The sequence below is a fragment of the Pinus tabuliformis genome, chromosome 2_2 (genome assembly GCF_031772625.1).
Source record: "Pinus tabuliformis cultivar Carrire ecotype Pingquan chromosome 2_2, CPIR1, whole genome shotgun sequence".
Lineage (NCBI taxonomy): Eukaryota > Viridiplantae > Streptophyta > Pinopsida > Pinales > Pinaceae > Pinus > Pinus tabuliformis.
The window spans coordinates 802,087,235-802,159,323 of record NC_142300.1 but is presented as its reverse complement, the minus strand read 5'-3'; the positions used below and the strand labels follow the sequence as shown (position 1 = coordinate 802,159,323).

At 48.7% G+C, this 72,089-nt stretch overlaps 3 non-coding genes and 2 pseudogenes across 3 annotated transcripts; all 5 read right to left on the bottom strand.

Moving 5' to 3' along the window:
- Window positions 1-27,909: 27,909 nt before the first annotated feature.
- Window positions 27,910-31,317, bottom strand: LOC149195266 (25S ribosomal RNA). Its single transcript, XR_016255506.1, has one exon. It is a non-coding gene; the product is annotated as a 25S ribosomal RNA (ribosomal RNA).
- A 247-nt stretch (window positions 31,318-31,564) lies between these two features.
- LOC149195265 (5.8S ribosomal RNA) lies at window positions 31,565-31,721 on the bottom strand. The gene has a single exon (XR_016255316.1). It is a non-coding gene; the product is annotated as a 5.8S ribosomal RNA (ribosomal RNA).
- Window positions 31,722-34,378: 2,657 nt separating this feature from the next.
- Window positions 34,379-35,899, bottom strand: LOC149195264 (18S ribosomal RNA; annotated as a pseudogene).
- A 23,131-nt stretch (window positions 35,900-59,030) lies between these two features.
- On the bottom strand, window positions 59,031-60,192 carry LOC149195263 (25S ribosomal RNA; annotated as a pseudogene).
- A 2,130-nt stretch (window positions 60,193-62,322) lies between these two features.
- On the bottom strand, window positions 62,323-64,137 carry LOC149195262 (18S ribosomal RNA). The gene has a single exon (XR_016255427.1). It is a non-coding gene; the product is annotated as an 18S ribosomal RNA (ribosomal RNA).
- Between the last annotated feature and the right edge of the window lie 7,952 nt (window positions 64,138-72,089).

Here is a 72,089-nt window from a genome sequence, read left to right as displayed (position 1 = left end):
TGCACGAACGTGCACAAAGCCAACCTCGAGTCACAACTTAGCATTTTTTTATATGGGCTGATTTTCCCGGGCGCGCCCTCGACCGAACAGCCTGCCCGAACGAGTTCACACAGATGCCCTCAAGCGACCCCCCCAAACGATTTTGCATGGGTGCCTGAACGACCGAAACGAACCGACAAGGGAGAGCTGGGCAAACGAGCTGCACGAACGTGCACAAAGCCAACCTTGGGTCACAACTTAGCATTTTTTAATACAGGCTCGTTCGCCTGGGCGCGCCCTCACCTGATCGACCCCCCTGAACGGGTTCACACGGGCGCCCTCAAAGGACCCTCCCAAATGGGTTCACACGGGCGCCCTCAAACAACCCGCCCGAACGATTTTGCATGGGCGCCCGAACTACCGAAATGAACTGACAAGGGAGAGCCAAGCAAACGAGCTGCATGAACGTGCACAAAGCTAACCTCGGGTCACAACTTAGCATTTTTTGATACGGGCTCGTTCGCCCAGGCGCGCCCTCGACCGAACGACCTGCCTGAACGAGTTCACACGGACGCCCTCAAACGACCCGCCCGAACGATTTTGCATGGGTGCCCGAATGACCGAAACGAACCGACAAGTAAGAGTCAGGCAAACGAGCTGCACAAACGTGCACAAAGCTAACCTCGGGTCACAACGAGTTCACATGGGTGCCCTCAAACCACCCGCCCGAACGAGTTCACACGGGTGCCCTCAAACGACCCGCCCGAACGAGTTCACACGGGTGCCCTCAAATGACCCGCCCGAACGAGTTCACACTGTTAGTGTCAGTCTTTCCAGCCTTCCTCCAGTGATCAAACGTGCTCTTACAAAGCGATTTTGAAGTGTCAAGGTCAAATTTTGTCATTTCAGTGAGTCTTCAAGAAAAATTTGGTCACTAGGCATTAGGTCTAGGGTTTGCTTTCACTCTTTTCAAAATTTCCCAAATGCCAATCCATGTCATCATTCTGCTGAGTCTATCATCTTTCATAGGGTTCTCATTATCATGTCAGTGTCTAATGAGTCATTTTACACCTTGTTCATGCTTCAGTTGCGCCTAGGTAAGGTCATTTCCCTCTCCTAGGGTTTTGAAGGCAATTTCTCTTGGACGGTCAAATCATCGGCAAAACTTGTATCCTGATGTTCATACACCTTCCCCTATCCTTAAAGTACCTTATCAAATGCTTCCCATCACTGAGATTCCCCAAATTCCTCATTTTTGCACAAACCCTAGTTTCTTGCTACAACTTGGCAATTTTCTAGGTTGGGCCTGTGTTTTGCCCTTTTGGACCCCTTCCCCTCACTTGATCTCCATGATTCCACTTTCCCCTACTTCCTAACATCCCTCCCTACTTCCAAAAATTTCCCCAAGAATTTAGAAGCCTCTTATCCCCTTCATTTCGCTTCATTTCGACAAAATTCCTTGTTTCACACATCGGGATAAGTTTCACTCAAAAGATGTTTTAGAGCAATCGAAGATGAATTTTGGAAAACTGAGAGATTTTTTGTCCACAACATGCCAAAGAAGAAAAACCTCCTTCACTTTTTACACAGGTGTCATGGTTTTAGAGAAATGTCAAAAATACAATCGCCAGATCCAAGGAGGTTGAGCAAAGCACTAAAATGGAGAAAAAGGCCCGATCCACTCCAAATTTTGGCCGAAGCCTCTTTGAAGGAGCATGGTACTTGATGAGACACCCCCAGCTCAAATTTCAAAAAATTTGGAGAAGTTTTTGTCAATTTTGAATTTTTTTTGCTAAAAACAGGTTTTGGCCCTCAACGCGTAGCGCGCCGCGCGCTACCCTGAAGATGGGCAAGTCCATTTCTCAAAAACTCATTTTTGGATTTTTCATGACAAATTACACTTTCTCAGCAATTTCCAAGACATTTCATCAGGTTTTGAGCCCTCAGAAGGTCAAAAAACATGCAAAAAATGACTTTCTGCCACTTTTTGGACACACAAGAAGCAGTCTTGGGAGATTGCGATTTTGGAGAGGCAAATGGACACCAAATTAAGAAATTCCACTTGGGTTGGGAAGTAGACATCTAGAACTTTCCAAAAAGCCTACTTTTTCCTCATTTGGATTCCGGGAAGTGCCTCAAAAGTTGGCTCAAAGTTGCGCTATGCGTAGAGAATTGGGGCGCTACGCATGAGGGAAATTTGCCAGATTTTCACCTACAGCTCAGCAAAACGCAGATTTGACTAGTTTTGACTTTTTGGAGTGATTTTTCATCCTCCTTGATGTAATTGATGTAATTTTATGATGTCATGGCACTTATTTATCTCTTCTAGAAGATTCATTCATAAAAAGTCAAAAATTTAATGAATGAATTGGTTTCCTAGCTTATAGAGGCAAGTTGTTTTGACTGCCTAGATTTTAGTGCTCAGTTTAGAATTGGTTGAAACAGCTCCTAGAAGGATGAGATCGACCCCTAGAGGCAAGGAAAGGTGTTAGCTTGCCTATATTATGTATTTTCTTAGTCATTTTCATGGTTGGACTCTTGAGGGATAAGCTTCTATTGTGTTACACTTTGTATCTCTGCAATTTTGGCAAAGGAAAGACCAGGGTTTTGCAGCACTATTTGGGATTCCTGTGGTTATTTGTGTTGATGGTGTGCTTCTCTCATGTACTTGTAAGTGTGCTATGTGTATCATTTTCCCACTTTTCTTTTCTGCACATTAAGTAAATGAAGTGTTAAGGTAGAATTCATAATTTACATGCTCTGCCTTTAAGTTTGCTTAATATCTATGTTTTCCTCTGTCTAAAGAGAACTCTCGAAAGTTTCTTGCTCTCTTTAGCTCCTCACCAGTCATTCCTATCCATTCACTTAAATCAAAGGCATCAAGACAATCTCCTACCTTGCCCCAAAAAGACCTCTGCAAAAGTTGTGTCCCATCCCCGCACCCAAAATTGCTCTCCCCCTGTTTTCCACCAAAACCCTAAAAATCTGAAATCAAACCTTCTCAATCAGTTTACTAGCCTAAAATCAGTGTTCTTTATTGGTCATCTCCACCCTTTGAAGACCTTTTGCCGAGATAGACCTGGAGAGAGCCCTCTCCTGCCCCGTAGGGCTAGCTACGAGGCTAAGTGGTTTGATGTTGCCTTGGATTTTGTCTTTTTCAGCCTGAGGCCAAATTCAAGCGCTAACATATTGGCGACCATACTGGGGAGAACAAACTTGTTTGTGGATTGATGTGTTTGTTTCATAAGTCTTAGACGGAGCCTGAAGTTACGCCAGGTAGCCTTCGAAACGCTTTTGCTTTGCATAAGCGGAAGTAGATAAACGCTGGTTCAGTCAATCTCCGTGAGCTTGTGAATACGACCACTTCGATTGCATTTTACCCCAGTTCATTTGTAAACTCTGAACTTTTGGATGATTAGTTGAGAGTTTTCACAGGCTGATCGGTTATTTGTTCCTCGATATCCAAACTGGCTTCAGATTCTAAACATATATTTAAATCTCATTCATGTCCAGCTGTTTTTGAGTATCTTGAAGACATTGATTTTGACGAGAGTTTTGAGTTGTCCTTGTTCAAAACCAAATCTGAAAGTGCACTTGGTTCTCTAGTTCCCAACCCTGATTTTGCTGCTGCTCTTGAAATCGAGAGACATAATAAATTGGTTGAAAATTTCATCCTAAGACACCTTCAGACAGATATCCAAGTCACTAATCTTGCTGATTTCCTAGAAACTATATCTAGCAATATTGGATCTACTATCACGGCTTCAGTTCCGCACGAACAGACCAATCCTCCTTTTATTTCTATATCCCCTATAGTCACACATCCTGAATCAACAGTTAATTCTCCTTCCTCGTCACATACCGCTTCTCCTCTGCCTACACCTCCCTATACCCCTCATACTACATCTACACCTACTCCACCTGCTACTCCTAGACCCAATCTACCTAAAGCAATGGCTGCCCGGTTTGCTCCACTTGCTCTTCCTCAAAATCTGCATGATATGCCAGCTGATTATCAGAGTAAAATTTCCATGTTTGATGGCACTCCTCAGGGTGTTTCCGCTCAGCAGCATATAGACAAGATGACAACTTTCTTTGATCTATATGAGATAGATGAAGAGGATGTAACTATGCGTTTGTTTGTACAAACATTCGATGGAGAAGTAAGAAAATGGTTCAGAGGTTTGACAGCTAGAAGTATACCCACATTGGAAGAACTTCAGAAGCAGTTTCTAGATCGATGGGAAATCAGAAAGGATCCACTTCAGATCAATGCTGAGTACAACAATCTCAAACGTAATCATGGTGAGTCGGTCCAAGATTACATTATCAGATTTAACACAGTTTATAATGCTATTCCAGATGATTTAAGGCCATCTAGAAAGTCAGCACTTCTTAAATTCCTGGATGGCTTTGATCCGGAGATGGCTTATTCATTGCGAGATAGAGATCCGCCTACCTTGGAGGATATGCAGAAAATCGATGTTAGTGTTGAAGCGAATTTGAATGATAAGAGAGCAAGGATGAAATCCGAAATGCGAGTGACAATCAAAGAAGAAGCTTCTACATCAGATCAGCTCCTTCGCAAGGTAGCTACGTTGCTTGAAAATACTCATCTCAGCAAGCCGGAACCGCAGATCCATAATCCTAATTTCCGAGGTCCACAGCAGCCACAATACAGAATCAAGCAGCGTGAAACTAGGGCACAAGAAACAGCAGTTCAGCAACAAGTAAAACCTCCGCTTCAGCAGAATTTTGTTAGCCAAGAATCTAAGGATGAAGGTGATACTATAGGAGAGGAAAATCACTTTTTTACTCCTGATGATCTGCCTACCTATATTACAGAATAAGAAGAATTTGTGCGAAATTCCATCATACATCAAGATGAGAATTATATCCTATCGAATGAGGCAGCACTTGAGGAAGAATCGGAGGAGTACCAAAGAGGATATCTCAATGCTTTGTCCGCTCAGCAGAGACAATTAAGAAACCGAGCTGTTCCTATAAATCCCATTCAGAAAAAGAAAGATATTTCAGCAAAAAATGATTCCCCACAGACAAAAGGAAAAGATATAATTGATCCCCCAGCAAGTCAATCATCTTCAGCGGATAAGGTAAATCAGCCACCAAGCATAATGAAGGATAAAGTCGAAAGAAGAGAAGTTCCAGCCAAAGAAGGTGAAAAAGTTTCAGCATTTAGTTTGGAGAATGAAATTTCAAAGCTGAAAGTGTCTATTCCATTGACTGAAATCATGAAAAACACTACCTACCGAGGTCAAATTTCCAAAATTCTGAATATTGATCCAATGCTTGACACGGTAAATGTAGAAGATGATCAGCTGGAATTAATTTTTGGGCCTGCTTTGAATGGTGAGTCTCCTGAAAATGATGTTCCTCCCTTCTATATCAGTTTGAGGTTGCACGAGTATATTTTACATAATGCTATGTTTGACTCGGGTGCTTCGCATAATTTGATGCCGAAAGCAATCATGGAAAGGCTGGGATTGGACATCACAAGAAAATATCATGATTTGTATTCATTTGATTCCAGCCGGGTAAAGTGTATCGGATTGATCAAGGACTTGGTGGTAAGCCTAGATCAAATTCCAGCTAAGAATGTCTTGATGGATGTGGTTGTGGCAGAAATTCCTCCACGATTTGGTATGTTGCTTTCGAGATCTTGGGGAGCTAAGTTGAAAGGTACACTTCAGCTAGACTTTTCTTATGCTACAATTCCAGTCTTCGGTCAGATGAGAAAGTTATATCAGGAGCAAAAGATGAAATACATGATAACTAGTAAAGAAAAGCCAGTAAATCATCCGGTAAATTATGTACATACAGATTTGGAGTCGTTTGTTTTGTTTGCTGATAATTTTAATGAGGTAGATAGTCAGTTAGATCAAGCAGAAGATATACCAGAGATTACCGAAAATTTTCGAGAAGTTTTGCAAAAGGAAAGAGAAGAAAAGCCAACTGCCATGGAGCAAACAGCTGAAGCTAATGGGCAGCAAGCAGAAAAAGCAGAGGCAACACATTTTCAGCACTTGGAGGACGATGAAGATGGTCTTTGGACCATGGATTTTGACGGCGCTGTGGGCAGCGATGGTGCTGGTATTGGTGTGTGGATTCGAAGCCCCTTTTCTGCCCAAGACAAAGTCCCAAGCAAGGTGAGAGTGTGCTCTTATAAACTAGCATTTGATTGTTCAAATAATGAGGCGGAATATGAGGCTCTCATTGCTGGCCTTAAAATTCTTCGAAAGCTGAAAGCAAAGAAGATTGCAGTCTATGGAGACTCCGAGTTGGTAATAAAGCAAGTGAAAGGTGAGTTCCAGGCCAAGCATCCTCCCATGAGAGCATATCGAAATGCTGTCCTAGATATTTTGAAACTGTTTTCTGAGCATACTTTGACGTGTGTGCCCCGCATACAAAATGGTGTTGCTGATGCATTGGCCAAAGCAGCAAGTAACCTAAAAATTCCAATGAATTCCAGCAACAAATTTGAGATTTATGTGAAGCACCGTCCTACAGTTCCGGACAATCAAAGATGTTGGCAAGTCTTCCAGGATGATGAAGAAATCAAAGATTTTCTGTAGATTGAAGGTGAGTTTAAGGACATCTCCATAGATACAGAACCAGATGAGGTAAATCAAATGGATGTGCTGCAACTTAAGGATAATTTTATTCCTAAAGGATTGATTCCTTTGGAAGAGCTGTTTGATCAAGATGATGTGGCCCGCAAGCCGACATTGAGACCAACCGAAGAAGGTGTTGAGGAGGTAAATATTGGAGCAGCTGAGAATCCTAAGATGGTAAAATTATCTAAGTCATTGTCACCAAAGGTAAAGAAACAGTATGTCAGATTGTTGTCTTCGTTTTCTAATGTCTTTGCATGGGATTATTCAGATCTGAAAACATATGATACTAATATCATTCAGCATACTATTCCTATAAAGCCAAATCAAAAGCCTTTCCGCCAAAAGTTGAGGAGAATCAATCCTAAATTGCTGCCATTGATAGAAAAAGAAGTGAATAGGTTGTACAAGTCTGGAATCATAGTACCTATCAGATTTTCCGATTGGATATCAAATTTGGTGCCCGTAAGAAAGAAGACCGGTGAGATCCGTTTATGCATTGACTTCAGAAATTTGAATAAGGTATCCTTAAAGGACAATTATCCGCTGCCCAAAATGGATCATATATTGCAGCGAGTAGTTGGAGCATCAAGGATGTCACTACTCGATGGCTATTCCGGGTACAATCAGATTTTTGTGCATGAAGATGATCGTGATAAAACCGCATTCACTACTCCATGGGGTACATTTCATTATGCAAAAATGCCATTTGGCTTGAAAAATGCAGGTGCCACTTTTCAGCGTGCGATGGACATGGCTTTTGCCAATGAGAAAGATGTTTTTTTAGTTGTTTACCTCGATGATTTGACTGTATTTTCAAAATCTGATGAAGAACATTTATATCACTTGCAAATTGTTTTTCAAAAGTGCAGAAAATATGGTATTTCGCTGAATCCAAAGAAGAGTCTTTTCGCCATGAGTGAAGGCAAGCTCTTGGGTCACATTATTTCCAAAGATGGTATCCGTATAGATCCCTCACGTGTTGAAGCTATTCAGCAACTTGAGCAGCCCCAGAACAAAAAAGAAATACAATCCTTTAATGGTAAGCTGAATTTTCTGCGTCGCTTCATTCCGAATCTTGCCGAGCACCTTAGAGAAATCACAAACATGCCGAAAAAGGACAGCCAGCTCAAGTGGACCGAAGAGGTGGTAAAATCTTTCAATTTGGTAAAGTTGGTTTTATCTTCAGCCCCTACTCTAATCAGTCCGGATTACACACAAGATTTTATTTTGTTTTCATTTGCTTCTGAGCATACATTGGCAGCTGTACTAATGCAAAAGAGAGATGGAGTTGAGAAGCCTATTGCTTTTTTCAGCTGTATTATCAGAGATGGAGCATTAAAGTATAACATCATTGAAAAACAAGCACTTGCACTTGTGAAGGCCCTGAAGGATTTCCGTATGTATGTACTGCATTCCCACATTATAGCTTATGTTCCTAATGCGGCAGTAAAGGATGTGTTGGTACAGACAGAACCGGAAGGAAGGTGGGGGAAGTGGATTGCTGCATTATTAGAGTATGATCTGGAGATTAAACCCACTAAGTTGATCAAAGGGAAAGGTCTTGCCAAGTTGATGGCTGAAACAAATCTACATGTCCTAGACATCAATTTGATAGCTGCCATGTCCGATGAAGATGAGGAGAATTCAGCACAACAGGTATCTGACATCTTTATTTCTTCTCCTTGGTATGCTGATATTGTATATGTACTTCAAAATTTGTCTTCACCTCCGGGATGCCTCGAAATAAAAGTAGGACATTGAAGTTGAAAGCAGCCAAGTTTTGCATCCTTAAATCTGCACTATATTGGAAAGACCCCGGTGGAATATTGCTGAATTGTTTGGTTGAGGAGGAAGCCAAAACAGTGGTGGAAGATTTTCATAAAGGTGACTGTGGGGGTCATTTGTTTTGGAAGACTACAGCAAATAAGATCCTAAGAGCAGGTTTTTATTGGCCTTCATTGTTTTCAGATGTATATAAAGCTGTTAAGAGTTGTCATGAGTGCCAAATATTTCAAGGAAAACAGAAATTGCAGCCATTGCCTCTCAAACCAATTGAAGTCAGCGCACCATTTCAGCAGTGGGGCTTGGATTTTATCGGTGAGATTCATCCGGCATCGTCAGGACATCATAGATGGATATTGACAGCCACAGATTACTTCACAAAATGGATTGAAGCCATTCCCACCCGGCAGGCTACAGATGCGGTAATTATTTCTTTCCTTGAAAGTAATATACTGTCACATTTTGGCTGTCCAAGTAAGTTAATTACAGATAATGCAGCAGCATTTAAATCAAAGAGAATGGTTGATTTTTGCTATAAATACAACATCAGCTTGGGGCATTCTACCGCCTACCATCCGCAAGGAAATGGGTTGGCAGAATCTTCAAATAAGTCCTTAGTAAATATTATTAAAAAATTGCTGGAAATCAATAAGAAGAGCTGGCATAAAAAGTTAGTGAATGCACTGTGGGCTGATAGGGTAAGTCATAAAAAGTCAATTGGCATGTCTCCTTTTGAGCTGGTGTACGGGGCAGATGCAGTGTTTCCTACGTCGCTTGCTATTCCGATGGTCAAATTTCTTCAAGAAATTGATAGTGAGGAAGATCCCATGCAGAGGCGGATTAATCAAATGATTCATTTACAGCAGACACGGGAGGAGGTTCTTCACAATACTCTCAAGTTGCAAGAGCGCATAAAGAAGATTTATGACAGGAAAGCAAAATCAGATAATTTTCAAATAGATGATGTGGTTTTGAAGTGGGATGCTCGGAATGAAGACAAAGGGAAGCACGACAAATTTGATAATTTATGGAAGGGTCCCTATAAGATCGCAGCATATCGTGGTCAAAATGCTTTTCTTCTCAAGGAAATGAATGGAGATGATTATCCCGGAGGGTCGATCAATGGTCGACTGCTGAAGAGGTACCATGTATGAGCATTTTTGTTCTTCTCACCATCATTGTATATACCGTTTTACTTCTGCTTTATCGCATGTGTGTGTTGATCTTTCATCCTCAGTCTGGGGCCTGTGGTGAAGGCTATAATTCTGAAGATGAAGATTAGTTGGTGTGAGGTTTGTCATGTTGTTTTTATCAGTCCATTTTTTGTCTAAATTTGAGTTAGTTTGAGTCAAAGTCTTGTGTCGTTTGCCGAAATAATGGACTCCATAGCCCAATGGACGAAGGCGCTGGTCTGCTCTCCCAAAGATCTGCCATTCTTGGCACCTCCAAGGAGCTACCATCCCCATTGGAGCCAATGTTAGTGTCAGTCTTTCCAGCCTTCCTCCAGTGATCAAACGTGCTCTTACAAAGTGATTTTGAAGTGTCAAGGTCAAATTTTGTCATTTCAGTGAGTCTTCAAGCAAAATTTGGTCACTAGGCATTAGGTCTAGGGTTTGCTTTCACTCTTTTCAAAATTGCCCAAATGCCAATCCATGTCATCATTCTGCTGAGTCTATCATCTTTCATAGGGTTCTCATTATCATGTCAGTGTCTAATGAGTCATTTTACACCTTGTTCATGCTTCAGTTGCGCCTAGGTAAGGTCATTTCCCTCTCCTAGGGTTTTGAAGGCAATTTCTCTTGGACGGTCAAATCATCGGCAAAACTTGTATCCTGATGTTCATACACCTTCCCTTATCCTTAAAGTACCTTATCAAATGCTTCCCATCACTGAGATTCCCCAAATTCCTCATTTTTGCACAAACCCTAGTTTCTTGCTACAACCTGGCAATTTTCTAGGTTGGGTCTGTGTTTTGCCCTTTTGGACCCCTTCCCCTCACTCGATCTCTGTGATTCCACTTTCCCCTACTTTCTAACATCCCTCCCTACTTCCAAAAATTTCCCCAAGAATTTAGAAGCCTCTTATCCCCTTCATTTCGCTTCATTTCGACAAAATTCCTTGTTTCACACATCGGGATAAGTTTCACTCAAAAGATGTTTTAGAGCAATCAAAGATGAATTTTGGAAAACTGAGAGAGGTTTTTGTCCACAACATTCCAAAGAATAAAAACCTCCTTCACGTTTTGCACAGGTGTCATGGTTTTAGAGAAATGTCAAAAATACAATCGCCAGATCCAAGGAGGTTGAGCAAAGCACTAAAACGGAGAAAAAGGCCCGATCCACTCCAAATTTTGGCCGAAGCCTCTTTGAAGGAGCATGGTACTTGATGAGACACCCCCAGCTCAAATTTCAAAAAATTTGGAGAAGTTTTTGTCAATTTTGAATTTTTTTTGCTAAAAACAGGTTTTGGCCCTCAACGCGTAGCGCGCCGCGCGCTACCCTGAAGATGGGCAAGTCCATTTCTCAAAAACTCAGAATTTTTGGATTTTTCATGACAAATTACACTTTCTCAGCAATTTCCAAGACATTTCATCAGGTTTTGAGCCCTCAGAATGTCAAAAAACATGCAAAAAAGGACTTTCTGCCACTTTTTGGACACACAGGAAGCAGTCTTGGGAGATTGTGATTTTGGAGGGGCAAATTGACACCAAATTGAGAAATTCCACTTGTGTTGGAAAGTAGACATCCAGACCTTTCCAAAAAGCCTACTTTTGCCTCATTTGGATGCCTTTAAGTGCCTCAAAAGTTGGCTCAAAGGCGCACTATGCGTAGAGAATTGGGGCGCTACGCATCAGGGAAATTTGCCAGATTTTCACCTACAGCTCAACAAAACGCAGATTTGACTAGTTTTGACTTTTTGGAGTGATTTTTCATCCTCCTTGATGTAATTGATTTAATTTTATGATGTCATGGCACTTATTTATCTCTTCTAGAAGATTCATTCATAAAAAGTCAAAAATTTAATGAATGAATTGGTTTCCTAGCTTATAGAGGCAAGTTGTTTTGACTGCCTAGATTTTAGTGCTCAATTTAGAATTGGTTGAAAAATCTCCTAGAAGGATGAGCTAGACCCCTAGAGGCAAGGAAAGGTGTTAGCTTGCCTATATTATGTATTTTTTTAGTCATTTTCATGGTTGGACTCTTGAGGGATAAGCTTCTATTGTATTACACTTTGTATCTCTGCAATTTTGGCAAAGGAAAGACCAGGGTTTTGCAGCACTATTTGGGATTCCTGTGGTTATTTGTGTTGATGGTGTGCTTCTCTCATGTACTTGTAAGTGTGTTATGTGTATCATTTTCCCACTTTTCTTTTCTGCACATTAAGTAAATGAAGTGTTAAGGTAGAATTCATAATTTACATGCTCTGCCTTTAAGTTTGCTTAATATCTATGTTTTCCTCTGTCTAAAGAGAACTCTCGAAAGTTTCTTGCTCTCTTTAGCTCCTCACCGGTCATTCCTATCCATTCACTTAAATCAAAGGCATCAAGACAATCTCCTACCTTGCCCCAAAAAGACCTCTGCAAAAGTTGTGTCCCATCCCCGCACCCAAAATTGCTCTCCCCCTGTTTTCCACCAAAACCCTAAAAATTTGAAATCAAACCTTCTCAATCAGTTTACTAGCCTAAAATCAGTGTTCTTCATTGGTCATCTCCACCCTTTGAAGACCTTTTGCCGAGATAGACCCGGAGAGAGCCCTCTCCTACCCCGTAGGGCTAGCTACGAGGCTAAGTGGTTTGATGTTGCCTTGGATTTTGTCTTTTTCAGCCTGAGGCCAAATTCAAGCGCTAACACACACGGGTGCCCTCAAACAACCCGCCCGAACGAGTTCACACGGGCACCCTCAAACGACCCGCCTGAACGAGTTCACATGCGCGCCCTCAAACGACCTGCCCGAACGATTTTGCATGGGCGCCCGAACGACCGAAACGAACCGACAAGGGAGAGCCAGGCAAACAAGCTGCAAAAACATGCACAAAGCCAACCTCGGGTCACAACTTAGAATTTTTTGATATGGGCTCGTTCGCCCAGGTGCGCCCTAGACCGAACGACCTGCCCGAACGAGTTCACACGAACTCCCCCAAACGACCCGGCTGAACGATTTTGCATGGGCTCCCGAACGACCGAAACGAAGCGACAAGGGAAAGCCGGGCAAACGAGTTGCACGAACGTGCACAAAGCCAACCTCGGGTCACAACTTAGCATTTTTTGATACGGGCTCATTCGCCTGGGTGAGCGCTTGCTCGAACGACCCACCTGAACGAGTTCATACAGACGCCCTCAAATGACCAGCCCGAACGATTTTGCATGGGCACCCGAACGACCAAAACGAAGTGACAAGGGAGAGCCGGGCAAACAAGCTACACGGATGTGCACAAAGCCAACCTCGGGTCACAACTTAGCATTTTTTGGTATGGGCTCGTTCGCCCGGGCGCGCTCTCACCCTTACGACCCACCCAAACGAGTTCACACGGACGCCCTCAAACGACCCACCCGAATGAATTTGCATGCGTGCCCTCACGACCGAAATGAAGCGACAAGGGAGAGCAGGGCAAATGAGCTGCACGAACATGCTCAAAGCCAACCTCGGGTCATAACTTAGCATTTTTGACATGGGCTCGTTCGCCTAGGTGCGCCCTTGCCCGAACGACCCGCTCGAACGAGTTCACAAGGACATGCTTAAACGACCCGCCCGAACGAGTTCACACGGATGCCCTCAAACGACCCGCCCGAACGACCGAAATGAAGCGACAAGCGAGAGCCGGGAAAACGAGCTGCACAAACGTGCACAAAGCCAACCTCGGGTCACAACTTAGCATTTTTGACATGGGCTCGTTCGCCCGGGCGTGCCCTCGCCCGAACGACCCACCCGAATGAGTTCACATGGACACCCTCAAATGACCCGCCCGAACGATTTTGCATGGGTGCCCGAACGACCAAAATGAAGCGACAATGGAGAGCCGGGTAAACGAGCTGCACGAACATGCACAAAGCCAACCTCGGGTCACAACTTAGCATTTTTTGATATGGGCTCGTTCGCCTGGGCGCGCTCTCGCCTGAACGACCTGCCCGAATGAGTTCACATGGACGCCCTCAAATGACCCGCCCGAACGAATTTGCATGGGCGCCCGCACGACTGAAACGAAGTGACGAGGGGGAGCCGAGCAAACAAGATACATGAACATGCACAAAGCGATCCTCGGGTCACAACTTAGCATTTTTGATACGGGTTCATTTGCCCGGGTGCGCCCTTGCCCGAACGACCCGTCCGAACGAGTTCACATGGACGCCCTCAAACGACCCGCCCAAACGAGTTTGCACGGACGCCCTCGCCCGACCTGCTCAAACGTGTTTGCACGGATGCCCTCGCCCAACCCACCCGAACGAGTTTGCACGGACGCCCTCACCCGACCTGCCCGAACGGGTTTGCACGGACGCCCTCACCGGACCCGCCCAAACATTTTTGCACGGACGACCTCGCCCGACTCGCCCGAATTATTTTACATAGGCACCCTCAAACGACCCCCCCGAATGAGTTTACATGGCAAACAACCCGCCCGAATGAGTGTTTACATGACAAACAACCCACTCGAACAAGTTTACATGGGCTCCGACACATGACCAAAACAAAGTCACAAGGGAGATTCGGGCAAACGGGCAACACAATCATGCACAAAGCCCATCCCCGGTCACAACCTAGCATTTTATCTACAGCCACGTGTGCCCTGGGAACCGTCACACGACATGAGACGACACGACCTGACCTGACCCAACCCGTTTGCACGGGCACCCACACACGACACGTCCCAACCCGCCCGAACAAAATTTGGGCTTTCCATGGGCACACGACCCGAATGAAATTTTGGGGTTTCTGTGGGCACACGACCCAAATGAAGGCACGAGGGAGCATCAGGCAAACGAGCCACACAAATGTGCAAAAGTCACATGGGCGGTCACGACTTAGCATTTTTGGCACAACCATGTGTTCCCTGCCACCCAAACACGGCACGACACGGCCCGACCGACCTTGTGCGAGCCGACCCGACTCGCCCAAATGCGTTTGCACGCACACACACACATGACACGACACGACCCGACCCGAACAAAATTTGGGGTTTCCTTGTATGCACAACCCGAACGAAATTTGGGGTTTCCATGGGTGTGCGACTCGAATGAAGGCACAAGGCAACGTCGGGCAAATGGGCCGCACGAACATGTAGAAGGCACACGGGGGGTCATGACTTAGCATTTTTGGCACTGCCACATGTGCTCGAGCACCCACGCACGGCACGACCCGACCCGCCCGAACGAAGGCACGACGGAGCGTCGGGCAAACGGGTCGCACGAACGTGTAGGAGGCACACGAGTGGTCATGCCCTAACATTTTTTGCACGGCCACATGTTCCTGAGCACCCATGCACGGCACGGCACGACCCGACCCGACTTGACTCGCCCGAACGTGTTTGCATGGGCACCCACACACGACACGACCCGACCCGACTTGACTCGCCCGAACGTGTTTGCATGGGCACCCACACACGACACGACCCGACCCGCCCAAATGGAATTTGGGGTTTCCATGTGTGCACGGCCTGAACGAAATTTGGGGTTTCCATGGGTGCACGACCCGAACGAAGGCCCGAGGGAGCGTCGGGCAAACGGGCCACACGAATGTGCAGAAGACACACGGGCGGTGACAACTTATAATTTTGGGCACGGCCACGTGTGCCGGGGCACCCACACATGGCATGGCACGACCCGACCCGCCCTGGGCGAGCCGACCCGAATCGCTCGAACGAAATTTGGGGTTTCCATGGGTGCATGACCCGAACAAAGAAGGCACACGGGTGGTCATGAATTAGCATTTTCAGCATGCCCACGTGTGCCCGCGCACCCCCACACACGGCACGACACGGGATGACCCGGCCCGGCCCGAAGGAAATTTTGGGTTTGAACGGGCGCACGACCCGAACAAAGGCACGAGGGTAGGAATATCTTTGACTCTAATACATAAATATACCTGGGGTAACATGCCCTTAAGGTCTTCAACATTTTCTTTTGACTCTTTATAACACTTTAACATGTGCTAGGCCTATTTCAATGAGCAAGAAACTCAATGATAAATATATATATATATATATATATATTTCTTGAATAAATACAAATATCAAAAGTACATTTATGAAGACTGAACCCAGTTACACTTTCGTCAACACCCCCTCTTAACTAGGGAGGTATTCATAAATCATTACAAGGTGTTTGGCTATTTTTCAATCTTGAATAATTCACATAAGAGAAACCGGATTGGCAACACATCTGTTATAACATCATATTAGCCAACATTGTTCATAGCAAGGCCTTGACTAACAGATTTATCTCTCGTAAGATCAGATCACAATGTTTGCAAGGCCAATGGCTTATAAACACCTTGGTCATTGTCTCTAAAGGTACATACCCACCCAGGTGTTCCCTGAGTATGACCTTCTAGGACAATTCCTGTCTTGGGTTCCCAGCCCTCAAATAATATCGCTCCTCTTGCCTACTCTTGTCTTGGGTTCCCTACACATCCTCAAAGAGCATCAGATGCCAAATGATTGCCCAATCCTCCCGTTATTTCTTGCCAAGTGAAGACAAGAATGTTGTGTCTATCTCTTCCCCCTTATTGGGGAAGACATGCCCAAGTTTCCTCTGACAAGGAACTTGCCCAAGCTCCTTTGTATTTGGGAACTTGTTAGAACTCCCTCTTAGCTAGGGACTTGTCCATTCATCAACAACATCTTCTTCATGGGTCCTTCAACCGCTTGATCTCCTTCTTTCCTTCGATGTCATGAAGTCTTTGTTTGAACTTCTTCTTGGCAGGGTACCGGCCATCGATCACTTTCCCCCCTAGTTTGTCATGTCATTGCTCCCTTCATGGAAAGTGGCCTTCTTGATATATATCAGGTCCTTTTTGTCATCTAGCTACTCCTTTATCACCTTGTCTATCCTTCGAGCACTTATCAGATGGATGCTTAGTTGTACTCGCTTGTTCCCGTACTTTGATTTAGTGGCCCTTCATGACTTCATCGTGATATTGCTCTTCATCATGACATATTTGTAGAGTTGAATCGGTTATCTGCACCTTACTATCTCCAAGGCCTTCGTAGGTGTTAAGGGTCCTTTATCTTTTTCTTCCTTTGTTAGAGTTGTCGTGCCTTATTTCGAGAGATGTTGAGGAATCTTGTCGAATAGTTATTCTTTGTGACCGCGATGTTCTTCATTTGCTTCTTATTGGATTGATTGGTCAACCACCTTATACTCCTTATGAGAGCACTTCTTCATGTTGACCTTTACTCCACTGTAGCACATGCCTCCAAGCATGCCGTTGACGAAAGAGATCCTTTTATTCTTGATCATGTTTCTAGAACTTTTCCCATGACCCAATCAATATATATGGCGACATGACTTAAAATTTGATGCATACATACCTCATCTTGATTATGCTTTTATCATCGCAACTTTATTTGATAGTTCTCCTCAATTGGTCTAGCCTTTCTTGCTTCATCTGCTCTCGCCTATATATCATCCTCTCTTGAATCCCATAAATGGGACCCCCAATGAGACCTCTACCCCCTTTGAAAGAAGACTTTAAGCAAAGAGGTTGACTTAGTCATAGGCGGATCTTCCTTCTTTTGCTTCTTGTTGTGTTCTTTCACTTCTTGAGTTACATGAGCTTCTTCCCTTTTTCTCTTGCTGTTGTTGTCCTTCTTAAGTTTAGGACAATCCCTTTGTAGCATCCATACTCTTGGCATCCAAACCGTTTGACTTTGGACATGTAGTTGCCCCAACCAATTTATTACCTTCCTTGCAAAAAGACACTGAGGTATACTCATAGGGCGACATATACTTACTTGATAGAGTTTGAGATGTAGTGAACTTGCTTTCTTCTTGAGGACTTGATGGCTTGCCTTCCGTAGATCTTGATGTTGTTCAAGTTGCTTTCTTCAAATGGACTTGCTTGATGACTTGACTCGTAGTGCCTTTCATTCTTCAAGATGGTGTAGCTTGATGTAGGTCCCTCTTTGATTTGTTCTTCTTCTAGGTGCCTTTATACAAGGTGTTTCTTCTTGTTTTGTAGTATTCCATGAGGAATGATAGATGGTAGACCTTCTTGTCCTTGATGTGATTGAGACTTCTTGGCTTGACGCTTCAACCTTGCGGATGTTCTTGAGATTCCCTTTCCTTGATGTGTCACCTTAGCTCCGATACCATGTTGAAGAATCTGGGGCAATGGGTTATAGCGGGATTCTTCTAGACTTGATAACAATTTGTGAAGCTCTTTTGCAATTTATCGTGTTAGCTTAATCTTCTTCTCTTCTTATTAATGCATGTTTGTTTACTTTCATCAAACTGGTGCCAAAAACATAATAACAAGAACACAAGATGTTGGCTCTTTGCCAGGGAAAAACCTCTCTCTCTCTCTCTCTCAGGGAGGAAAACCTTTTCGTAAATTTCCCTCATTGAAGCTTCTTATTGGTCATTGCGAAGCCCTAGACCCTTGACAATAATATCCCCCAAGCACAAGTCGAGTCCTTCCTCCTCTCTGCACTTTGTTTCTTCGGCGCTTCGTTCCCTGGCACTCTGTCCTTCTTTCAACTTTTGATAGTCCATGGTGGACTAGCTCTAGAAGAGACTCCAACCTTTGATCCTTAGCGAGATCCTTTACCAATGAAGAAACCTTCATTCTCTTGACCAACTGAGACTTTTTCTTGATGTGAGGTTGCAGGCTCGATGTACACCAAGTTTACTGCACCTGGGGCGATTTCCATCGCGACAAGACATGGAAACCCCAAATTTCCCGCACTTGGGATGCTTTCTACAAGGCGGGACATGGAATCCTCGGGTACCCCGCAATTTGGCGACCTTTGTCGAGGAGGGACTGGGAGACCCCATGTCACATTCCTATCCTAGTGGTAGTATTTCAACCACGCATAAGTGGGTGTGGCACCGCCATACTTTTTCCTTTTACCAATACTTGAGTACACGATCTGCGCCTACTTCAACACTCAGTCAATTTTCGGAAACACCAAGTTTCATACTTAGCCAATTTTACAAATAGGCAACACCTCCGTGTGCCAACCGAGTTCCTTGCTCGAGCTGGGCGGGCGCGCCCTCACACGAGCTGCCAACCGCACTCCTCGATCGAACCTCGTTTACAATTGCACGACGGGTGGGCGACCTCACCCGAGTCACCCAGCATTTCCTTTTGCACGACGGGCGGGCGACTTACCTGAGTCACCCGAGACACCTCCGCGTTTCTTCTTCCACGACGGGCGGGCAACCTACCCGAGACACCCCGTGTCACACCGAACGGCGGGTGCCTTCCTTACCCGTGCCCTCACCTGATAACCGAAACCTGTGCGTATCGTGTGTGCTTGCCCAAGAGCGGGCGCATATATGCCCACGCCTCTTTTGTAACCTGCTCCACTACTTCACACTTTTTTCTTGATCACCGAATGCTTATGTTCGAATGTCCATCTTCGAATGAATGCCAAATGCTCCAACGCCTTGCCATATTTATACGAGCAGTTGGGTGAGTCGCTGCCTAGGCCGACTCAACCAGCGTGTGCCAAAACGCCCTTAAATGTCACAAACTTGCCATCCAATTGTTGGTCGGCAAACAATCCTTTGTTCAAGTTGCCCCAACATGTGAGTCGGCCCGTGGGTTATGCCAAACACTCCCACGCTATAAACCAACCATCGATCCACCTCTAGTGTGCATTATACTTATGTCCCTTCCCACATTTCGGTCGTAGAGTTCGCACTTCACACCGATGGGGAGAAACTGAACCGCAAGTCCTTACACCGCGTTTCCCAGACTTGGGTAGCAATTTTTGTTGTGACGCGAAATGGAAACCCCGTGTGTGTCTGTTGACTTGGGTAGCAATTTTCATCGCGCCGCGAAATGGACACCCCAAGTTCCGCGGACTTTGGCGGCTCTTCGTGGCCCTGTGACATGGAAATCCGAAGTACTACAGACTCTCGGGTGATTTAGGGTGTGCCGCGACATGGAAACAGTGAGTTCCCCAGACTTGGGCAGCAGTTTCGAAACACCCCAAGTTCCTGAGACTCGCGAGATGGTTTTCATCGTCATGGAAACCCCAAGTTCCCTGTGTTTCCCTCGTGCCGTAAAATGCAGAAACCCGTGGTTCAATCAAGGGCGGGACATGGAAACCCCAAGCTTCCCAGGCTTGGGCGCCAGGGTGTGACATGGAAAACCCCGAGTCCCCGAAGGCTTGGGCGTGGCCGGCTTCGGTCGTGGCGCAACATGGAAACCCTAAGTTTCCCCTGGCCTGGGCGCCGTGGCGTGAGTTGGAAACCCACAGTTTTCGCAGGCTTGGGCACCGCTGGTTTCGGTCGTGGCACGACTCGGAAACCCCCAGTTTCCCTAGGCTTGGACGCCGCCAGTTTCGGTCGTGGCATGACATGGAAACCCCAAGTTTCCCCCGGCTTGGGCGCCACCGGCTTCGGTCAGGGTGCGACATGGAAACCCCAAGTTTCCCCAAGCTTGGGCGCTGCCGGTTTCGGTCAGGGCGCGACATGGAAACCCCAAGTTTCCCCCGGCTTGGGCGTCGCCGGTTTCGGTTGGGGCTGTTGAGATTGCAACAAGATGATGGAGCTTAGTGAAAAGAGTTGCCTTCACTAAGTGGGCCCGCAGGCTATTTTTGGCGCAAGTCTATTTTTAGACTATGTCTATTTTTAGACATATGGATCATGTCTATGTTTATGGATGATTGATCAAGTTGGGAAAAATAGATGGACTTCTATTTTTGATGAAAGTGTGAGTGATCACAGTGTGAGTGATCAAGTCTATTTTTAGACTGGCTGTCAAAAATAGAAAAGTCAAATATTATTATCTCACAATAATATTTGGACTATAAACTTAATCTTATTCTCTTGGAGCACTTCAGTTTGAGCTACGGAAGTGGCACATGCAGCTGTCAGAAGGAAATTCGTTTTTCTTATGAGTCAGTTGAGTTGTTGCATGCATGACTTCAGTTAGAACTCAAGTGAGTTGAGTTTAGTGGACTGGAGGTACAGTTGATGGAGTTGTGTTCAGTTTAACTTAGTTAAACTGGTTGTAGTTAGTCTAACTGCAGATAGACTAATGATGAGTTGTTAAACTAATTATTAACTCATAATACAACTAAAGAATACATCAGTTAACTCAGTTGCATGTCAGTGCATGTTCAGTTCAACAGGGACAGGTGGTAGAGAATCAGATTGCTATCAGTTGTGACTATAGTTGTGCACCAGATCTTGCACAATCAAAGGATTGAGTATGCCAATGAGTTTGCTCACGTATTTGGCCCGCATTTTAGCCTTTTCTCACGTCCAACAAAGTGTGAGTGACTATTTTGCAGGTGAAAATCGAGTTTGGGAAGCCATTCTCATCAGTTCTTGAGCAGGTATTGAGCAGTGGAGGCAGGCAAGCAGTGGAAGAGATTTGGAGATCAGATCTGAGCTGTATTGTGTGTAACAGAGGTGGAGATACTTGTGAGAAGTATTATGCTGTGTAATGTTACATGACTCAATCATTAATATACAGATAGTGTGGGGTTTTTAGCGAGATGCTTTCCCCGTGATACATATTGTGTTAATGTGTGAATGCTCTTGATGTTTTATTGTTATTGATGCTGCTATATTCTTGATCAACGTAGAGGAGCTTATGTATTGTGTATGTTTTCCGCATTAGTACATGATCAGGATAATCTCCATTGAATATGTGTTAAATTATTCAAAATTTCTACATGGTACCAGAGCTAGATAATTGTAGAAAAAGTTTCTACATGGTATCAGAGCTAGATAATTGTAGAAAAAGTTTCTACATGGTATCGGAGCAGCTTGATTTGTAGAAGAGATTTTTACAGGATATCAAGCGAGGATTGATCATCAGATCTACTATTCAGGAAGTGTTTACATTCTATTTCTTCAGGCAGAGTCTGTAATCGGGCCAGGTAGCCTCTGGATTCATCCTTCTTTTGGAAGGTGAGATATCCGGTGAATGCCCATACAGTCGATCTCTGTACGAGAAATATTGTGTTCTCACGAATTCTAGATCGGAAGCAGTTGAGTTAGTTGCTGGTGGAATTCGAATTTGCAGCAGTGTTTTCTTAGTGACAACGCAACAATGTCTTTCAACGGATTGCAAATGTTATTCCAAAGCAAGAGCGACCTGGCGCTCAAGGATAAACTCAATAACAATAAAGGTGAGAATGGATCTTCATCAAAGGTATCTGATGAAGAGAATTGTGCTTTGGCTGCCAAAGCAAAGAAGGGGAAGAACGAGAAAGCTTCTCATTCCGGTGCGAAAGGCAAGAAGCAGGATATGTCCAAAGTGAAGTGTTTTCACTGTCACCAGCATGGACACTATGCCACAAATTGTCCGCAGAAGAAGAAGAACAAGCAAGCTGCTGGATCTGCAGGGGGAGAGGCTTTAGCTTCTCAGTTTGAGCTTGATTTTTCATTGATCGCATGCTTGGTTTCAAGTGTGATGGGATCAGTGTGGTTCCTGGACAGTGGTGCGTCTTTTCACATGACGGGAGATAGAGATTTGTTCTCTGATCTGGAGGACAAAGATCTTGGAGTGCACATCGAGATGGGCGATGATGGTAGATACAGTGCGACCGGTATCGGTACCATTTCCTTTGAGAGGGAGTCTGGTAAACCCTTTGTATTGAAGGAAGTCATGCATGTTCCAGGATTGAAGAAGAATCTCATCTCAGTGGCGATGTTAGAAGACAAGGGGTATGATGTTGTTTTCAGCGAGGGAAAGGCCTTCCTGCGCAGCAAGACAACTGGTGAGACCCGGAAGATAGGGGTTCGAGTGAGGAACCTTTATCAGTTGCATGTAGATGGATGCGCAGCAATGGCAGGCAAGGCAGAAGGATTGGTGAGCCGGGATGATGGCGAGTTGTGGCACAGGAGATTGGGTCACCTTCACCATGGAGCCTTGAAGATACTGCAGCAGATCACTACAGGGCTTCCTAAAGGCACACTTGCGCAGTCAGATCAGTGCAAGGGGTGTACTTTGGGGAAGTTTGTGAAAGCCACCTTTCACGAGAAGGATAGTCGCGCCACGACGATCCTTGAGAGAATTCACACAGACGTGTGTGGACCTTTCTCAGTTGCTTCGACAGCAAAACACAGGTATTATGTGATTTTTGTTGATGATTTCTCTCGTAAGTGCTGGATCTTCTTCATGCAGAAGAAGAGCGAGACATATTCAAAGTTCTGTGAATTCAAAGCACTGGTCGAGAAGGAGTCGGGGAAGAAGGTGAAGGCTCTTAGGAGCGATAATGGTGGTGAATACATCTCGGACGAGTTCAAGGATTTCTGCAAGGCAGAAGGGATTCGTAGAGAGCTCATAGCTCCCCATAACCCACAGCAAAACGGGGTAGCTGAGCGGAAGAACAGAACGATTGTGGGTGTTGCACGGGCAATGTTGCATGATCAGGGCCTACCCCTTCACTTGTGGGCGGAAGCATGCAATACAACAGTTTATGTGCAGAACCGTTGTCCTCATAGGATACTTGGCATGAGTACACCCGAGGAGGCTTATTCTGGTAAGAAGCCTGATCTTTCTCATTTGAGGATTTTTGGTGCTAACGTTTACATGCATGTGACGAAGGATGCCAGAAAGAAGTTGGAGCCGACTGCAGAGGTTGGGATATTTGTGGGGTACACTGATACGCCCCACAACTATCGTGTGTATTTGCCAGACAGTGGTAAAACTGTTGTGCGACGGGATATAAAATTTCAGGAGGAGAAAGCCATGAAGTGTTCGCTTGAGAGGGAGCTACACTTGCATGCAGATGAGGAGCTATTAGTTCCTAAGGATGAGCTTCAGGATGTGGATCAGCCACAGGACGAGGTTCATGGAGTGGAAGAGACCACTCATGCAGCGCCAACCATCAGAGGGCGAAAGCGCTTGACAGAAGCTGAGCGACTGGCTCAAGATGCAGAGAAAGTTGTAGGACCACCTACAGCCCAACGCAGGCAGAGACAGTCACCTGATCGGTACACTGGATACATGGCTCTTATGAGCAAGTGTGTTGTGACTGAGCCATCCTCTTTCGAGGAAGCTGTGGAGGATCCCGCATGGGTAGACGCCATGGTGGAAGAGTATGATTCTATTGTCAGAAACAGTGCATGGGAGATTGTTCCTAGACCGGAAGGGAAATCAGTGGTGGGTTCGAGATGGATCTACAAAGTTAAGCAGGCAGCTGACGGGAGTGTGGAGAAGTACAAGGCAAGATTTGTTGCCCGAGGCTTTTCACAGATTGAGGGGATCGATTATGAGGAGACCTTTGCACCTGTCGCAAGGTATTCTTCCATACGGACGATTCTTGCTCTCTCAGCGCAGATGGGATGGCACATTCATCAGATGGATGTGAAGACTGCGTTCCTCAATGGAGTCATTGAGGAGGAGGTGTACATTGAGCAACCCGAAGGCTTTGAAGTCTTCAGCAGCGAGTCGCATGTGTGCAGGCTCAAGAGAGCGCTGTATGGGTTGAAGCAAGCACCACGTGCTTGGTACACACGGATAGACAGCTATTTCACAGGACTTGGATTCTCCAAGAGCGAGGCGGATCCGAACCTATACCAGATTGTGGTGGAGGGTAAGTTGCTTATCATTGTACTGTATGTTGATGATTTGATTCTAACGGGTGATGAGCTGTTGATACTGTCATGCAAGAAGGATCTTGCTACAGAGTTTGAGATGAAGGACTTGGGCCTCCTTCACTATTTCCTAGGATTGGAAATATGGCAGCGCAGTGGTGGACTGTTTGTTTCTCAGGGCAAGTATGCTCGGGAGATACTGGAGAAGTTCAACATGCATGGCTGCAAGCCTGTTGATACTCCTCTTCCTGGAGGTTGGAGGAAGGAGGATGCCACTTCGGGAGAAGAAGTGGATGCCACTGTTTATCGACAGTTGGTGGGGTCGCTGATGTATTTGGTCAATACACGACCTGATATATGCTATGCAGTTAACCAGCTTTCACAAGCTATGGTTAAGCCTACCAAGCTCTTTTGGAAGGCGGGCAAGCATGTATTGAGCCACTTGAGAGGCACATCGGGATATGGATCTTGGTACAGGCAGGAGGATGCAGAGTGGGTAGGGAGCCCAACGGACAGAAAGAGCACATCAGGAGGGGTCTTCAGTATCGGATCGACAGTAGTTTCTTGGTACAGCAGGAAGTAGAGATCTGTGTGGATGAGGATGATCTTGGTCGGGTTTTTCGGGTCCAAGCACATCAGGTACCATCATATCAGAGATTGTGTGCAGCGGAGGATCATGTTACTTTCGTACATTCCAACGGAGGATCATGATGCTGATATTCTGACGAAGGCTCTCACCAGGAGCAAATTCGAGTACCACCGAGGCAGGATAGGGGTTGCTGATAATCCATATCTTGTCGAGAGGGAGTGTTGAGATTGCAACAAGATGATGGAGCTTAGTGAAAAGAGTCGCCTTCACTAAGTGGGCCCGCAGGCTATTTTTGGCGCAAGTCTATTTTTAGACTATGTCTATTTTTAGACATATGGATCATGTCTATGTTTATGGATGATTGATCAAGTTGGGAAAAATAGATGGACTTCTATTTTTGATGAAAGTGTGAGTGATCACAGTGTGAGTGATCAAGTCTATTTTTAGACTGGCTGTCAAAAATAGAAAAGTCAAATATTATTATCTCACAATAATATTTGGACTATAAACTTAATCTTATTCTCTTGGAGCACTTCAGTTTGAGCTACGGAAGTGGCACATGTAGCTGTCAGAAGGAAATTCGTTTTTCTTATGAGTCAGTTGAGTTGTTGCATGCATGACTTCAGTTAGAACTCAAGTGAGTTGAGTTTAGTGGACTGGAGGTACAGTTGATGGAGTTGTGTTCAGTTTAACTTAGTTAAACTGGTTGTAGTTAGTCTAACTACAGATAGACTAATGATGAGTTGTTAAACTAATTATTAACTCATAATACAACTAAAGAATACATCAGTTAACTCAGTTGCATGTCAGTGCATGTTCAGTTCAACAGGGACAGGTGGTAGAGAATCAGATTGCTATCAGTTGTGACTATAGTTGTGCACCAGATCTTGCACAATCAAAGGATTGAGTATGCCAATGAGTTTGCTCACGTATTTGGCCCGCATTTTAGCCTTTGCTCACGTCCAACAAAGTGTGAGTGACTATTTTGCAGGTGAAAATCGAGTTTGGGAAGCCATTCTCATCAGTTCTTGAGCAGGTATTGAGCAGTGGAGGCAGGTAAACAGTGGAAGAGATTTGGAGATCAGATCTGAGCTGTATTGTGTGTAACAGAGGTGGAGATACTTGTGAGAAGTATTATGCTGTGTAATGTTACATGACTCAATCATTAATATACAGATAGTGTGGGGTTTTTAGCGAGATGCTTTCCCCGTGATACATATTGTGCTAATGTGTGAATGCTCTTGATGTTTTATTGTTATTGATGCTGCTATATTCTTGATCAACGTAGAGGAGCTTATGTATTGTGTATGTTTTCCGCATTAGTACATGATCAGGATAATTTCCATTGAATATGTGTTAAATTATTCAAAATTTCTACATGGTATCAGAGCTAGATAATTGTAGAAAAAGTTTCTACATGGTATCAGAGCTAGATAATTGTAGAAAAAGTTTCTACAGGGGCGTGACATGGAAACCCCAAGTTTCCCCCGAATTGGGCGCCGCCGGTTTCGGTCGAGGCGCAACATGGAAACCCCAAGTTTCCCCTTGCTTGGGCGCCGGGGTGCGACATGGAAACCCCAAGTTTTCCCGAGGCTTGGGCACGACTTGTAAACCCCAAAAAAATTTGCGCCTGGCGGAAACCCCAAATTTTAGGCGCGACATGGAAACCCCAAGTTTCCCCAGGCTTGGGTGCGACTTGTAAACCCAAAAAAATTTTGCGTCAGGCAGAAACCCCAAATTTTAGGCGCGACATGGAAACCCCAATTTTTTTTTTACGCCGGGTGGAACCCCAAATTTTAGGCGCCGGGTGGAAACCCCAAATTTTTGGCGTGACATGGAAGCCCTAAATTTTAGGCGCCCTGTGGAAACCCCAAATTTTAGGCGCCGGATGGAAACCTCAAATTTTTGGTGAGACATGGAAGCCCCAAATTTTGGGCGCCGGGTGGAAACCCAAAATTTTGGGCGCCTCATGGAAACCCCAAATTTTGGGCGCCGGGTGGAAACCCCAAATTTTGTGCGCCGCATGGAAACCCCAAATTTTGGGCGCCGAGTGGAAACCCCAAATTTTGGGCGCCGCATGGAAACCCAAAATTTGGGCGCCGGGTGGAAACCCCAAATTTTTGGCAAGACATGGAAGCCCCAAATTTTGGGCACCGAGTGGAAACCCCAAATTTTGGGCACCACATGGAAACCCCAAATTTGGGTGCCGGGTGGAAACCCCAAATTTTTGGCGAGACATGGAAGCCCCAAATTTTGGGCGCTGGATGGAAACCCCAAATTTTGGGCACGAAATGGAAGCTCGGAATTTTAGGCGCCCTGTGGAAACCCCAAATTTTAGGCGCGAGGTGGAAACCCCAAATTTTTGGCGAGACATGGAAGCCCCAAATTTTGGGCGCCGGGTGGAAACCCCAAATTTTGGGCGCCGCATGGAAACCCCAAATTTTCGGTGCCGCATGGAAACCCCAAATTTTGGGCGCCAGATGGAAACCCCAAATTTTGGGCACCGCATGGAAACCCCAAATTTTGGGCGCCGCATGGAAACCCCAAATTTGGGCGCCGGGTGGAAACCCAAATTTTGGGCGCTGCATGGAAACCCCAAATTTGGGTGCCGGGTGGAAACCCCAAATTTTGGGTGCTGCATGGAAACCCGAAATTTTGGGCGCCAGGTGGAAACCCCAAATTTTGGGCGCCGCATGGAAACCCCAAATTTTGGGCGCCGAGTGGAAACCCCAAATTTTGGGTGCTGCATGGAAACCCCAAATTTTGGGCACCGCATGGAAACCCCAAATTTGGGCACTGGGTGGAAACCCCAAATTTTAGGCGCTGCATGGAAACCCCAGATTTGGGCGCCAGGTGGAAACCCCAAATTTTGGGCGCTGCATGGAAACCCCAAATTTTGGGCGCCGGGTGGAAACCCAAATTTTGGGCACTGCATGGAAACCCCAAATTTTGGGCACCGCATGGAAACCCCAAATTTTGGCACCGGGTGGAAACCCCAAATTTTGGGCGCCGCATGGAAACCCCAAATTTTGTGCGCCGAGGCACGACATGGAAACCCCAGTTTTCCCAGGCTTTGGCACCTTTTTCGTCACGGCGTGGAAACCCCAAATTTCCCGCCCCCAAGCAATTAAAAATTGTTATCTGGAAGATAGAGGTAGAGGCATGAGAGGGTTGCCCGGATTTTGTTTGTGAAAAGAGCGAAGCTCTGAATCAAGGTGACCAAGGGATAAATCTCAGTGGATCGTGGCAGAAAGGCCATTCTGCCACTTACAATACCCTGTCGAGTATTTAAGTCGTCTGCAAAGGATTCTTCTTAACGACTGTTTGGAATTGAACTTCAAAGCTGCCCCGACCGAGATGCTTCATGGTCGCGGTTTGCAAATGACACGGGCCCCTGGGGGGGACAAAGAGACGCCCCTACTGTGGGTCGAGATACAGTCGAAGAGTGACATGCACAACTTCTAGTGTGGCTTCTGACTTGGAGGCGTTCAGTCATAATCTAACACACGGTAGCTTCACGCCACTGGCTTTTCAACCAAGCACGATGACCAATTGTGTGAATCAATGGTTCCTCTCGTACTAAGTTGAATTACTATTGCGGTGCAGTTCATCAGTAGGGTAAAACTAACCTGTCTCACGACGGTCTAAATCCAGCTCACATTCCCTATTGGTGGGTGAACAATCCAACACTTGGTGAATTCTGCTTCACAATGATAGGAAGAGCCGACATCGAAGGATCAAAAAGCAACGTCGCTATGAACGCTTGGCTGCCACAAGACAGTTATCCCTGTGGTAACTTTTCTGACACCTGTAGCTTCAAATTCCAAAAATCTAAAGGATCGATAGGCCACGCTTTCACGATTTTTATTCGTACTGAAAATCAAAATCAAATGAGCTTTTACCCTATTGTTCCACACGAGATTTCTGTTCTCATTGAGCTCATCTTAGGACACCTGCATTATCTTTTAACAGATGTGCCGCCCCAGCCAAACTCCCCTCTTGACAATGTCTACCGCCCGGATCGCCCGACGAAACGTGCCTTAAGGCCAAAAACAGGGGCAGTGCCCCGTCTCCACCCCACGTAATAAGTAAAATAATGTTAAAAGTAGTGGTATTTCACTTGCGCCGAAAACGGCTCCCACTTATTCTACACCTCTCAAGTCATTTCACAAAGTTGAACTAGAGTCAAGCTCAATAGGGTCTTCTTTCCCCGCTGATTCTGCCAAGCCCATTCCCTTGGCTGTGGTTTCACTAGATAGTAGATAGGGACAGTGGGAATCTCGTTAATCCATTCATGCACGTCACTAATTAGATAACGAGGCATTTGGCTACCTTAAGAGAGTCATAGTTACTCCCATCGTTTACCTGTGCTTGGTTGAATTTCTTCACTTTGACATTCAGAGCACTGGGTAGAAATCACATTGCGTCAGCATCAGTAGGGACCATCGCAATGCTTTGTTTTAATTAAACAGTTAGATTCCCCTTGTCCGTACTAGTTTTGAGTCGATTGTTCGACGCCTAGGGAAAAGCCCCCGACAGGGGGCATTCTACGCCCGTAGCCCAATCGGCACATGACTGCCCGCCCTCGCCACGAGAGGAGCTCGGAAAAACTACCGACAGCCCACGATTTGAGGGCGGAGACCCCTAGGCCCAACCCTCAGAGCCAATCCTTTTCCCGAATTTATGGATCCGTTTTGCCGACTTCCCTTACCTACATTGTTCTATTGACCAGAGGTTGTTCACCTTGGAGACCTGATGCGGTTATGAGTACGACCAGGCATGAATGGTACTCGGTCCTCCAGATTTTCAAGGGCCACCGAGGACACACAGAACACCACAAGACGTGTGGTGCTCTTCCAGTTTCTGGACCCCATCTCCAGGTGAACCAATTCCAAGGTGGGCAAGCTATTAAAAAGAAAAGATAACTCTTCCCGGGGCCCCCGACGATGTCTCCGGATTTCCTAACGTTGTCGCCGGCCGCCATGTCCCAGTTCGTGAATATTAACCCGATTCCCTTCGATGCTCATGTAGAGTGCACCCTTGATACAAGGCTTCCCCATCTCTTAGGATCGACTAACCCATGTCCAAGTGTTGTTCACATGGAACCTTTCCCCACTTTAGTCTTCAAAGTTCTCAATTGAATATTTTCTACTACCACCAAGATCTGCATCGGGGGCTGATCCACCCAAGCTCACGCCCGAGGTTTCTCAACGACCCCCACGTCCTCCTACTCATCGGAGCTAGGCAATTGCTCCGACGGTCGAGTATAGGTTGCGCGCTTCAGCGCCATCCATTTTCGGGGCTAGTTGATTCGGCAGGTGAGTTGTTACACACTCCTTAGCGGATTTCGACTTCCATGACCACCGTCCTGCTGTCTTAATCAACCAACACCCTTTGTGGGATCTAGGTTAGCACACAATTCAGCACCGTAACTTGACTTTCGGTTCATCCCGCATCGCCAGTTCTGCTTACCAAAAATGGCCCACTTGGAGCTCTCGATTCCACGGCGCAGCTCAATGGAGCAGCTGCACCCTCTTACCTATTTAAATTTTGAGAATAGGTCGAGGGCGTTAGGCCCCCGATGCCTCTAATCATTTGCTTTACCCGATAAAGCTCGCGCGTGAGCTCCAACTATCCTGAGGGAAACTTTGGAGGAAACCAGCTACTAGATGGTTCGATTAGTATTTTGCCCCTATACCCAAGTCAGACGAACGATTTGCACGTCAGTATCGCTACGAGCCTCCACCAGAGTTTCCTCTGGCTTCGCCTTGCTCAGGCATAGTTCACCATCTTTCGGGTCCCAATAGGTGTGCTCGCACTCATACCCTTCCCATAAGCTCAAGGTCACTCGACGATGCACCCCCCAGAGAGGGGATCTCGTCCGTCAGCTTCCTTGCGCCTCGTAGGTTTTCAAACCTACCGACTCGCACACATGTTAGACTCCTTGGTCCGTGTTTCAAGACGGGTCGAATGGAAAGCCTGCCAACCAACACCACGAGCACGCAGGTGCACACGGCCCGCCACAAGGGTGCACGCTTCATTCCTCGACCACCACAGTGGCAAACCGACAGGCAGTAATCCACCCGCGCTCGTGACGATGCAGCAGCCCGTGTTGGTTTGCACCTCAAGTCGAGCGGCGAACTAGCCTGAGCCGTTCCACATCCGACCGAGACGCATCGATAGCCTCCATTCGCTTCCCTCCTGGCAATTTCAAGCACTCTTTAACTCTCTTTTCAAAGTCCTTTTCATCTTTCCCTCACGGTACTTGTTCGCTATCGGTCTCTTGCCCGTATTTAGCCTTGGACGGAATTTACCACCCAATTAGGGCTACATTCCCAAACAACCTGACTCGTCGACAACGCCTCGTGATGCGGCAGGGTCCCGGCCCGATGGGGCTGTCACCCTCTCAGGCGCCCCCTTCCAAGGGACTTGGCCCAGGTCCGCCGCTAAGGACACTTCTACAAACTACAATTCAGGCGGTGCCGCCGCCTGATTTTCATGTTGGGCTCTTCCCGGTTCGCTCGCCGCTACTAGGGGAATCCTTGTAAGTTTCTTTTCGTCCGCTTAATTATATGCTTAAACTTAGCGGGTGTTATCGCCTGAGCTGAGGTCGCAAAGTTGGAGCTAAATCCGCCCTACCCCATGGGAGGACAAGAGAGAGAAAAGCAAGTTCGAGCGAAGCCACACAATGCCTGCATCAGCTAACGCCGACTGGCCATCCAAGGGGACAAGATCACCGCTCGCCGACGTACGCCACGAAACATCGCTTGAGCTATTTCAGCCAATCGCACCGCATGGGGCACGGACGACCAGCTCTGCTGCTCCCTAGCATATTGCAGGGAGCGCGTTTGAATGGGATACGACGCCCAAACAGACATGCCCTCGATCGAGGCCTCAGGCGCAAATTGCATTCAAAAACTCAATGATTCATGGGATTCTACAATTCACACTAACTATCGCATTTCACTACGTTCTTCATCACGGTAACAAGAGCCGAGATATCCGTTTCCGAGAGTCATTTCCACGTATTACTGAAAAATCAGGCACAAAACTGAATAGGGGCACCCCCCACAACAAATGTAAGGCCAAGGGGCAAAAGGAGGAAAAACGCATGAGAGAAAGAGAAACAAGGGTGTCTAACCCCCTCACAGGGGGAGGCTCGAACAGAGTACAATCTCCCCCAGCCCCACGCCCTCGCAAAAAGGGGGGAAATGCATGTAACAGCGATCGAGAAGGACTAGGGTGGCCACCCCGGGAGCTCGCACTGCTTTTAGCCCTTCCCTGACACCAGCCCACAACAATTCCCCCTTTTCTCCGTAAAGCTAGGGACCGAAAGGAAGAAAATGGTAGAAAACAAAGCACAAGCCTCCCAAGCCCCGTGCCTTCGCCAAAAGGGGGGAATTGAAGGGGACGACAATCGAGAAGGACTAGGGTGGCCACCCTGGGAGCTCGTACTGCATTTCGTCCTTCCGGAACACCAATCCACAAAAATCCCACCTTTTATCCGTAACGCTAGGGGCCACGAGGAAAAAGGGAAGAAAACAACAAGAGAGAAAGGGATATATCAACCGTGGCTATCGGCTCACAAGGGAAGGCTTCAAACAGAGAACAAGCTTCCCCAACCCCGTGCCTTCGCAAAAAGGGGGGAACTGCAGGGGACGGTGATCGAGAAGGACTAGGGTGGCCACCCTAGGAACTCGCACTGCTTTTCGTCCTTCCCGAACACCAATCCACAACAATCCCACCTTTTCCCTGTAAAGTTAGGGGCCGAAAGGAAGAAGGGAAGAAAACAACATGAAAGAAAGAGAGATATCAAACCCGTCTACCGGCTCACAGGGGGAGGCTCAAACAAAGAACAAGCTTCCCCACCCCCGTGCCTTTGCAAAAAGGGGGCGAACTGCCGGGGACAGTGATCGAGAAGGACTAGGGTGGCCACCCTCAGAACTCGCACTGCTTTTCGTCCTTCCTGAACACCAATCCACAACAATCCTGCCCTTTTTCCGTAAAGCCAAGGGGCCAAAAGCAAGAAGGGAAGAAAATAATAGGAAAGCAAGAGATATCAAACGTGGCTACCGGCTCACCAGGGGAGGCTCAAACAGAGAAAAAGCTTCCCAAATCCCGTGCCTTCGAAAAAAGGGGGGAACTACAGGGGATGGCGATAGAGAAGGACTAGGGTGGCCACCCTGGGAACTCGCACTACTTTTCTTCCTTCCCAAACACCAATCCACAACAATCCCACCTATCCTCCGTAAAGCTAGGGGCAAAAGGAAGAGGGGAAGAAAACAACACCAAAGAAACAAAGATCCCGAGAAAAGAGAGAAGCTCAACAACACCCCGAGTAGATGTCCGCTAACCAAAAGGAAATCAAACAAGGCACCCAATCAAAAAAGCGTCCCACCTCTTCACACCCTCCCACATGCATTCAGCACAACACCCTTTCCAGCTTTACAACATAGCAAACAACCAAGCAAATAAATCACAACCTAAAATTGACCAATAGAAAAGACAAGGGCCACGATGAGACCAGTGTCTGGAGCACGTCACTGAGAGGCAAACAGCCCCCCAACCCAGCGGCACAAGGCTTCAAATGACAAATAGACTACTGCCAATAACACAAACCCACCCCGCTATTGCACCCCTCCGTGTACAAAACACCCAACAACCTTTCCAGCGAGAGAGTCAACGGGGGTCAAAGAATCAAACTCCAAAGAGGAGTTGTCACGGGCTGACACTCAACGCTGGAGAAAGCCGCGGGCCACAAATACATCGATGGTGCAAGGCCACTAGAGAGAGGGACGTTCGCAAAGCGCACACCACGAAACAAAGAAATGACGCAAGTCCCACAAAAAACCCACAATCCAAAGGGAGGAACAAAGACACAACCCGATACTTCTTTTTCCCTCACAAGGGGAGTGGGTCATGAGAAGATGAGGAATTCCCTCGACGACAGAGGCACGAGATAAGATTGCCACCCTCGTGCCGGTCGGCGGGGAAAATTGCGATATCGATGGAGCTCAGACCGAGGGATGGGATTTTCATTACCTCGACACCCAACCCTTCCGTGAGGGAATGTCGAGGAACGGTCAGGAGGGACTAGGGTGGCCAGCCCAATGGGTTGAACTGCTCTTCATCCATCCCATACTGACCGTACCCCGACAATCTCCCCTCACGTAAGGTTTGAGCTACCAGGCACGCACGCAACCACTCCCTCGACCCAACCACCAGCGAAAAAGCTCACCCAAGCAACACATCAACCACCGCTGCCTTTTCGAGAGAACCAACTATGGAAGCCTGCACCCTTGGCCCATGCCTTCCAACGAACAAAAGACCAAGCACCGCCACTAAGAATGAGTCTGAATTTATCCATCGTATTACCAAGCACCTCAACTCTGCAGCAACCATGCCCGACCGAATAGATCATCGGAAGGGCTCCCAAGAAACAAGCTTTCGGACCCCCTGCAGAAACACATTGGGGGGAAGAAAAAAAAAGGATGGGTGGGACAAGCACAAGCATGGCTTGCAAGCACACATGAAAAAACAAGAATTACCTCAAGACAAGCAACCAACAATGTTCCCGCCAAACACCAAACCCGCTCCCCTAGAGACGCACCACAAAGTCCCACATTGCAATCGAAACCCAACCAACACGAACCAAAAAAGAAAACCCCCACTATCAATGATCCTACCGCAGGTTCACCTACGGTAACCTTGTTACGACTTCTCCTTCCTCTAAATGATAAGGTTCAATGAACTTCTCACGACGTCGACGACAGTGAACCACCATCGTCGACGCAATCTGAACACTTCACCAGATCATTCAATTGGTAGGAGCGACGGGCGGTGTGTACAAAGGGCAGGGACATAGTCAACACGAGTTGATGACACGCACTTATTAGGAATTCCTCGTTGAAGACCAATAATTGCAATGGTATATCCCCATCATGATGCAATTTGAGAAGATTTCTTGATCCTCTCGAACTAGGAATAAAAACTCTTTGGTTGCATCAGTGTAGCGCGTGTGCAGCCCAGAACATCTAAGGGCATCACAGACCAGTTATTGCCTCAAACTTCCATGGCCTAAACGGCCATAGTCCCTCTAAGAAGCTGGCCACGAAGGGGAACCTCCGCGTAGCTAGTTAGCAGGTTGAGGTCTCGTTCGTTATCGGAATTAACCATACAAATCGCTCCACCAACTAAGAATGGCCATGCACCACCACCCATAGAATCAAGAAAGAGCTCTCAATCTGTCAATCCTTACTATGTCTGGACCTGGTAATTTTCCCCATGTTGAGTCAAATTAAGCCGCAGGCTCCACTCCTGGTGGTGCCCTTCCGTCAATTCCTTTAAGTTTCAGCCTTGCGACCATACTCCCCCTGGAGCACAAACACTCTGATTTCTCAGAAGGTGCTGGTGGAGTCCTTAGAGCAACATCCGCCGATCCCTGGTCGGCATCATTTATGGTTGAGACTAGGACGGTATCTGATTGTCTTCGAGCCCCCAACTTTCGTTCTTGATTAATGAAAACATCCCTGGCAAATGCTTTCGCAGTGGTCCGTCTTTCATAAATCCAAGAATTTCACCTCTGACAATGAAATACGAATGCCCCTGACAGTCCTTATTAATCATTACTCCGGTCCCGAAGGACAACACAATAGGACCAGACTCCTATCACGTTATTCCATGCTAATGTATTCAGAGCATAAGCTTGCTTTGAGAACTCTAATTTTTTCAAAGTAACAGCGCCGGAACTGCGACCCAGCCAATTAAGGCCAGGAGCACGCCGCCGACAAAAGGGACGAAAGGGCAAGTGCACACCGAGTAGGCAGACCGACCCTTAGGATCCCTCTCCGGAATCGAACCCTAATTCTCCATCCCCCATCACCACCATGGTAGGCCTCTATCCTACCATCGAAAGTTGATAGGGCAGAAATTTGAATGAAGCATCGCCAGCACAACGGTTGTGCAATCCGTCAAGTTATCATGATTCACCGGAGAAGTGGGCAAGCCCACCCCGGCCTTTTATCTAAAAAATGCATCCCTTCCACTTCAAAGGGCATTCCGGGCGCTCTCTTACCGAGAGCCAACCTAAACACCCATCAAGTCAAAGAGATGTCGAAATATCATGTAAAACTTTTATGCCTTGCACCTCTTGCATCCCAAGAAGGAAGCATACGCAACATGCCAAGGACATGGCGAACAAATGGGCAAACCTGCCAAGCCACAACGCACCAGGGCCACTTCGGAGTTTGCAACCACGGCCCAACCAACAAGAAAACAAGCGATCACTCACCCACTCCCTTATAAATGATGCCTCCAAAGTCCTCCACGCCCCGCACGGAGGCCACCTAGGAGTCCACCCGGACAGCAACAACGGTGGACATCGATCACCCGATCGCCTGCAGCAGCCTCGATGCAAAGGAAACAAATGGAGAATGACCAACCACGCAACCTCTATATTATAAATGAGCCACAACTCTCAACGCCCCGCACCGAGGCCACATGGGAATCCACCCGGACAACAGCAACGATGGACCTCGATCTCCCAACTGCCTGCGGTAGCCTCGATGCGAAGGAAAAGGAAGGAAAATAAAAAGAGGATGACCAACCACACAAATCCTATCATAGAGAGTCCATGCAAACCTCCCCGCGCCCGCACCAATGCCACCTAGGAGTCCACCCGGATAGCAGCAATAGTGTACATCGATCGGATGATCGCCTGCGGCAACCTCGACACAAAGGCAAGGGAAGGAAATCATACAAGACAAACAAAGCCCACAACCTCCCTCAGAAATTCCCCCCAACCCACCCCTCCCCACACAGGGGCCACCTAGGAGTCCACCCAGACAGTAGCAACGATGGACCTCAATCGCGTGATCACCTGCGGCAGCCTCAATGCAGAGAGGAAACGGAAGGAAATAAAACAAGAACAACCGAGCCCACAACCTCTCTTAGAAATGCCCCCTGACCCTCCACGCCATGCACCGAGGCCACCTAGGAGTCCACCCGCGATAGCAGCAACGGTGGACCTCGATCACTTGACCGCCTATGGCAACCATGATACGAAGGCAAAGGAAGGAAATAAATGCAAATCAAGAGGGTCGCTACACAATACAAGAACACATATCCAAATAGGAGGAGGGATCGGGCAGCTCCACACCCCACGCACCCTACGTACAGGCAACCTAGGGGATTTCCCATAGCTTTACCAAACGGATGATGAATAATTTTCCCCTACGGCCACCTCCACGCAAAGGAGGGAGGTTGAAGCGTTCCACCTCGAAATCCTTCTTCCAGATAGCCCCCACCAACGATGACTATAGTAGCAAGCCTCCTCCCCGTTGGACCACGAGCGCATACACAATTGAAACAACAAGTGCCCCCCAACCCTCCCCGCAGAGAGGCCACCTAGGAGTCCACCCGAACAGCAGCAACGATGGACCTCGATCGCATGACCGCCTCCGGCAGCCTCAATGCAAAGGAAACGGAAGGAAACAAAACAACAAGACCAACCGAGCCCACAACCTCTCTTAGAAATGCCCCCCGACCCTCCACGCCACACACCGAGGCCACCTAGGAGTCCACCCGCGACAGCAGCAAAGGTGGACCTCGATCACTTGACCGCCTGTGGCAACCATGATGTGAAGGCAAAGGAAGGAAATACATGCAAATCAAGAGGGTCGCTGCACAATACAAGAACACATATCCAAACAGGAGGAGGGATCGGGCAACTCCGCACCCCGCGCACCCTACGTACAGGCAACCTAGGAGATTTCCCACAGCTTTACCAAACGGACGATGAATAATTTTCCCCTACGGCCACCTCCACGCAAAGGAGGAGGTTGAAGCATTCCACCTCGAAATCCTTCTTCCAGATAGCCTCCTCCTCGTTGGACCACGAGTGCATACACAATTGAAACAACAAGTGCCCCCCAACCCTCCCCTCCCCATAGAGAGGCCACCTAGGAGTCCACCCGGACAGCAGCAACGATGGACCTCGATCACATGATTGCCTACGGTAGCCTCAATGCAAAGGAAACGGAAGGAAACAAAACAACAAGACCAACCGAGCCCACAACCTCTCTTAGAAATGTGCCCCCCGAACCTCCACACCACGCACCGAGGCCACCTACGAGTCCACCCGAACAGTAGCAACAGTGGACCTCGATCACTTGACCACCTGCGGCAACCACGATGCAAAGGGAAAGGAAGGAAATAAATGCAAATCAAGAGGCTCGCTACATAATACAAGAACATATCCAAACAGGAGGAGGGATCGGGCAGCTCCGCACCCCACGCACCCTACGTACAGGAAACCTAGGGGATTTTCCACATCTTTACTGACCGAACGATGAATAATTTTTCCCTACAGCCACCTCCACGCAAAGGAGGGAGGTCGAAGTGTTCCACCTCGAAATCCTTATTCTATATATCCCACACCATCGATGACTATAGTAGAAAGGCTCCTCCCTGTTGGACCACGAGCACATACACAATTGAAACAACAAGTGCCCCCAAACCTCCCCGTAGAGAGGCAACCTAGGAGTCCACTCGAACAGCAGCAACGATGGGCCTCGATCGCATGACTACCTGCAGTAGCCTCAATGCAAAGGAAATAGAAGGAAACAAAACAACAAGACCACCTGAGCCCACAACCTCTCTTATAAATTCCCCCCGACCCTCCACGCCATGCACCGAGGCCACCTAGGAGTCCACCCGCCACAACAGCAATGGTGGACCTCGATCACTTGACCGCCTGTGGCGACCATGATGCGAAGGCAAAGGAAGGAAATAAATGCAAATCAGGAGGGTCGCTGTACAATACAAGAACACATATCCAAACAGGAGGAGGGATTGGGCAGCTCCGCACCCCACGCACCCTACGTACAGGCAACCTAGGAGATTTCCCACAGCTTTACCAACGGACAATGAATAATTTTCCCCTATGACCACCTCCACACAAAGGAGGGAGGTCGAAGCGTTCCACCTCGAAATACTTCTTCCAGATAGCCCCCACCATCGATGACTATAGTAGCAAGCCTCCTCCCCGTTGGAGCACGAGTGCATACACAATTGAAACAACAAGTGCCCCCCAACCCTCCCCTGTTGTTGGGAAAAGTATCCAATACGGAATGACCCTATCCCACTCTAAGGGTGATAGTACCTCAGCAACAATCGAAGCAAAGCTATCTAAGATTTCTTCTTTATGAAAGTAAAATAGGGGAGAAAGAGATCCACTAACCGATGTCTTCCACTAATGATTGATCCAATCTTCTCTCCTTGCTGCTTGCTCCCAGCTCCTTGCTCTTTCACTGGCCCAGCTACACCAAGATCCTGCAAAATGGCAAGAGAGGGAAACTACAAGAAGCATACATTCATAATTGATTCAAGGATTAGAATAAATCAAATACACAAGTATAACAATACACCATTGAGACACATGCATATAGAAGAACCTCAAATGCTTTATTAATGGAAGAAGTAAAGTTCAGGAAGTGATACAACCATAAAAGGCCCAATCCAGCATCACCTCCCAGCAGAAAGAAATCTCCTCTTCACCTCCTTCAAAGCAAATCACCCAATAGTTCTACACTCAAACCAACAGCACTTCCTTACATTCACAAGATTCCAGCCTCCCTAGACCTCATGAGAGAGCTCTATATATAGGAGTTTTGGAGAAAGGATGAGTCAGCTTGAAGCTGGCATGAAGCTGACTAGTGTCCTCTCCCACTTCAGTTATTCTTCAGTTCTTGAGTCCACTTGGAGGTTCTTGCTTCCACTTGGAGATCTAGACCCTCTTACTCATCACCAGTCGAATTCCTTGATCCAAGTGTCATTTTGGAAGCTTCCTGGGCATTGACACCTTGAGGAATGACTGTGCCACATGTCCCAACTCGCCCAGCGCAGGTAGCCTTCTTTGCAGTTGACATTCAGCGCAGGTAGACAGTGGAGCAGTTGACATTCAGCGCAGATGCTCAGTGGAGCAGTTGACATGATCCAGAATTAGCTTGTTTTTGAGTGTTTTCAGGTGGAGAACTGATATTCAGTGCTGTGGTTTGCTGACCTTGTTCCTCTAGGGGTAGGAACAACATGTTTAGGGACTTTGGATCCCTTAGATTATGGACATTTCATGCTTCATGCTGTAAGGCACAAAAATGTCTATAACAGTTGCCCCCTAAAGTATGAGGTCGTTTATCGGGTGAAATGCTTTATCAGGAGGATCCGAAGTTCATTCAATCGCTGAGAGGTGACCTGTAATAAAATACAATACAATACATTATTTTTCATTCTGCTTTCATGATCTAGCTGAGGCGGGCATTCCCATGCTCAGCTTTATAAATTCATTTTGGTACATAGAACAGACGATCGTCTGATGGTAGACTGATAATTCTCTGCTGAAATTATCATCCTTTGAGTAGGATGATCATCTGCTGCAATGATGTACATGTCAAATGTCTTTATATTTCCTGAATATATATCGCAGCCCGGATGGATGAAACTAGATCCGGGGTCTTCAAACTCGTTCGATCTTCACTCTAAGTACAAGTCGATCCATGTGAGAATTGCGCTGAAGTCGAACATGGAAAGACATCGCTTGATTACCGGTCAATGATGTAAACCGTTAACAAGCGCGAGAGGAATCACCGATAATGATAATGACCCTCAAGGTACTGCAGTACAATTCACGTGGTGTGAATAAAGGACTTGGCGTCGAACACCACGCAAAATCTTCTGGTCGAAGGTCATTGATGTATACCTGTCGCCGGAAGTGAGAAACTTGCCATTGAGGCATGCAAGCTTCAAAGTACTGAGGGGGGTGTTCCTAGATCAACTTCTTGGATAATGAGCTGAAGTCGACAAGAAGCGATCCGTCAAAGGAGGGCCTTAATGAATCCCACATCAGTGACACGGAACGGAGCTAATGATTTAATGGAGGTGAAAACAATCTGTGACATATGATTCAGGGTGGCGATCATGGATGGATGAAGGATAATGTATGGCAGTGGATGGGACACGGTTGACTCTTTCTGAACAACATCTCTTGAACATATAACGACACTGATGCGATGGATCGGTAGCATTACCCCAAATGTGGATGGTTTGGCGAGACCATGGTGATGAGACCGGTGAATGAAACAACCCAACCCGATGTGATACGGAGGAAAAGTGTCATGTTCAAGAGCGACTTGCTACCATTAAAGCTTTGAGGTTCTCCCAATTTTTCCCCAGTCATTTCTGACCAGTACCTCTTTATTTTTGTCAAGCTTGAGGAGGATAACATATGCTTGTTCTATAACCTGCCCTTCGGGCAAGCCCATCGCTATGTTTTAACGAGCCTAGCGATAGGGAAACTCGTTCTCGTCTAAAGACAAGTTTGTCGCTATTTAATCATTTTAACGAGTCTAACGACAAGGAAAACTCGGTCCTTTTCATTTTTAGAGAGTCTGAAAAGGTACAGAAAGTTAACTCCAAAATTCCTTTTTCGTCATCTAATCCCTTAAGTCCGAAAAAGTATAAAACAATACAGAAGGGATGAGTTTTCGATAACTTTAACGAGCCGAATAAAACAAGCGCTCGACCTTTTTGTGCAATAATCCCTCAGGTCCAAAAAGATTAAAATCTAGAGGAGGGATAGCTCTTCCGGTCCTTTTAACGAGCTGGAAGGCCAAAACTCGGCAAACTTTTCATATTTTACGAGTCAGATGAAAAGAGCTTAAAGAAGACTCGTCTTTTGAGGAACGAGTGATAAACAGGGATAGCAGCAGATTCCAGGTACAGGTTGGAATTTTCCAATCACGGCAGTGTCACAAGGATGGCTAGGTGAAATCACTCTTCGCAGCTGTTCCTCAAAATGGGTAAACAATCATATGGAGGTGAACGATCGGCCAAATGACAGTGGAGGTGGCAGGTGCAAACACGACCAAGGCTTTTTATGGCTGATAAATTTACGATCACAGGGGTTATTTACCGGAATAGGTTCATTTTTTATTTAAAAATGAGCTTAAACTCTGGAGGAAACATTTCTCACTTCTTATATTTATTTTTTAACGAGCATGAAGATCGCGTTAAAACTGCTCGGATCTTGCATTTATTTTTTAACGAGCATGAACTTTGTGCTAAAACTGCTCGAATCTTGCGTTTATTTTTTAACGAGCATGAACTTTATGCTAAAACTTCTCGATATACCAGTCATAAGATAAGAAATGTCTCCTGAAAGATTCCATTTTTTATAGAGCTTGCGCCTTACCAAAGCTATGCTCCCTATCCTTTCTTTATGCAAGTTTGGAAACGGCTAATCCCAAAAACAGATAAATAACCGCTCTTAGCTTGCACTCCAAAAGGTTTGCATGCCCCCAGGTATAAAATACAATTTCAAGGTTGCCCCTCCTCTCCCCCACCTCTGCTTTTCTTTGGGTGTTCACAGCTACTTGTCGTCTTGCTAGTCTAATGTTAACGATACTTGTCTTCTCATTATTTTTAACGGGTCTTATGCAGTACTTGTCTTCCCGTCAGCCCAACTTTTAATAGATCTTTTGCAAGATCGCAAGAGAACAGCTACTTGCAACAAGAGAACAGCTACTTGCGACAAGAGAAGAACACTACTCAAAGACAAAACATTTGTGTTATTGAGGGAGGCTTACCTCTTTCTGGTTACCCAAAGATTGTTTCGTTAATCTTTCAAACAAAACACTTCCTCGGCAATGCCTACCGAAATAGACAAGGGTGAATGACCTTTGTCAAACACGTAACCTTGAAAAAAGAATCCTATTCCAGAACAACCCCTCTTCCATCCACGGACGGGGTACGGACTAGTCATATTCTCTCGCGAAAATTCTACCTTATACCCAAGGTTTTCTCTGCCCGAAGCAGACCAGGATGCATGCCCCCTGGGTTCCAGTCCCATCTTTCCGAATCACTCGCACTCATCGGGAAGGAGGACTGGGGGTGGAGACATTTCTTGATTGAATAGACCATTCAGGGTTGGTATGTGACTATTTGCGATGCGTGATCCCGGAAATGAAAGTTGGTCTACGAGCTTGACCATTCTTCCTTCGTGTGGAAAACACATTACTCTAAAGAGTGAGGAGACTATTGCTCCCATGCAATATATATAGTCTCGTCCAAGGAGTAGGTTATAATCCAAGGGTCCTTGAACGACCATCACGTTCATTTGAACGGTCTTCCCTTTCAATGTAACAGGCACATTGGGGAGGATCCCTAATGGTCGACTGGTTCCTTTATCGAAACCCGAGAGATTTCTTATCTCAGGCAAAAGCGTCGGGGAACCCAGTGCTTTCCAAGCAATAGAGGAAAGGATACTCACAGATGCCCCTTCATCAATGATAGTGCCAGCCATTACCATTCTGTAAATTTGGACTATGATTCTGAATGGTATACTGGCTGGCAACCGGGGTCTGCCTAGTTGGTTCCAATCAAAGGATACAACCAGGTTGCTTGGTGGTGGGACCGAATACACGGCCGGATATGACCCTGACGATGTTCCTTCCTGCGATAAAGGAATGGGCGCATTGCCCTGACGCTCATCAGAGTCTGTGTTGATGAAAAGAATCTGGATGGTGTCATCCTTATTCTCTTCAGTGAGGGTGTCATTTGAAGATGAATCTTCAGTGACGGTGTCATTTGAAGATGAAACTTCTGAAGGAAGAACCGGGTCAACTGCCGTTTCGACCTTTGGACTTTCGTCTGGTCTGGATTCAGTAGGTTCATTTTCAATGACTGACGCTTCAGCTGACCACTTGAGCGGGCCAGCTGTATTTTCAACCAACGAAGGACTTGGCACGAGTTTTTTGTATCCAGGAGGAAGTCTCAACGGTGAAACCGGACGATCTTCCAAAACTCTCTTCGCTTCGTCTAAGAAGGGACAACGGTGGATGGCGTGATCGCCTTCACACAGTCTGCAGGGGGATCTTGCTCCCCCTCTTTGTCTTGAACCTTCACTTTCGCTGGTTGACGGTAAGCATTCAACATGGCTATCAGAGGTTGATGCTCCCGAATTGTGCAAACGAGGGGACCAGTCCCTTAGTATCCGGGGAATACAGGGACAATCTCTATGGAAGTGGTCTCCTCTACATATGACACATGGCGATTTAGGCCCGGTCTGTGCTGTGTGTGGATTTTTGTCAGATGTCTTTTGCTTGCCCCCAGTCGCCTTAGGCTCCTTCTTCTTCTTCTCTCTCTTCTTCTTCTCCTTCTTCTCCATGGGAGCTTGGCTTTTGCCGGCTCTACCTTGCGAAGATGAAGGATTGGAGGAAGAGTTATAGGAAGTAGAAGGCTGGTGGGCAGCTCTAGACTGATCTAACTGTTGACTCGACTGTTCAGGAACCATGGTGTTCTGAACTACATTGGTTGAGAATAGCCAAATTGGCAGGCCAATTGTCAGTCCTGGAAGCGACAATGTGGCCATGTGGGGCGCACCAACTTCTCCCCAAGAGGAGAAAGGACTAGGATTTCCATCATGTGGAATTCCTTGGTTGGTGCGTTCCATGTTCTCAACCTACAGATCAACGCAGGAATAGGAGGTGATTATGTTCCGTTTAAAATAAATTTTATAACGACGCTTTAGACACAACTTGCTTTTTCACTTTTTAAGAGTCGAGAAAAAGCTAAAGATGACTCTAGTCTCCTTCGATGTTTTAACGAGCCCGAAGTGACAAATGCTCGGATGGACTTTTTCAGTTATAGAGTTTGAAAAAGGCCAAAAGAAACTACTCTGGAGTTCTAGGCAGAGGGTGTGCCAAACTTTTCGCAAAACCACAGAATACGTTTTACGGTACGAGTGGTCGATCTTCGTGAATGCTGTGTTCACTGCATTGCGATCAGTAGGGCGGCCGACACGGCTTCCTATGGATAAAGGCTTTGTTCCTATAGGGGTCTCCCAATATATACGCGACGGTACGTGGGAGCACAAGTCCGTATTGATACTTATCGCTTCACCGTGGAGGAATCACCCAACCACTCAACGCTAAGATATCACGTTTAACGACGCCGGAACACGTCTCTAGCTTAGACCTCTATGTGTTTGCGTTATGTTTCAAAGCGTTGTTATGTAAATTCAATTTATTTTAAGGTTGATCTTGTTTAGCAGTTTGCCTTTATGGATCACCACGAGATGTATGGTACAACTCCTAAATGCAGTCTAAGATGATAAGCAAGCTTTTCAATCTTTCAACTTTGAAAATCTTAACTACTGAGGGAAAAGAAAGACATCATCTTTTCACACAGATCATAGAGCACACACTAATGCACTTTTTCCTAAATCAACATGCAAGCTGTCAAAATGCACATGCACAATGCAGGTATTTCTTTTCTCTTTCTTAATGTTGATGTACTACAAAAAGAAAGCTGTTGTATAACTTTGAATTCAATTTCAAGTGAAAGCAAACAAGCTTGTCCAAAATCAAAAGACACCTTAAGATTTACTTTTTTCGACACTAGAAATACATAAATTCAAACCATATGACGAAAGCAAAAGCTCAATCAGCTATGAACAATAAACAAACTAACTCTTAAGATCAAAACGACACTTATCACAGGTCTAGATCTAAGAGGCCACAGCAAGACTAGTTCACTTTCGTTATGGGAAACTGCAAATGATGTAAGAAATACACAAAGAACAAATACAGTTTCTTTATACAACCGAGGCAGAATAGTGGCAAAGAAAGGTGGTTTCAGATAGGTACATTGACTGATAACAGGCTGCAAAAACAGGGATGAAAACAGGGCAACAGAAAGCAGGGAACCCCAGTTGCACAAGGCAAAACTGGTTCAGCGCAGGTAGTACACTGTCAGTTTGACATTCAGCGCAGGTAGCCCCTTCGGGACCTGCAATGAAATGCAGACTGCCTTCACAGTGCCTGCAATGAAGAGATAAACTTTCGCTTTTCTCAGTTTCCGGGTTACAGATTGCTCAAAAATTCACAGTTTTTGGCCAAATCAGAAGCTATCAATCAAGTACACACTAAAGGATGAAAAGGAGGATGAAAAGCTATCACTAAGAGCTATTCAGAGTCCTTGTGGATCAGCTCTTCAAATCATAAACATGCCCAGAAACTGAGCTAGAGTAGCTGCCCTCTACTTTGCATTTGAAAGATTCAAATGCAGTTCGATTCGGTACTCCCTGTGTTTAGGAAATGAATAGCAAAAACACAAACAACCAACAAGATACGATCCCCAGCGGAGTCGCCAATTTGTTGTTGGGAAAAGTATCCAATACGGAATGACCCTATCCCACTCTAAGGGTGATAGTACCTCAGCAACAATCGAAGCAAAGCTATCTAAGATTTCTTCTTTATGAAAGTAAAATAGGGGAGAAAGAGATCCACTAACCGATGTCTTCCGCTAATGATTGATCCAATCTTCTCTCCTTGCTGCTTGCTCCCAGCTCCTTGCTCTTTCACTGGCCCAGCTACACCAAGATCCTGCAAAATGGCAAGAGAGGGAAACTACAAGAAGCATACATTCATAATTGATTCAAGGATTAGAATAAATCAAATACACAAGTATAACAATACACCATTGAGACACATGCATATAGAAGAACCTCAAATGCTTTATTAATGGAAGAAGTAAAGTTCAGGAAGTGATACAACCATAAAAGGCCCAATCCAGCATCACCTCCCAGCAGAAAGAAATCTCCTCTTCACCTCCTTCAAAGAAAATCACCCAATAGTTCTATACTCAAACCAACAGCACTTCCTTACATTCACAAGATTCCAGCCTCCCTAGACCTCATGAGAGAGCTCTATATATAGGAGTTTTGAAGAAAGGATGAGTCAGCTTGAAGCTGGCATGAAGCTGACTAGTGTCCTCTCCCACTTCAGTTATTCTTCAGTTCTTGAGTCCACTTGGAGGTTCTTGCTTCCACTTGGAGATCTAGACCCTCTTACTCATCACCAGTCGAATTCCTTGATCCAAGTGTCATTTTGGAAGCTTCCTGGGCATTGACACCTTGAGGAATGACTGTGCCACATGTCCCAACTCGCCCAGTGCAGGTAGCCTTCTTTGCAGTTGACATTCAGCGCAGGTAAACAGTGGAGCAGTTGACATTCAGCGCAGATGCTCATGGAGCAGTTGACATGATCCAGAATTAGCTTGTTTTTGAGTGTTTTCAGGTGGAGAACTGCTATTCAGTGCTGTGGTTTGCTGACCTTGTTCCTCTAGGGGTAGGAACAACATGTTTAGGGACTTTGGATCCCTTATATTATGGACATTTCATGCTTCATGCTGTAAGGCACAAAAATGTCTATAACATCCCCTCCCCATAGAGAGGCCACCTAGGAGTCCACCCGGACAACAACAATGATGGACCTCGATCGCATGATCTCCTGCGGCAACCTCAATGCAAAGGAAATAGAAGGAAACAAAACAACAAGACCAACCGATCCCACAACCTCTCTTAGAAATGTGCCCCCCGACCCTCCACGCCACACACCGAGCCCACCTAGGAGTCCACCCGCGACAGCAGCAACGGTGGACCTCAATCACTTGACCGCTTGCGGCAACCACAATGCGAAGGCAAAGGAAGGAAATAAATGCAAATCAAGAGGCTCGCTGCACAATACAAGAACATATCTAAACAAGAGGAGGGATCGGGTAGCTCCACACCCTCGCACCCTACGTACAGGAAACCCAGGAGATTTCCCACAACTTGACCGACTCGACGATGAATACTTTTCCACTACGGCCACCTCCATGCAAAGGAGGGAGGTCGAAGCGTTCCACCTTGAAATCCTTCTTCCAGATAGCCCCCACCATCGACATAGCAAGCCTCCTCCCCATTGGACGAGGAGCGCATACACACAATTGAAACAACAAATGCCCATAAACGTTGTGACTTAACATTTCCAACCGCAAAATCCTGCCACACACACAAGATGCAAGGGAAAAGCTGACCCCTCGATCAAACATATGGGCCAACACATCTATCAAAACCTTAGAGCCAACACAACCACGAACGATGTGCACTTTGAAAGGAATTCCAACCCTTGACTTTACAATAAGGAGAACAGCACCTCTCATCGCCCAACGGAAAAAGCAAGCAAGAGGGAGGGTAGGTGGTTTACAACCAAAACCCTTCCATGTCCCTCTTAAATGTATGCATCTCAACCGACAATGCCAACATGAAAAGAGTACAAGCACAAGACACCGACACCATAAACAGCTGAACAATGAAGAGGCTAGCCATCACAAGGAGCCACACCACAACCACCCATATAACTCGCAAAACTTGGAGCAGAAGGGGAATTGTTCACATATGCCTCCCGGGACAAGCATGGCCAACATTACCACTCATGCACTACCGAGTGGTTATGGAGAGAAGATGAAAATCAGGCACCCTACAAACGACCCAAGGCCATTCTTGAGGCAAACCCGAAAAACCAACTCAATTACCAACCCACCTTTCATACGAAAAGAAAAACCCTCTGCACCAAATAGGGAGGAGGTGAACAATATAATGAGGAGCCAATTTCAATGGAGCCACAAATGGCTACCCAGCCCAATCAAAATTCTTTATTCGCAACAACCGAGGGGCACCATAGCGACATAGGCACGACAGAGTTTTGGGGCTTCCATCTGGGACCACAGCAACGAAGGCTCAAAGGAGCGCCGAGAAAACTTTCAACATTCTTATCTTGGGATGGGAAAGAGAAACGGGCATGGCCAACATTACCGCTCATGTGCTACCGATTGGGGATGGAGAGATGATGAAAATCAAACACCCTACAAACGACCCAAGGCCATCGTTCAGGAAAATGCGAAAACATAGCTTGATTACCAACCCACCTTTCACACGGAAAGAAAACCTGTCGTCGGTATCATCTGGAAGGGGACAAGGGGACCAAGACGAGCCAGAGAGCCAAACCACAATAGCCCCTACAACTCCAAGAACTTAGAGAGAAATTGTCCACATATGCCTCCCGAGACGAGCATGGGAAACATTACCGCTCATGCGCTACCGAGTGGGGATGGAGAGAAACAACCGAAACGAAGTGACAAGGGAGAGCCAGGCAAACGAGCTACACGAACGTGCACAAAACCAACCTCGGGTCACAACTTATCATTTTTTGATACGGGCTCATTTGCCTGGGCACGCCCTTGACCGAATGACCCACCCGAACGAGTTCACACGGATGCCCTCAAACGACCTGCCCGAATGATTTTGCATGGGCGCCCGAACGACCGAAACGAACCGACAAGGGAGAGCCAGGCAAACGAGCTGCACGAATGTAAACAAAGCCAACCTCGGGTCACAACTTAGCATTTTTTGATACGGGCTCGTTCACCCGGGCTCGCCCTCGCCCGAATGAGTTCACACGGGCGCCCTCAAACGACCCGCCCGAACGAGTTCACACGGGCGCCCTCAAACGACCCGCTCGAACAAGTTCACACCGGCGCCCTCAAACGACCCTCCCAAACGAGTTCACAGAGGCGCCCTCAAACGACCCGCCCGAATGATTTTGCATGGGCGCCTGAACGACCGAAACGAACCGACAGGGGAGAGTCGGGCAAACAAGCTGCACGAATGTGCACAAAGCTAACCTCGGGTCACAACTTAGCATTTTTTGATACGGGCTCGTTCGTCCAGGAGCGTCCTCGACCGAATGACCTTCCTGAACAAGTTCACATAGACTCCCCCAAATGACCCACCCGAACGATTTTGCATGGGCGTCTGAACGACCGAAACGAAGCGATAAGGGAGAGTCGATCAAACGAGCTGCACGAACGTGCACAAAGCCAACCTCGGGTCACAACTTAGCATTTTTCGATACGGGCTCGTTCGCCCGGGCGAGCGCTCGCCCGAACGAGTTCACACGGACGACCTCAAACGACCCGCCCATCCGATTTTGCATGGGTGCCCGAACGACCGAAACGAAGTGACAAGGGAGAGCTGGGCAAACGAGTTGCACGAATGTGCACAAAGCCAACCTCGGGTCACAAATTAGTATTTTTTGATATGGGCTCGTTCACCCGGGCGTGCCCTTGCTGGAACGACCTGCCTGAACGAGTTCACACGGACGCCCTCAAATGACCCACCCGAACGAATTTGCATGGGCGCCCGCACGACCGTAACGAAGCGACAAGGGAGAGCCAAGAAAACGAGCTGCATGAACGTGCACAAAGCCAACCTCGGGTCACAACTTAGCATTTTTGACACGGGCTCGTTCACCTGGGCGCGCCCTCGCCCGAAGGACCTGCCCGAATGAGTTCACACGGACGCCCTCATAGGACCGGCCCGAACGAGTTCACACGGACGCCCTCAAACGACCCGCCCTAACGACCGAAACGAAGCGACAAGGGAGAGCCGGGAAAACAAGCTGCACGAACATGCATAAAGCCAACCTCGGGTCACAACTTAGCATTTTTGACATGGGCTCATGCGCCTGGGTGCACCCTCGCCCAAACGACCCGCTCGAACGAGTTCACATGGACACCCTCAAATAACCCGTCCGAACGATTTTGCATGGGCACCCGAATGACTGAAACGAAGCGACAAGGGAGAGCCGGGCAAACGAGCTGCACGAAGGTGCACAAAGCCAACCTCTGGTCACAACTTAGCATTTTTTGATACGGACTCATTCACCCGGGCGCACTCTCGCTCGAACGACCCGCTCGGACGAGTTCATGCGGACTACCTCAAACGACCCGCTCGAACGAATTTGCATGGGCACCCACATGACCGAAACGAAGTGATGAGGGGGAGCCGAGCAAACGAGCTGCACGAACATGCACAAAGCCATCCTCGGGTCACAACTTAGCATTTTTGATACGGGCTCGGTCGCCCGGGCGCGCCCTCGCCTGAATGACCCGCTCGAACGAGTTCACATGGATGTCCTCAAACGACCCACCCGAACGAGTTTGCATGGACGCCCTCGCCCGAACGAGTTTGCATGGATGCCCTCGCCCGACCCGCCCGAACGAGTTTGTACAGACGCCCTCGACCGACCTGCCTGAATAGGTTTGCACGAATACCCTCACCCGACCCGCCCGAACGGGTTTGCATGGACGTCCTCGCCCGACCAGCTCGAACGGGTTTGCATGGACGCCCTCGCCTGACCTGCCCGAACATTTTTGCACGGACGACCTCGCCCAACCCGCTCAGACGATTTTATAGGGGCGCCCTCAAATGACACGCCCAAACGAGTTTACATGGCAAACAACCCACCGGAACGAGTGTTTACACAGCAAACGTCCCGCTCGAACGAGTTTACATGGGCTCCGACACACGACCAAAACGAAGTCACAAGGGAGATTCGGGAAAACGGGAAGCACAATCGTGCACAAAGCCCACCCCCAGTCACAACTTAGCATTTTATCTATGGCCACGTGTGCCCTGGGTTTCGTCACATGACATGACATGATACGACCCGACCCTACCCGACCCGTTTTCACGGGCACCCACACACGACACGTCCCGACCTGCCCGAATGAAATTTGGGGTTTCCATGGGCGCACGACCCGAACAAAATTTTGGGGTTTCCACGGTCGCACGAACCAAACGAAGGCATGAGGGAGCATCAGGCAAACGGGCCACACAAATGTGCAGAAGACACATGGGTGGTCACGACTTAGCATTTTTGGCACGGCCACGTGTGCCCCGGCACCCACACACAACACGACATGGCCCAACCAACCTTGTGTGAGCTGAGCCGACTCGCCCGAACGGGTTTGCATGGGCACCCACACACGACACGACATGACCCGACCCGAACAAAATTTGGGGTTTCCTTGTATGCACAACCCGAATGAAATTTGGGGTTTCCATGGGTGCGAGACCCGAATGAAGGCACAAGGCAACGTTGGGTAAATGGGCCGCACGAACGTGTAGAAGGCACACGGGGGGTCATGACTTAGCATTTTTAACACTGCCACGTGTGCCCGAGCATCCACGCACGGCACGACCCGACCCGAACGAACGAAGGCACGATGGAGCATCGGGCAAACGGGTCACGCGAATGTGCAAGAGGCACACGGGTGGTCACGCCCTAACATTTTTTGCACGGCCACATGTTCCTGAGCACCCACGCACGGCACGGCATGACCCGACTCGACTCGACTAGCCTGAACGTGTTTTCACGAGCACCCACACACGACACGACCCGACCTGCCCGAACAGAATATGGGGTTTCCATGTGTGCACGGCCCGAACGAAATTTGGGGTTTCCATGGGTGCACGACTCGAACGAAGGCCCGATGGAGCGTCAGGCAAACGGGCCGCACGAATGTGCAGAAGACACACGGGCGGTGACGACTTGGGCGGTTTCCCCCGGCTTGGGCGCCGCCGGTTTCGGTCGGGGCGCGACATGGAAACCCCAAGTTTCCCCCGACTTGTGTGCCGCCACTTTTGGTCGGGGCGCAACATGGAAACCCCAAGTTTTCCCCGGCTTGGGCGCTAGGGCGCGACATGGAAACACCAAGTTTCCCCCAGCTTGGGTGCCGCCGGTTTCGGCTGGGGCGCGACATGGAAACCCCAATTTTTCCCTGGCTTGGGCGCCGGGGCGCGACATGGAAACCGCAAGTTTCCCCTGGCTTGGGCGCCGGGGCGCGACATGGAAACCCCAAGTTTCCCCAGGCTTGGGCACGACTTGTAAACCCCAAAACAATTTGCACCTGGCGGAAAGCCCAACTTTTAGGCGCGACATGGAAACCCCATGTTTCCCCAGGCTTGGGCGCGACTTGTAAAACCCAAAAAAATTTGCGCTGGGCGGAAACCCCAAATTTTAGGTGCGATATGGAAACCCCAATTTTTTTTTCTACACCGGGCAGAACCCCCAAATTTTAGGCGCCGGGTGGAAACCCAAAATTTTTGGTGCGACATGTAAGCCCTGAATTTTAGGCGCCCGGTGGAAACCCCAAATTTTAGGCGCCCGGTGGAAGCCCCAAATTTTTGGCGAGACATGGAAGCCCCAAATTTTGGGCGCCGGGTGGAAACCCCAAATTTTGGGCGCCACATGGAAACCCCAAATTTGGGTGCCGGGTGGAAACACCAAATTTTGGGCGCCGCATGGAAACCCCAAAGTTTGGGCGCCGGGTGGAAACCCCAAATTTTGGGCGCCGCATGGAAACCCCAAATTTGGGCGCCGGGTGGACACCCAAAATTTTGGGCGCCGCATGCAAAACCCCAAATTTGGGCGTCGGGTGGAAACCCCAAATTTTGGGCGCCGCATGGAAATCCCAAATTTTGGGCGCCTGGTGGAAACCCCAAATTTTTGGCGAGACATGGAAGCCCCAAATTTTGGGCGCTGGGTGGAAACCCAAAATTTTGGGCGTCGCATGGAAACCCCAAATTTGGGTGCCAGGTGGAAACCCCAAATTTTGGGCGCCGCATGGAAACCCCAAATTTTGGGCGCCGGGTGGAAACCCCAAATTTTGGGCATCGGGTGGAAACCCAAAATTTTTGGGCGCCGTATGGAAACCCAAATTTTGGGCGTCGGGTGGAAACCCCAAATTTTTGGGTGCCACATGGAAACCCCAAATTTGGGCGCTGGGTGGAAACCCCAAATTTTGGGCGCTGGGTGGAAACCCCAAATTTTGGGCGCCGCATGGAAACCCCAAATTTGGGCGCCGGGTGGAAACCCCAAATTTTGGGCGCCGCATGCAAAACCTCAAATTTGGGCGCCGAGTGGAAACCCCAAATTTTGGGCGCCGCATGGAAACCCCAAATTTTGGGCGCCGAGTGGAAACCCCAAATTTTTGGCGAAACATGGAAGCCCCAAATTTTGGGTGCCGAGTGGAAACCCCAAATTTTGGGTGCCGCATGGAAACCCCAAATTTGGGTGCCGGGAGGAAACCCCAAATTTGGGTGCTGGGTGGAAACCCCAAATTTTGGGCGCCACATGGGAACCCCAAATTTTGGGCGCCGGGTGGAAACCCCAAATTTTGCGCGCCGGATGGAAACCCCAAATTTTTGGGTGTCGTATGGAAACCCCAAATTTTGGGTGTCGGGTGGAAACCCCAAATTTTTGGGCGCCACATGGAAACCCCAAATTTGGGTGCCGGGTGGAAACCCCAATGTTTGGGCGCCGGGTGGAAACCCCAAATTTTGGGCGCTGGGTGGAAACCACAAGTTTTGGGCGCCGGGTGGAAACCCCAATTTTTGGGCGCCGCATGGAAACCCCAAATTTTCGGCATCGGGTGGAAACCCCAAATTTGGGCGCTGGGTGGAAACCCCAAATTTTGGGCGCCGCATGGAAACCCCAAATTTGGGGTTTCCAGGGTGGAAACCCCAAATTTTGGTCGCCACATGGAAACCCCAAATTTTGGGCGCCGCATAGAAACGCCAAATTTGGGCGCCGTATGGAAACCCCAAATTTTGGGCGCCGGGTGGAAACCCCAAATTTTGCGCGCCGGGTGGAAACCCCAAATTTGGGTGCCGCATGGAAACCCCAAATTTTGGGTGTCGGGTGGAAACCCCAAATTTTGGGCGTCGCATGGAAACCCCTAATTTTGGGCGCCGGGTGGAAACCCCAATTTTGGGCGCCGGGTGGAAACCCCAAATTTTGGGCGGCGGGTGGAAACCCCAAATTTTGGGCGCCGGGTGGAAACCCCAAATTTGGGCGCCGCATGGAAACCCCAAATTTTTGGGTGCCACATGGAAACCCCAAATTTGGGCGCTGGGTGGAAACCCCAAATTTTGGGTGCCGCATGGAAACCCCAAATTTGGGCGTCAGGTGGAAACCCCAAATTTTGGGCGCCACATGAAAACCTCAAATTTGGGCGCCGAGTGGAAACCCCAAATTTTTGGGCGCCGTATGGAAACCCCAAATTTTGGGTGTCGGGTGGAAACCCCAAATTTTTAGGCGCCCCATGGAAACCCCAAATTTTGGGTGCCGCATAGAAACCCAAATTTTGGGCGCCGGGTGGAAACCCCAAATTTTGGGCGCCGCATGGAAACCCCAAATTTGGGCGCCGCATGGAAACCCCAAATTTTGGGCATCGCATGGAAACCCCAAATTTTGGGCACCGGGTGGAAACCCCAAATTTTGGGCGCCGCATGGAAACCCCAAATTTGGGCGCCGGGTGGAAACCCAAAATTTTGGGCGCCGGGTGGAAACCCCAAATTTTGGGCCCCGGGTGGAAACCCCAAATTTTGGGCACCGGGTGGAAACCCCAAATTTTGGGCGCTGGGTGGAAACCCCAAATTTTGGGCACTGCATGGAAACCCCAAATTTGGGTGCCGGGTGGAAACCCCAAATTTTGGGCGCCGCATGGAAACCCCAAATTTTGGACACCGGGTGGAAACCCCAAATTTTGGGCGCCGGGTGGAAACCCCAAATTTTGGGTGTCGAGTGGAAACCCAAAATTTTTGGGCGCCACATGGAAACCCCAAATTTGGGCACCGTATGGAAACCCCAAATTTTGGGCGTCGAGTGGAAACCCCAAATTTTTGGGCGCCACATGGAAACCCTAAATTTGGGCGCGGGTGGAAACCCCAAATTTTGGGCGCCGGGTGGAAACCCCAAATTTTGGGCGCCGGGTGGAAACCCCAAATTTTGGGCGCCGAGTGGAAACCCCAAATTTTGGGCGCCGCATGGAAACCCCAAATTTTGGGCGCCGGATGGAAACCCCAAATTTTGGGCGCCGGGTGGAAACCCCAAATTTTTGGGCGCCGTATGGAAACCACAAATTTTGGGCGTCGGGTGGAAACCCCAAATTTTTAGGTGCCCCATGGAAACCCCAAATTTTGGGTGCCGCATGGAAACCCCAAATTTTGGGCGCCGGGTGGAAACCCCAAATTTTGGGCGCCACATGGAAACCCTAATTTTGGGTTCCGGGTGGAAACCCCAAATTTTGGGCGCCGCATGGAAACTCCAAATTTGGGCGCCGCATGGAAACCCCAAATTTTGGGCGCCGGGTGGAAACCCCAAATTTTTGGCGCCGGGTGGAAACCCCAAATTTGGGCGCCGCGTGGAAACCCCAAACTTTGGGCGCCAAATGGAAACCCCAAATTTTGGGAGCCGGGTGGAAACCCCAAATTTGGTGCGCCGCATGGAAACCCGAAATTTTGGGTGCCGGGTGGAATCCCCAAATTTTGGGCGCCGCATGGAAACCCGAAATTTTTGGCGTCGTGTGGAAACCCCAAATTTTGGGCGTCACATGGAAACCCCAAATTTGCGCACCCGAACGAAATTTTGGGTTTCCATGGGTGCACGACCTGAACGAAGGCCCGATGGAGCGTCGGGCAAACGGGCCACACGAATGTGCAGAAGACACACGGGCGGTGATGACTTGGGCGGTTTCCCCTGGCTTGGGCGCCACCCGTTTCGGTCGGGGCGCGACATGGAAACCCCAAGTGTCCCCCAACTTGGGCGCCACCGGTTTCGGTCGTGGTGCGACATGGAAACCCCAAGTTTCCCCCGGCTTGGGCGTGACATGGAAACCCCAAGTTTCCCCCAGCTTGGGCGCCACCGGTTTTGGCCAGGGCGCGACATGGAAACCCCAAGTTTCTCCTGTCTTGGACGCTGGGGTGCGACATGGAAACCCCAGGTTTCCCCAGGCTTGGGCACGACTTGTAAACCCCAAAAAAAATTTCACCTGGCGGAAAGCCCAACTTTTAGGCACGACATGGAAACCCCAAGTTTCCCCAGGCTTGGGCGCGACTTGTAAACCCCAAAAAATTTTGCGTCGGGCGGAAACCCCAAATTTTAGGTGCGACATGGAAGCCCCAATTTTTTTTTCTATGCCGGGCGGAACCCCCAAATTTTAGGCGCCGGGTGGAAACCCCAAATTTTTGGCGCGACATGTAAGCCCTGAATTTTAGGCGCGCAGTGGAAACCCCAAATTTTAGGCGCCAGGTGGAAACCCCAAATTTTTGGCGAGACATGGAAGCCCCAAATTTTGGGCACCTAGTGGAAACCCCAAATTTTGGGCGCCACATGGAAACCCCAAATGTGGGTGCCGGGTGGAAACCCCAAATTTTGGGCGCTGCATGGAAACCCCAAATTTTGGGCGATGGGTAGAAACCCCAAATTTTTGGCGAGACATGGAAGCCCCAAATTTTGGGCGCCGGGTGGAAACCCCAAATTTTGGGTGCCGCATGGAAACACCAAATCTGGGTGCCGGGTGGAAACCCCAAATTTTGGGCGCCGCATGGAAACCCCAAATTTTGGGCACCGGGTGGATACCCCAAATTTTGGGCGCCGGGTGGAAACCCCAAATTTTTGGGCACCGTATGGAAACCCCAAATTTTGGGCGTCGGGTGGAAACCCCAAATTTTTGGGCGCCACATGGAAACCCCAAATTTGGGCGCCGGGTGGAAACCCCAAATTTTGGGCGCCGCATGGAAACCCCAAATTTTGGCGCCGCATGGAAACCCCAAATTTTTGGGCGCCACATGGAAACCCCAAATTTGGGCGCCGCATGGAAACCCCAAATTTTGGGCGCCGCGTGGAAACCCCAAATTTTGGGCGCCGCATGGAAACCCCAAATTTGGGCACCGGGTGGAAACCCAAAATTTTGGCGCCGAATGGAAACCCCAAACTTTGGGTGCCGGGTGGAAACCCCAAATTTTTGGCGAGACATGGAAGCCCCAAATTTTGGGCGCCGCATGGAAACCCAAAATTTTGGGCGCCGGGTGGAAACCCCAAAATTTGGGCGCCGGGTGGAAACCCCAAATTTTGGTCGCCAGGTGGAAACCCCAAATTTTGGGCACCGCATGGAAACCCCAAATTTGGGTGCCGGGTGGAAACCCCAAATTTTGGGCGTCGGGTGGAAACCCCAAATTTTGGGCGCGAAGTGGAAACCCCAAATTTTTGGCGATACATGGAAGCCCCAAATTTTGGGCGCCAAGTGGAAACCCCAAATTTTGGGCGCCACATGGAAACTCCAAATTTGGGTGCCGGGTGGAAACCCCAAATTTTGGGCGCCGTATGGAAACCCCAAATTTTAGGCACCGGGTGGAAACCCCAAATTTTGGGTGCCGCATGGAAACCCCAAATTTTGGGCGCCACATGGAAACCCCAAATTTTGGGCGTCGCATGGAAACCCCAAATTTTGGGCGCCGAGTGGAAACCCCAAATTTTGGGCGCTGCATGGAAACCCCAAATTTTGGGTGCTGCATGGAAACCCCAAATTTGGGCGCCAGGTGGAAACCCAAAATTTTGGGCTCCGCATGGAAACCCCAAATTTTGGGTGCCACATAGAAACCCCAAATTTGGGCGCCACATGGAAACCCCAAATTTAGGGCGCCGCATGGAAACCCCAAATTTTGGGCGTCGGGTGGAAACCCCAAATTTGGGTGCTGGGTGGAAACCCCAAATTTTGGGCGCCTTATGGAAACCCCAAATTTTTGGCGCTAGGTGGAAACCCCAAATTTTGGGCGCCGCATGGAAACCCCAAATTTTGGGCGCCGCATGGAAACCCCAAATTTGGGCGCCGGGTGGAAACCCCAAATTTTGGGCGCCGCATGGAAACCCCAAATTTGGGCGCCGGGTGGAAACCCCAAATATTGGGCGCCGCATGGAAACCCCAAATTTTGGGGGCCGCATGGAAACCCCAAATCTGGGCTGCGCATGGAAACCCCAAATTTTGCGCGCCGCATGGAAACCCCAAATTTGGGCGCCGCATGGAAACCCCAAATTTTGGGCGCCGCATGGAAACCCCAAATTTTGGGCGCCGGGTGGAAACCCGAAATTTTGGGCGTCGCATGGAAACCCCAAATTTTGGCGCCGGGTGGAAACCCCAAATTTTGGGCGCCGGGTGGAAACCCCAAATTTTGGGCGCCGGGTGGAAACCCCAAATTTTGGGCACTGCATGGAAACCCCAAATTTGGGCACCGGGTGGAAACCCCAAATTTTGGGCGCCGCATGGAATCCCCAAATTTGGGCGCTGGGTGGAAACCCCAAATTTTGGGCGCCGCATGGAAACCACAAAATTTGGGTGCCAGGTGAAAACCCCAAATTTTGGGCGCCGCATGGAAACCACAAATTTGGGTGCCGGGTGAAAACCCCAAATTTTGGGCGCCACATGGAAACCCCAAATTTGGGCGCCGGGTGGAAACCCCAAATTTGGGTGCCGGGTGGAAACCCCAAATTTTGGGCACCGCATGGAAACCCCAAATTTTGGGCGCCGGGTGGAAACCCCAAATTTTGGGCACCACATGGAAACCCCAAATTTTGGGCGCCGCATGGAAACCCCAAATTTTGGGCGCCGGCGCGCGACATGGAAACCCAGTTTTCCCGGGCTTCGGCGCCTTTTTCGTCGCGACGTGGAAACCCTAAATTTCCCGCCCCCAAGCAATGTGTCGTCTGGAGGATAGAGGCAGAGGCGCGAGAGGGTTGTCGGGATTTTGTTTGTGACAAGAGCGAAGCTCTTAATCGAGGCGACCAAGGGCTAAATCTCAGTGGATCGTGGTAGCAAGGCCACTCTGCCACTTACAATACCCCGTTGCATATTTAAGTTGTCTGTAAAGGATTCTTCTCAATGACCATTTGGAATTGAACTTAAAATCTGCCCCGATCGAGATGCTTCACGGTCGCGGTTTGCAAATGACATGGGCCCCAAGGGGGGACAAAGCGACGCCCCTACTGTGGGTCGAGATACAGTTGAAGAGTGACATGCACCGCTTCTAGCGTGGATTCTGACTTAGAGGCGTTCAGTCATAATCCGACACATGGTAGCTTTGCGTCACTGGCTTTTCAACCAAGCACGATGACCAAATGTGTGAATCAACGGTTCCTCTCGTACTCGAACCCTTCGCATAAGCTCAAGGTCAGTCAATGATGAACCCCCCAGAGAGGGGTTCTCTCCCATTAGCTTCCTTGCGCCTCTCAGGTTTTCAAACCCGCCGACTCACACACATGTTAGACTCCTTGGTCCGTGTTTCAAGACGGGTCGAATGGAAAGCCCGCCAACCAACACCACGAGCACGCAGGTGCACACGACCCACCACAAGGGCGCATGCTTCGTTCCTCAACCACCGCAGCGGAAAACTAACAGGCAGTAATCCACCCGCGCTTGTGACTATGCAGCAACCCGTGTTGGTTTGCACCTCAAGTCGAGTGGCGGACCAGCCTGAGCCATTCCACATCCGACTGAGATGCATCGACAACCTCCATCCACTTCCCTCTCGGTAATTTCAAGCACTATTTTACTCTCTTTTCAAATTCCTTTTCATCTTTCCCTCGCAGTACTTGTTCGCTATCGGTCTCTCGCCCGTATTTAGCCTTGGACGGAATTTACCACCCAATTAGGGCTGCATTCCCAAACAACCCGACTTGCCGACAACGCCTCGTGATGTGGCAGGGCCCCAGGCCGACGGGGCTGTCACCCTCTCAGGCGCCCCCTTCCAAGGGACCTGGCCTAGGTCCACCGCTGAGGACGCTTCTACAGACTACAATTTAGGCGGCGTCGCCGCGCGATTTTCATGCTGGGCTCTTCCCGGTTCGCTTGCCGCTACTAGGGGAATCCTTGTAAGTTTCTTTCCCACCTTTTATCCGTAACTCTAGGGGCCACGAGGAAGAAGGGCAGAAAACAACAAGAGAGAAAGGGATATATCAACCGTGGCTACCGGCTCACAAGGGAAGGCTTCAAGCAGAGAACAGCTTCCCCAACCCCGTGCCTTCGCAAAAAGGGGGGAATTGCAGGGGACGGTGATCGAGAAGGACTAGGGTGGCCACCCTGGGAACTCGCACTGCTTTTCGTCCTTCCAAAACACCAATCCACAACAATCCCACCTTTTCCCCATAAAGCTAGGGGCCGAAAGGAAGAAGGGAAGAAAACAACATGAAAGAAAGAGAGATATCAAACGCGTCTACCAGCTCACAGGGGGAGTCTCAAACAAAGAACAAGCTTCCCCACCCCCGTGCCTTTGAAAAAGGGGGGGAACTACCAGGGACGACGATCGAGAAGGACTATTGTGGCCACCCTCAGAATTCGCACTGCTTTTCGTCCTTCCTGAACACCAATCCACAACAATCCCACATTTTCTCCATAAAGCCAAGGGGCCAAAAGAAAGAAGGGAAGAAAACAACAAGAAAGGAAGAGATATCAAACGTGGCTACCGACTCACTAGGGGAGGCTCAAACAGAGAAGAAGCTTCCCAAACCCCGCGGCTTCGGAAAAAAAGGGGGGAACTGCAGGGGATGGCGATCGAGAAGGACTAGGGTGGCCACCCTGGGAACTCGCACTGCTTTTCATCCTTCCCGAACACCAATCCACAACAATCCCACCTATCCTTCGTAAAGCTAGGGGAAAAAGGAAGAAGGGAAGAAAACAACACCAAAGAAACAAATATCCTGAGAAAAGAGAGAAGCTCAACAACACCCCAAGTAGATGTCCGCTAACCAAAAAGAAATCAAACAAGGCACCCAATCAAAAAAGCGTCCCACCTCTTCACACCCTCCCACATGCATTCAGCACAACACCCTTTCCAGCTTTACAACATAGCAAACAACCAAGCAAATAAATCACAACCTAAAATTGACCAATAGAAAAGACAAGGGCCACGATGAGACCAATGTCTGGAGCACGTCACTGAGAGGCAAACATCCCCCCAACCCAGCCGCACAAGGCTTCAAACAACAATTAGACTGCCAATAACACAAACCCACCCCACCATTGCACCCCTCTATGTACAAAACACCCAACAACCTTTCCAGCAAGAGAGTCAACGGGGGTCAAAGAATCAAACTCCAAAGAGGAGTTGTCACGGGCCGACACTCAATGCTGGAGAAAGACACGGGCCACAAATACATCGATGGTGCAAGGCCACTAGAGAGAGGGATGTTCGCAAAGCGCACACCACGAAACAAAGAAATGACGCAAGTCCCACAAAAAACCCACAATCCAAAGGGAGGAACAAAGACACAACCCGCTACTTCTTTTTCCCTCAGAAGGGGAGTGGGTCACGAGAGGACGAGGAATTCCCTCGACGGTAGAGGCACGAGATAAGATTGCCACCCTCATGCCGGTCGGCAGGGAAAATTGCGATCTCGATGGAGCTCAGACCGAGGGATGGGTTTTTCATTACCTCGACACCCAACCCTTCCGCGAGGGCATGTCGAGGAACAGTTGGGAGGGACTAGGGTGGCCAGCCCAACGGGTTGAACCGCTCTTCATCCATCCCATACTGACCGCACCCCGACAATCTCCCCTCACAAAAGGTTTGAACTACCACGCACGCGTGCAACCACTCCCTCGACCCAACCACCAGCGAAAAAGCTCACCCAAGCAACACATCAACCGTCGTCGCCTTTTCGAGAGAACCAACTATGGAAGCCCGCACCCTTGGCCCGTGCCTTCCAACCAACAAAAGACTGAGCACCGCCACTATGAATGAGTCTGAATTTATCCATCATATTTACTGAGCACCTCAGCTCTGCAGCAACCATGCCTGGCCGAATAGATCGTCGGAAGGGCTCCCAAGAAACAAGCTTCCAGACCCCCTGCAGAAACACATTGGGGGGAAGAAAAGAAAAGGATGGGTGGGACAAGAACAAGCATGGCTTGCAAGTACACACGAAAAAACAAGCGTTACCTTGAGACAAGCAACCAAAAATGTTCCCGCCAAACACCAAACCCGCTCCCCTAGAGATGCACCACAAAGTCCCACATTGCAATCGAAACCCAACCAACCTGAACCAAAAAAGAAAACCCCTGCTATCAATGATCCTATCGCAGGTTCACCTACGGTAACTTTGCTACGACTTCTCCTTCCTCTAAAAAATGATAAGGTTCAATGAACTTCTCACGACATCGATGGCGGCGAACCACCATCGTCGACGCAATCCAAACACTTCACCGGATCATTCAATCAGTAGGAGCGACGGGCGGTGTGTACAAAGGGTAGGGACGTATTCAACACGAGTTGATGACACGTGCTTACTAAGAATTCCTCGTTGAAGACCAAAAATTGCAATGGTCTATCCCCATCACGATGCAATTTGAGAAGATTTCTAGATCCTCTTGAACTAGGAATAAAAACTCGTTGGCTGCATCAGTGTAGCACGCATGCGACCCAGAACATCTAAGGGCATCACAGACCTGTTATTGCCTCAAACTTCCATGGCCTAAACGGCCATAGTCCCTCTAAGAAGCTAGCCGCGAAGGGGAACCTCCACGTAGCTAGTTAGCAGGCTGAGGTCTTGTTCGTTATCAGAATTAACTAGACAAATCGCTCCACCAACTAAGAATGGCCATGCACCACCACCCATAGAATCAAGAAAGAGCTCTCAATCTGTCAATCCTTACTATGTCTAGACCTGGTAAGTTTCCCCGTGTTGAGTCAAATTAAGCTGCAGGCTCCACTCCTGGTGGTGCCCTTCCATCAATTCCTTTAAGTTTCATCCTTGCGACCATACTCCCCCTGGAACCCAAACACTCTGATTTCTCAGAAGGTGCTGGCAGAGTCCTTAGAGCAACATTCGTCGATCCCTGGTTGGCATCGTTTATGGTTGAGACTAGGACGGTATCTGATCGTCTTCAAGCCCCCAACTTTCATTCTTGATTAATGAAAACATCCCTGGAAAATGCTTTCGCAATGGTCCATATTTCATAAATCCAAGAATTTCACCTCTGACATGAAATACGAATGCCCCAGACAGTCCCTATTAATCATTACTCTAGTCTTGAAGGCCAACACAATAGGACCAGACTCCTATCATGTTATTCCATGCTAATGTATTCAGAGCATAAGCTTGCTTTGAGCACTCTAATTTTTTCAAAGTAACAGCGCCAGAACCGCAACCCAGCCAATTAAGGCGAGGAGCACACCACCGACAAAAGGGATGGAAGGGCAGGTGCACACCGAGTAGGCGGACCGACCCTTACGACCCAAGATCCAACTTCAAGCTTTTTAACTGCAACAACTTAAATATACACTATTGGAGCTGGAATTACCGCGGCTGCTGGCAGCAAACTTGCCCTCCAATGGATCCTCATTAAGGGATTTAGATTGTACTCATTCCAATTACCAGACTTGATGAGCCCAATATTGTTATTTATTGTCACTACCTCCCCATGTCAGGATTGGGTAATTTGCGTGCCTGCTGCCTTCCTTGGATGTGGTAGCCATTTCTTAGGTTTCCTCTCTGGAATCGAACCCTAATTCTCTGTCACCCGTCACCACCATGGTAGGCTTCTATCCTACCATCGAAAGTTGATAGGGCAGAAATTTGAATGAAGCATCGCCAGCACAAGGGCTGTGTGATCCGTCGACTTATCATGATTCACTGGAGAAGCGGGCAAGCCCGCGCCGGCCTTTTATCTAAAAAATGCATCCCTTCCAAAGAGTCGGGACTTGGTGCACGTATTAGCTCTAGAATTACTACAGTTATCCGAGTAGTATGGTACCATCAAAAAAACTATAACTGATTTAATGAGCCATCCGCAGTTTCACAATTTGAATTAGTTCATACTTAGACATGCATGGCTTAATCTTTGAGACAAGCATATGACTACTGGCAGGATCAACCAGGTAGCACCCTCCCACTTCAAAGGGCATTTCCGAACCTGAACACCCATCAAGTAAAAGAGATGTCAAAATATCATGTAAAACTTTTATGCCTTGCACCTCTTGCATCCCAAGAAGGAAGCACACGCAACATGCCAAGGACATGGCGAACAAATGGGCAGACCTGCCAAGCCACAATGCACTAGGGCCACTGCAGTTTGTAGCCATGGCCCAACCAACAATAAAACGAGCGATCACTCACCCACTCCCTTAGAAATGATGCTTCCAAAGGCCTCCACGCCCTGCACGGAGACCACCTAGGAGTCCACCCGGACTGCAGCAACGGTGGACCTCGATCACCCGATCGCTTGCGGCAGCCTCGATGCAAAGGAAACAAATGGAGAACAACCAACCACACAACCTCTATATTATAAATGAGCCACAACCCTCCCCGCCCCCCACCGAGGCCACCCAGGAATCCACCCGAACAACAGCAACAATGGACCTCGATCTCTCGACCGCCTGCGGCAGCCTCGATGTGAAGGAAAAGGAAGGAAAATAAAAAGAGGACGACCGACCACACAAATCCTATCATAGAGAGGCCATGCAAACCTCCCCGTGCCCGCACCGATGCCACCTAAGAGTCCACCCGAACAGCAGCAACAGTGGACCTCGATCGGATGATCGCCTGTGGCAGCCTCGACACAAAGGCAAGGGAAGGAAATCATACAAGAAAAACAGAGCCCGCAACCTCCCTCAGAAATTCCCCCCAACCCACCCCTCCCCGCACAGGGGCCACCTAGGAGTCCACCCGGACAGGAGCAACAATGGACCTCGATCGCGTGATCGCCTGCGGCAGCCTCAATGCAGAGAGGAAACGGAAGGAAATAAAACAAGACCAACCAAGCCCACAACCTCTCTTAGAAATTCCCCCGACCCTCCACGCCACGCATCGAGGCCACCTAGGAGTCCACCCGTGACAGCAGCAGCGGTGGACCTTGATCACTTGACCGCCTGTGGCAACCACGATGCGAAGGAAAAGGAAGGAAATAAATGCAAATCAAGAGGGTCGCTACACAATACAAGAACACATATCCAAATAGGAGGAGGGATCGGGCAGCTCCGCACCCCACGCACCCTACGTACAGGAAACCTAGGGGATTTCCCACAACTTTACTGACCGGACGATGAATAATTTTCCCCTATGGCCACCTCCACGCAAAGGAGGGAGGTCGAAGAATTCCACCTCGAAATCCTTCTTTCAGATAGCCCCCACCATCGATGACTATAGTAGCAAGCCTCCTCCCCGTTGGACCACGAGCGCATACACAATTGAAACAACAAGTGCCCCCCAACCCTCCCTGTAGAGAGGCCACCTAGGAGTCCACCTGAACATCAGCAACGATGGACCTCGATCGCATGACCGCCTGTGGCAGCCTCAATGCAAAGGAAACGAAAGGAAACAAAACAACAAGACCGACCGAGCACACAACCTCTCTTAGAAATGCCCCCGGGCCCTCCACGCCATGCACCAAGGCCACCTAGGAGTCCACCCGCGACAGCAGCAATGGTGGACCTCGATCACTTGACCGCCTGTGGCAACCACGATGCGAAGGCAAGGGAAGGAAATAAATGCAAATCAAGAGGGTCGCTGCACAATACAAGAACACATATCCAAACAGGAGGAGGGATCAGTCAGCTCCGCACCCCACACACCCTTCATACAGGCAACCTAGGAGATTTCCACAGCTTTACTGACTGGACGATGAATAATTTTCCCCTACGACCACCTCCACGCAAAGGAGGGAGGTCGAAGCATTCCACCTCAAAATCCTTCTTCCAAATAGCCCCCACCATCGATGACTATAGTAGCAATCCTCCTCCCCGTTGGACCACGAGCGCATACACAATTGAAACAACAAGTGCCCCCCAACCCTCCCCTTCCCGCAGAGAGGCCACCTAGGAGTCCACCCGGACAGCAACAACGATGGACCTCGATCGCATGATCCCCTGCGACAGCCTCAATGCAAAGGAAATGGAAGGAAACAAAAATACAAGACCAACCGAGCCCACAACCTCTCTTAGAAATGTGCCCCCCGACCCTCCACGCCACCCACCGAGGCCACCTAGGAGTCCACCTGGACAGCAGCAACGGTGGACCTCGATCACTTGACCGCCTGTGGCAACCACGATGTGAAGGCAAAGGAAAGAAATAAATGCAAATCAAGAGGCTTGCTACACAATACAAGAACATATCCAAACAGGAGGAGGGATCGGACAGCTCCGCACCCCCCGGCACCCTATGTACAGGCAACTTAGGAGATTTCCCACAGCTTTACCAACTGGACGATGAATACTTTTCCCCTACGGCCACCTCCACGCAAAGGAGGGAGGTCGAAGCGTTCCACCTTGAAATCCTTCTTCCAGATAGCCCCCACCATCGACATAGCAAGCCTCCTCCCCATTGGACCAGGAGTGCATACACACAATTGAAACAACAAATGCCCATAAACGTTGTGACTTAACATTTCCAACCGCAAAAGCCTGCCACGCACGCAAGATGCAAGGGAAAATCTGACCCCTCGATCAAACATATGGGCCAACACATCTATCAAAACCTCAAAGCCAACGCAACCACGAAAGATGTGCACTTTGAAAGGAATGCCAACCCTTGACTTTACAATAAGGAGAACAACACCTCACATCGCCCAACAGAAAAAGCAAGCCAAAACCCTTCCACGTCCCTCTTAAATGTATGCATCTCAACCGACAATGCCAACATGGAAATAGTACAAGAACAAGACACTGGCACCATAAACAGCCAAACAATGAAGAGGCTAGCAATCACAAGGAGCCACACCACAACCACCCATACAACTTGCAAAACTTGGAGCAGAAGGGGAATTGTTCACATATGCCTCCCGGGACAAGCATGGCCAACATTACCACTCATGCGCTACCGAGTGGGTATGGAGAGAAGATGAAAATCGGACACCCTACAAACGACCCAAGGCCATTCTTGAGCCAAACCCGAAAACCAACTCAATTACCAACCCACCGTTCACACGAAAAGCAATTCCCTCCACACCAAATAGGGAGGAGGTGAACATTATTACGAGGAGCCAATTTCAATGGAGCCACAAATGGCTGCCCAGCCCAATCAAAATTCTCTATTCGCAAAAATCGAGGGGCACGATAGCGACATAGGCACGACAGAGTTTTGGGACTTCCATCTGGGACCGCAGCAACGAAGGCTCAAATGAGCGCTGATAAAACTTTCAACATTCTTATCTTGGGATGGGAAATAGGGACGGGCATGGCCAACATTACCGCTCATGTGCTACTGAGTGGGGATGGAGAGATGATGAAAATCGAACACCCTACAAATGACCCAAGGCCATCATTCAGGCAAACGCGAAAACACAGCTCGATTACCAACCCACCTTACACACGGAAATAAAACCTGTTGCTGGTATCATCTGGAGGGGGACAAGGGGACCAAGACAAGCCAGGGAGCCAAACCACAATAGCCCCTACAGCTCCAAGAACTTAGAGAGAAATTGTCCACATATGCCTCCCAGGACGAGCATGGGCAACATTACCGCTCATGCGCTACCGAGTGGGGATGGAGAGAAGATGAAAATCGGCCACCCTACAAATGACCCAAGGCCATTGTTCAGGCAAACGTGAAAACACAACTCGATTACCAACCCACCTTTCACACGGAAAGAAAACATGTCACTGGTATCATCTGGATAGGGCACGAGGGGGACCAGGACAAGCCAGGGAGCCACACCACAACATCCCATACAGCTCCAAGAACTCGGAGAGCGGAAGGAGAATTGTTCACATATTCCTCCCAAGACAAGCATGGCCAACATTACCTCTCATGCGCTACCAAGTGGGGATGGAGAGAACATGAAAATCGGCCACCCTACAAATGACCCAAGGCCATCGTTCAGGCAAATGCGAAAACACAACTCGATTACCAACCCACCTTTCACACGAAAGAAAACCTGTTGCTGGTATCATATGGAGGGGCACGAGGGGACCAGGACGAGCCAGGGAGACACACCGCAACAGCCCATACAACTCCAAGAACTTGGAGAGCGGAAGGGGAATTTTTCACATATGCCTCCTAGGACGAGCATGGCCAACATTACCGCTCATGCGCTACCAAGTGGGGATGGAGAGAAGATGAAAATCGGCTGCCCCACAAATGACCCAAGGCCATCGTTCAAGCAAACGTGAAAACACAACTCGATTACAAACCCACCGTTCACATGGAAAGAAAACCTGTCGTTGATATCATCTGGCGGGGCATGAGGGGACCAGGACGAGCCAGGGAGCCACACCACAACAGCCCATACAGCTCCAAGAACTTAGAGAGCGGAAGGAGAATTGTTAAAATATGCCTCCCTAGACGAGCATGGCAAACACTACCACTCATGCGCTACCAAGTGGGGATGGAGAGAAGATGAAAATCGGCCACCCTACAAACGACCCATGGCCATCATTCAGGCAAACACGAAAACACAACTCGATTACCAACCCACCTTTCACATGGAAATAAAACCTGTCGTTGGTATCATCTGGAGGGCCACGAGGGGACCAAGACAAGCCAAGGAGCCACACCACAATAGCCCATACCACTCCAAGAACTTGGAGAGCGAGAGGGGAATTGTTCACATATGCTTCCCAGGACAAGCATGGCCAACATTACCGCTCATGCGCTACCGAGTGGGGATGGAGAGAAGATGAAAATTGGCTGCCCTACAAATGACCCATGGCCTACAAACAAAACAACTCAATTACCAACCAACCTCTCACACGGAAAGAAAACTTATCACTGGTATCATCTGGGTTTTGCATGGGTGCCCGCACGATTGAAAGGAAGCGACAAGGGAGAGCCAGGTAAAAGAGCAGCATGAACGTGCACAAATCCAACCTCAGGTCACAACTTAGCATTTTTGATACGGACTCGTGGCCCGTGCGCGCCCTCGCCCGAACGACCTGCCCGAACGAGTTGACAAAGATGCCCTCGAATGACCCGCCCCAACTAATTTTCATGGGCGCCCACACGACCGAAACGAAGCGAAAAGGGAAAGCCAGGAACAAGGGAGAGCAGGGAAAACGAGCTACACGAACGTGCATAAAGCCAACCTCGGTCACAACTTAGCATTTTTTATATGGGCTCATTCGCCCGACCACGCCCTCACCTGAAAGACCAGCCAAAACGAGTTCACACGGATGCCCTCAAACGACCTGCCCGAAGGAATTCGCATGGGCGCCCCCATTACCAAAACGTAAAGACAAGGGAGAGCCGGGCAAACGAGCTACACGAACGTGCACAAAGCCAACCACGGGTCACAACTTAGCATTTTTGATACGGGCTCGTTCGCCCGGGCACGCCCTCACCCGAACGAGTGCACACGGACGCCCTAAACGACCCACCCCAACGATTTTGCATGGGCGCCCGCACAACCGAAACGAAGCGACAAGGGAGAGCCGGGCAAATGAGCTGCACGAATGTGGACAAAACTAACCTCGGGTCACAACTTAGCATTTTTGATACGGGCTTGTTCTTCCGGGCGAGCACTCGCCCGAACGACCCAACCGAACGAGTTCACACGGATACCCTCAAACGACCCGCCCGAACGACCGAAACGAAGCGACAAGGGAGAGCCGGGCAAACAAGCTGCACGAACGTGCACAAAGGCAACCTCGGGTCACAACTTAGCATTTTTGATACGGGCTCATTCACCCCAGCGCACCCTCGCCCGAACGAGTTCACACGGACACCCTCAAACGACTCGCTCGAACGATTTTGCATGGGTGCCCGAACGACTGAAACGAAGTGACAAGGGAGAGCCGGGAAAACGAGCTGCACGAACATGCACAAAGCCAACCTCGGGTCACAACTTAACATTTTTTGATACGGGCTCATTCGCCCGGGCGTGCCCTCGCCCGAACGACCCACCCGAACGATTTCACACGGGCGCCCTCAAACGACCTGCCCGAACGATTTTGCATGGGCGCCTGAACAACCGAAACGAAGCAACAACAGAGAGGCGGGAAAATGAGCTGCACGAACGTGGACAAAACCAACCTCGGGTCATAACATAGCATTTTTTATACGGGCTCGTTTGGCCAGGCGCACCCTCGCCCAAACGACCCACCCGAACGATTTCACACAGGCACCCTCAAACGACTCGCCTGAACGATTTTGCATGGGCACCCAAACGACTGAAACGAAGCGACAACGGAGAGCCGGGCAAACACGCTGCACGAATTTGGACAAAGCCAACCTCAGGTCACAACTTAGAATTTTTGATACGGGCTCATTCGCATGGGCGTGCCCTCACCTGAACGACCTGCCCGCATGAGTTCACACGGGCGCCCTCAAACGACCCTCCCGAACGATTTTGCATGGGCGCCAGAACGACCGAAACGAAGCGACAAGGGAGAGTCGAGAAAATGAGTTGCACGAACATGCACAAAGCCAACCTCGTGTCACAACTTAGCATTTTTTGATACGGGCTCGTTCGCCCAGGCGCGCCCTCGATCGAACAACCCGCCCGAACGAGTTCACACGGATGCCCTCAAATGACCCGCCTGAACGATTTTGCATGGGTGCCCGAACGACCGAAACGACGCAACAAGGGAGGGCCAGGCAAACGAGCTGCACGAACGAGCATGAAGCCAACATCGGGTCACAACTTAGCATTTTTTGATACGTGCTCATTCGTCCGGGCACGCGCTCGCCCGAACGACCCACCCGAACGAGTTCACACGGGCACCCTCAAACAACCCGCCCGAATGACCGAAACGAAGCGACAAGGAGAGTCGGGCAAACGAACGTGCACAAAGCCAACCTCGAGTGACAACTTAGCATTTTTTGATACGGGATTGTTCACTCGGGCGCGCCCTCGACCGAACGACCCGCCCGAACGAGTTCACATGGATGCCCTCAAATGACCCGCCCGAACGATTTTGCATGGGCACCCGAACGACCAAAACGACGCGACAAGGGAGAGCCGGGCAAACGAGCTGCACAAACAAGCACAAAGCCAACCTCGGGTCACAACTTAGCATTTTTTGATACGTGCTAGTTTGCTCGGGTGCGCGCTCGCCTGAACGATCGGCCCGAACAAGTTCACACGGGTGCCCTCAATCGACCTGTCCGAACGATTTTGCATGGGCGCCCAAACGACCGAAATGAAGCAACAAGGGAGAGCCGGGCAAACGAGCTGCACGAACGAGCACAAAGCCAACCTCGGGTCACAACTTAGCAATTTTTGATACAGGCTCGTTCACCCGGGTGCGCCCTCACCCGAACGACCTGCTCGAACGAGTTCACACGAGTGCCCTCAACCGACCCGCCCGAACGACCGAAACGAAGTGACAAGGGAGAGTCGGGCAAATGATCTGCACGAATGTGCACAAAGCCAACCTCGGGTCACAACTTAGAATTTTTTGATACGGGCTCATTCGCCCAGGCGCGCCCTCGACCGAATGACCCACCCGAACGAGTTCACATGGATGCCCTCAAACGACCCGCCAAAACGAGTTCACACGGACGCCCTCAAACGACCCGCCCGAACGACCAAAACGAAGCGACAAGGGAGAGCCGGGCAAACGTGCTGCACGAACGTGCACAAAGCCAACCTCGGGTCACAACTTAGCATTTTTTGATACGGGCTCGTTTGCTCGGGTGCGCCCTCACGCGAACGACCCACCCAAATGAGTTCACACAGGTGCCCTCAAACAACCCACCCGACGATTTTGCATGGGCGCCCGAACAACCGAAACGAAGCGACAAGAGAGAGCTGGGCAAACGAGCTGCACAAACGTGCACAAAGCCAACCTCGGGTCACAACTTAGCATTTTTTGATACGGGCTTGTTCACCTGGGCGTGCCCTCGCCCGAACGACCAGCCCGAATGAGTTGACATGGGCACCCTCAAACGACCCACCCGA